Here is a 72,089-nt window from a genome sequence, read left to right as displayed (position 1 = left end):
AAAAATAATTTTCCTTGGTATTTAATATATCCTTCCACTATTTAAAAGTTTGTATAGAAAGATGAAATGGCTAGAAAACAAAGACAGAAAAGTCTATTGTTTAATAAAAATAGAAGTACTTTCTGAATGGTAAAAATATTAACCTCTTCCACCTCAAACACCTCCCTCACTCTTCAGACTTGCACTTCCCCTTGTTCTCTCATTCACTCCTGTGTCATAAAAACCATATGAAAGACAGCTATGTAGACCTGATATTTTTGTGTTACTTGTATCCATCAGAACCAAGCTGTTCTTCAGAGCCGCTTGATTTCAACAAACTTAAAACTTCGGCTTACTTCCCTAGACTCCTGGCTAAGCGAAACTTGAATCCTGTCAGTTTTACAAGAGAAGGACAAGTTGATAGTCTGTAGTAAAAACTGCAAGAGAAGTTTCAGCCAGCAACAGATACAAAACAGGAAAGTACAGATGTTGGAGATAGACTGTTTTGGGGAGGAAGAAAAGAAGGATCAATACCCAGCTTAAATTACGAATACCCTGTTTCACAGCTTCTGCAAGAGAGAGCATCTCCCCACCCTCCAGATCAACAAAACAATTGAAATCTCAAGAAATTTCTTTCAGGTGCACTGGGGCTTTTGTCAACACACTGGTATCAGTCAGTAGGCACAGACATGCCACAGAAGACAAGCTGAGTAGGAATGGCTAACATAAGGATAATAGACTAAAAATATAAGGCATGAAGACAAGCATCAGTTTTGACATCTATAAGCCTGTCTGACTAGAGCAAAGGAACATCACTGAGAAGTCTCTTGTGACACTTCTTTCCCCTAAACAGCATTTTGTATAAACCAATGAGACTCCAGTTCACTACTATTTTTTTTTTTTTTCAGTAATCATTATAATTTCCAGTGCTGTAAATGAGTTTGCAGAGCTGACAGTACAGACTGTTTACAGAAGACTAGTGGTGAAGTCTTTGTTGAGAACAAGAAAAAAATTCCATGGATTCATCTGAACCTGGAGTAAAACTTCCTGGGATGCCAGTCGCATACTGTCTGACAAATTCTGCTCACACTGGAAGTTTCATACGTCTTTCCTTAAACTGACTATAAAGGCCTGAAAGCTGTTGAAGGGACATGCATATGCCCTACTCAAGAGCACTACCCTGTATCCTGAGACATCACTTATGTGTACAATGATTGCTGATGGGGTACGCTGTTCCCAAAATCAGCCTGACAGCATTTAAGAAACACTTAATGTGCATATATCCAGCTATAAAAAAATGCTAGTCACTGCTTCAGTTATCTCCTTAATTAAACAACACCAAGTGCATATTCTTTCATGTACTAGACAACAAGAATTTTACCATGATTTTGGGAGCAGAACATGTCCCCATCTCACATGTTGAATACAACCCTCCTAGAACTTCCATTGAAACTCATGGCACCGTGCATGCTAATCAATATGAACAGGCCTCAAGGACGTCCCTTAAACTGCAATGAGACTGGGTCCTACAGGAAACCCTTATTTAACCCCCCAAATCAGGTACTGGTCCTGCTATGTAGGTTATTTAAGTGGATTAGCCAAGAGAAGACCTGATGACACGCTATGAACCTTCATTCTAATGACAACAGCTTTAGTATGTAATGACTCTTTCTCTCCTTGTATGCAAACTGCGTTCTAACAGTACAGACAAACATAAACAACAGAACCCAAAGTATCCCAGGATTCCCCCGAGTCAGACACCAAGCAATGGTTGTCTCCAGCCTGGCTCCAAAGCAGATATACTGGTTTTCTCGCAATGAGAAAAAAGTCCTTCTAAATTATCAGTAGGCACAGTTCCAGGACTGGATGCAGCTCCAAGTTTATTCCAACATCCAGAGGCATAAATATTTTCCAAATAATGATGAAGATGCTTTTTTTTCAATCCATATGTAAATACCCAGGCATTACAGATACACAGGTATTACTACACTCTGTAAGACACCAGCATTGCTTATAGTACATGAAGTGTTTTTGAAAGGAAACGCAGTACAACTGCCTTTTTCTTTAATTCTGCTAGCTAAATCCACCAAGAGATCCCACCTAGAGCTGTATTTCTAGTGCAACCACTTGAATTCACATTAGATTTATCTCACCCTATAAAAGCACAATTCATTAAACAGACTGATAAAACTGGTCTGTTTAAACTAAGGCAATTTTATCACAGTCATTTCAATTATTTAACACTGCTTTCTTGAATCAGTACTTAAAGCTTTCCTTTGACAAGTATTCTTTTAAATAAATGAGCTGTAATTTAAACAATGAGAAAATAATGACCCAGAACAATATATACAATTAGGGAGATATTTTCCAAATATAAATGCTCAGTATTTTTTAAAAGTGATACACAATGTCTCAGGCAATGAACACTTACACACTGAAGTAGCTTTCACAGTTGCTAGTGGGATCATCCAAAGAACTTCTAACCCAAAGGGTAACACCTAAACTGAAATTTTCACAAGGTTTTACCACAGGGATGCTGTTGGACAATTTAAGACTGTCCAACCCAATCCGTCCAACTCTCAGCAGAGTACAAAAATTATGGCAACATTGCACTGTTGCAGAGAAGCCAATTATGTATTTTAACAGAGCTCTGCATTGAGCTGTAGTGGACTATATAAATTAGAACCAGGGTAACAGTCATAAACCAAGTTTGAAAGAAGGCAAGAAAACCTGATATGAGCTCTTCAAACACTCTTGTTTACTTCCGGTAAATTTTTTGTTTGTTTGTTTGTTTTCTTCCAGTTAGAAAAGATTCTTAAAAAAAGACCTGCCCAAGCACTGCATCATTCTGGTTTTTGTATTGTGCAGCTTTACTGAAATCACTTAAAGAACATAATTGTTATTCTTTTCAATTCAATCTCCATCCTAAATAAGCTTACAGACTTGTAAAATGAAATAAGTAAAGTTTCCTATCAGATATCTCCTTTGAGTTAGTCACGTACAGCTAAGCATTCAGCATACTATAACAATTCAAGTTTGATTTTTTCTTGCTCAAAAACAGAGCAATTAGCCTTCAGGTTATTTCAAAGGGAACAGCCGCCCTTCAACCAGCCCTGAAGAAGGGAGATGGTTCTGCAATGCTGCCTCTGTGGACCAAGTATTGAAATTTTCCTACCTTGTCATCCTTATCAGCAGCACTCCTGTACCTGGGAAACACTGCAAACCCTGAAAAATAATATACATTATATGTACACAGGTACCACACTAATCACTTTCACCCTACCACACTCATTCACAGATTCCCATACTTGGGTTCAAGTTGATCATAATGCTGCAACTTTGTGTATTCTAACATTACGCCTAATTCTGAAAGATAGCAATATTCAGCCCCCAGGACATAATGTAGATAATACTCAAACTTCATAACACATAAACATCTGGATGCATCAAGTTCAGATTTTAAACCCGAGTCAAAATTGCATCTTAACACAAAAACAGAAGCCTGCTTTCATGGCAGCAAATTACCAAAATAATCTCCATGCTTGGTCATGTCATAGTATTATATAGACACCCACTGCAACCACTACTAAATCATACCAACATTTTACTACCCCAGGAGCCTGACTGAAGTTATTGAAGCTGCTCCTGCAGTAATATACTGCTCAGCCTCAGCAAGGCTTGCAGAATCTGATCCTCACTGACATTTGGATTCTCACTGTCATTGTCAGTGTTGGATATCAAAGTGGACCATTTGTACCATTGATTGCCTTTGTAAGCTTATGAGAAGTAAGAACCATTTGGTATAAATGCATTCCAAGATATTCAGACTTTTCAGCTCCAATAATTCTGAACACAAATTTGCAATTCCTTTTCAAACCACAAACTTTCTAATATTGATAAGAAATGGACAAATAGTGCTGAGATTAAAAAGAAAGAATACTAGTGTGTCTTAGCTTATACATACCATTCCTACACCATCAGTTGCTGACGTATAGCCTTTGAAAAATAAACAGATTTAAGCAGTTGCTACACGGACCTCCTGTGCAGTTTAAATACATATTCTGCTAAATACAAAAACAGTGTGCACGCACAAAAATATACATGCACTAAGGATTAGTTATAAAGGAGCTAACAGAAAGACAATGCCTCCTGGGTTTACTGAGCAAATGTAATTTCTATAATGAACCTTTTTTTTTAAATCCCCGATAGTTTTAGACCCAGGCAATAATGCAGAAGTTTTCGTAACAGAAAGTAGTACAGTGGCAATACCATGAAAGTGAGAATTGATCCCAAACAAATGAATATTAAAGAGTCAGACATCACAAGAAAGTGCACAATTGTTGCTTTAGAAAGGGAGGGGAAAGCCACACCATTTTCAGTAGTCATCAATAGCCAAAACACAACACAAAACCATCATTAGTGTTTACTGATGATAACTAGATATGCTTCTGTTAGTATTCCAGAGCCAGCCCTGCCGTAGTAATGTTTATTATTACTCTTTGTAGCTGTAGGCAGATAGAGGCTCACTGTGTCTATCTCTTTCTCATCATTTTAAAAAGATTAATCTTTAGACAATGATCTGCTGATACCATTAATCTTAGTCTTCAACTTCTTTGTTGTTCTTGCCCAGTAATGAACCGTACCACAAAATATTCCTTGTCTTCAAAAGCAACAGGGACCTGATTTGTTGGGATTCTGCACTTTGAGAAATTTTTCAGTGCAGCACAATACAGATGTAAAATGGCCACCTAGGTGAGACAGCCGCCTTCTCTACATCACTGCCCCATTTTGATAGCAACCCAACTCCATTTATGTTAATACAATTACAGATGCTGCCAGAGTAGAAAACTCCACTGTCAGGATTTCAACATGCACTCCATGACACAGATGGCTGTGCAGGTCAATAGCGTATCAAAAATATATTCATCATCTTTATATTGCAAAAGAGAGAGAATCTCTGACAAGGGGTAGTAAGTTTTTTTTATAATCACTACTCAAATGTTCAGCTGCTCATATATTTCCCCTTCAACAGAAACTCCAGAACTCACCTCTCTGTGAAATGTCTGTCACTCCTACCCTTTCATTTCCCTTGTTTCAAAACAATCTTTTCTAAAAATAAAAAATTAAAAAAAAAAATCCTCACTCCACAAAACACTGACAATTAATTTTTGTCTGTATCTTCCAGGGGGTGGGAAAAAAAAATGGCAGAGATTGAAATCTACCAAAAATGGAAAAGTTTAATTTTCAAGCATTTTTTTTTTATTCATATAGAGCATTTCTCACTAAAATAAAAATTCAGTGGAAAATACAGTTCTCCAGACAGCAATACTGCTCTGCCCTGGTTTGCCCAGGTCCTGCAGGGGACTATTCACTCAGATAAAAACTATATTGTTTCCAAATCCAAGCTTTTTCCATGAGCTGGTATAGTGCTCTTCCTCAGAACCGCTGGTGATGCAGTGTTAATACATTGAAGCTGGGCATGGCAGTACTATTAACTGTGGTTTTCTTCTATTCAGTCTATCTCAGCTCCTCAAGAGTTCCAAGCAATGGAGGACTTAATATAATAACCTGTATGTCAGATAGGCACAGATCATCTTCAGTGCATCCAATACAACACAGATTAAAAAAAAAAAAAGTTACAAAGGTAATGAAACTTCAATGGCAGCAAACAAAACTATGAAAACTTATGGTCGAGAGAACTACTACCATTTTCACTGTTCAATTTCAGAACACCCTTCACAACCCCTCTCCCCAAACAGTGTGAATTTCCCTCTATAACTTCCTCGTTGGATCCACTCCTTCACAGGTAAGTGCTCACACTGTGCCATCCACGCAGATATTACATGCTTTTTCCTATGAATAAAAACAATCCAATTCAAACATACATATGCAGATGATTAATACTTTTTTTTCTCTCTCTCTTGCCTAGCAATCTCATACCTGCTGGGGAAAAGTGAAAAGGAAACATCAATATGTTCAGGATAGAACATTTAGAGGAGTCAAACTTGACTTTTCCTAAATATTTTAAATTAAGACTCCTCCTTCCAGTTTAGAAAGACTGCATAAAATCTTGGACCAAAGTCTTCTCTTTATCACTCTTATTGCCCGTTTAATCAGTAGAACATTGAAGAGTTGCCCAGTTACCCAAAAGCAGAATGTACACCAAATTTGCTCCACATCTCCACCCTGTAGAAAGTTAATTCTGTACTGTATGTGTAGCTCCAAGACAAGCCAGCAATCTACCATATGTCCAGTTGTCTGCTCTAATGAACACACAAAACATTTTCCCGTGCTAGCCAGTTCACCTGTCTTTTGGGGTAGAAGTTTTCATGCTAAGCCTTTACCGAAACCTGAAATATTTTACCATTTGACCAAATTCCCTTTGGGTATTTTTTATTTGTGGGAAAGTGAGATAAAAAGCTTTCCAAACTGGTGAGAGAAAAATCTAACCATATTTTTGACCACAGCTAAAATGACTGAAGCTGAGAATGTTTAAGTTAACTGCATGAAGGTAGAATTTAGATGTGCATAGGTATTTCCACCTCAATTACAACAATTTGAAAGGAACACAAAGATTCCAAGCCATAAGGAAGAGTGCAAAAGAAAAACAAACAAAACAAACCTGCTCTAGTTCCTTACTTAAATAATTACACACAATTTTTGCATAGACACAAAGGACAATAACAGGATCTTATTCTACTCTCATTAAATTTTATGGCAAAATTCACATTCACTTTAACATGGAATAGCATTAAGGAAGAAAAAGAAGATGGACCCACGAAAACAGAATTGAATAAATGCAGATTCCACTGCTGGCTCTGCAACAAATTTTCTGTCCAATCTCTGAGTAAAACATTCCCAGTCTGATTCAGCCTGCTGCTGTACAGTCTGGAGTGGAGGTTTGTAAGGCATTCCCTCTTCACTTACGTACAAGAGGCAGGAGGAAGAAGCTAAATAGTGGAAGAAACAGACACCCATATTTCTCTGCAAAGTGCAAAAGTGGTTTCTCCCGTGTTCCCCCCATCTCCATTCATTTGGAGATTGGCTGGGCATGCTTCGCTACAAAGTACTTCCCAGTGCTCTCTGGGTTATCTGAAAGAAGTCAAGGTAATTCTTGTGGCAGAATGGGCATGGGACCACGCAGCTAAGTTCCCTGTCCTTGTTTCCCTGAATTACCTTTTGATTGTACTGCAATGGAGAATTCACAAAATTCAACTTAAATACAGAAAAATAAAGCAATGTTCAAATTTTGAAAACTTCACATTGAAAACATAATAGGCTCCAGAAGCAACAATAATTCAGCTGTTTTCCTCTTGCCCCAGCACGCTTGTTTCTCCTCTGTAAAATACAAAGCTACCTTATCATGTGTTACAATGGCATAATACATGATACTTAGTTCTTTCCTTTTTTTTCCCACCCTTTCTTGACATAGTCATTTTAACAAAGTATTTATGTTGCATTTAATAAATACATTACATATTGTATGAAAATAAAATCTCTTGAGAAGGTATTTTCAAGGTTTTTAATCTACAGAATTCAAACTTGAGAAACCTCAAGCAAATATATTTAAGTTCCTATCAGTGGAGTTTCTTGAATGAATATAATCAGGCTTGCATGTGATTCTTTACAGTTTAGTGGTCTAGAAGAACTGAGATAAAAAACAGGAAGAAAGAAAAAGTTAGAGCATTAAAAAAGTGCAACTAAAGTAGAAGAAACAACAGAGATGACAACTGAGGGAACATCAGAAAAAACAACCCACTCCACTGCAGCAAAGGAGCTATCCAGCAAAATCTGACCAAAGACCTTGTTTCCAAGTTTTGTTTTTATTTTTAGACCCTGTTAAAACATTTCTAAAACATGCAAGCAATGACTTTGAAAAGCAGTAATTGTGATAATAAATTTTATTGAAATTTCCTGGGCACTGATTTGTGTACAGGGTCTTATACCAAGTTCCCACGAAGCCGTAAAAACGTTTAAAATACTGTCTGTGCAAATGCAAAATTTATGAATTCACACATCTCTGGTTGATTTATGTGAAATAATAATGCACTATTTAATGCTTAAACATGGCTAGGAGCAATGCTAGGCTATCAAGATGTACAATGAAATAATAGATTTATAAGACGGATAACCTTCCTGCCTAGAGAAGCTTGTTTAAAGGTGTTGTACAGATATATTAAACTATATGTAATTTTATACTAACTTAATGCTGTAGGCCTATACTGCAAGCAGTAAAAGATTACTGCCACAGTATTTGCAATAATAAAATGATCTGGCTATTCAACATAAGGTATCAGAGGAGCGAAAAAGAATTCTTTACGATTTCAAACTTTTTACTCCTCTTTTGATTCAATTTAAACATTTAACTGCTATCTTTGCATTTCACAGCTCACTGTCATCAACTCTCATCTGATTTATCAAAATTGCTTTTGTTTTACCCTCCAAGGGCAAGATTCTGTCTTTCTCTCTTACTAAACAACAACATAGTCAATGATTTTCACCTCGAAATAAAAGAGGCTTAACATGGGGCACGGTGCCTCTCGCAGAAACAGACTTCTGCTGAGGTAGAAGCCACCACTATGACCTCGTGGTGAGTGGTAGCTTCCATTACCTACATATTCCTGGCAAGGCATACAACCGGAGCAGGATCTAGCCCTTAAGCAGATGAGCAGCATGCAATGTTGCATAAGGACTCTCAATATTGACTGACGTTAGCTGGACTACTCGTAAAATACAATGGGGAAAACAGACAATTTGTATCACAACTTAGTAATCATGTGTTTAAGACCTTGTATTATTAATTCCATGACAGCTAGCCTCTCACATACATGCTGGAGCAGCACCCACAAGCCCTACACAGAATATCCTCCCATGTTCACATTTCTTTTTCTCAGAAGAGTTCCTAGTTTGTCTGTTTGGTTTTTAATTGAACACTAAACAAAAGGCTTTTAAATAGAAGGCTCTTTTAGGTAACTTTCACAGTATAAGGATATTTTCACAGAAATTTTGCATAGGACTCTATCATCCTTGGAAAAAAACCTCATATTAGACTCCAACAACAAACAATTCTTCCTATGGCGGTGGTTTTTTTCCTTTTTTCTGCTGTTTTTAGTTATTCAACTGAGTGGTTGTGCTTAAGTCAATCAATGAAAGAAAGATTAAATGGAGCGCAAGCACACCTGATGGGCAATTTTCTTTAGTAGACATAAAAACGGCCACATTTTTCTTAGTGTACATCTTGCCAAGATTACCACAGACTGAATCCTGTTCCTGTTGGTAATCTCAGGCCATGAGAGAGCTCAGAGCCCACCCTGAAAATGCACAAGTGACTCTAGGTTTTGATATGCAACTACTGGCCTATAAACATGAAGGAAAAGCAAACTGCTCCAAATCCAGTACAAGATGTAAGCAGCTAGCACAAAACACAGACAGAACAAAGGCACTCCACTATAAAATTAAGTTGAAATACCTTCCCACTCAATCAGTTAATTAGCTACACCCAGTAAAGGCATCCTGTTTGGCTCTGAAGCATCCCAGACAACTGCGGTTCCCCTTCTGCAGATAGACAAGTCAGTCTGAGCAAGGAAACATCCATGTTCTACCTGAGCCCAGCTGAGATGCACAAATCAGGCAGTTCTCCAGTTACCAGCTTCAGGGGATTTCCAGAAAGTGAGGATAGGATCCATCTTTTTTTAATTTTAAACATTCACAGTGCAGATGTCTGCTCATGAGCCAGCCAATGGCAGTTCTAGGCTCAATCTATCTCATATTAAGATGAGGGCCAAGATTAACCATATCCTAGAGATGCCCATTTCTTTATATTGACTAAGACCAGAAACTACACGGCCAGGGCCAGAATTCTACACTGTAGGCTAAAGGCAAGATGAATTCCACCCTGAGCCCTTAAGACAAAGGGTTTAGACTTTGGTCAATGCTTTCTCTCATTGGACCTTAATGTGAATTAATAAAGAATACAGAAGCTATATGATGAGTTTGTTGTACAGAATAATTGGAGATAGTGGTGTCTCCAAGGTCTCCGTTTCTCCAAGGAAGGAGGGGAGGAAACCAGAACTCATTGCATGGATTTCCCTTAACTCAGTGGCTATACTGGGCGTTTGAATTGAGAAACATTATTACACACTCCCACTTTCCTCTGAGCTTGCAAAACTGCCACCTCCTACATGAAAGAGGAAGAAGAGCCTCTCTATTCTCTGGTGCCAGCAAGCAGGACACAATTGATTCTGGTTTATATTAAATTGTTCTTTGATGATGTTCTACATTTTCAAAGTATCCTAGAGACTTCCAACTAAACCTTTTAACACCCTAATGAGACAGGGGAATTGCTGTTCTGCCTCCTTGTAAATGAAGGAACTGAAAGACAGATATCACAGTCTATGCATTTAAAACCATTTGCTAAATTTGAGTAATTCAGTATCTGGATTCTCATTTTGGGACTCCCAAAGCATAACTTTGAAAGGTAATCAGTACCCACTGCTCTGAGCTCAACAGGAGCTGAGATCATTCACCTCCTGTGAAAAATTACACTGAAGACCTTTCAATGCAAGCATGCAAAAAGCAGAGCACACAAAATAGTGGGGCCTTTCAAATGCGTTCTCCTGAATTACTGGCTTATTAAAAAAAAATTCTGCTAGCCACTCTATCATTAATTAACAGCATAGAAAGAGAAGCAAATGCTGTTTGAGTATGTAAATCATATATTTACATGTTGCATAGCTACTTATGCATGTTAGTTTCTGATTCCATTATTAATCACCGTTCCTTATTTTAAACAGAAAAACAAGTCACACAACGATAAATACTCTAGTTCACTTGCTCTTTTTTTCTTCTGTATTTATTCCATTCTCAGCAGTGGTTAGTGTGTAACAAACATTCTATGAGGAAAGAAGTTTGTTTTGTGCTAATGACACCTTCAATATCCATTTAAACCCAGATGAAGCAGAGCGTAGACAGTTTTATATATATCTAGGTATTGAGCCTTCTTTCTAACCAGCAAAACTGCTTTAGCAAAGTTTAGAAAGAAATTAAGTCCAAACTATATAGTATTTTACTTCCACAAATTTAGTCACAGCTTAAGTGTGTGAATTTCCTGAATTTTCAGAACATGAGCAAATATCATTGTAAGCCAGTATGGTACTCAGTATTTATGGCTATACGTGCTGCAAAGATACAAAAGAGATGGTGAAGGGAAGTGATGGTTACAGAGGCTTCATGAATCACGGTGTCGCATCAGGTCAAAATTTACTCTACAGCACTCCATTTGAGAGGAAAAAAGGAAAAAAAACCTTGAAAAATAGAGGCAAAATAACCCCCACCGTGAACATAGCTACTCTCTCCATCCTTAACGTCTGTGCAAATCCAGTCACTTTTAACTTCTCCATTACATACTGACAACCTTGATTCTATACCCTCCATTACCTACATTTGCAAAAACATCAGATCACAGAGTTGCAACTAGAGTTCTACAACCAGCACAGAGAAATACAAAATTAACTATATATTAACATATGTGTATTTAACAACTACAATTACAGGCATTTAAAGCAAAATTCTCTCTTCCATTAACTAGAGATTTGCCACCAAGATTTGATGCAGGATACACAATGAAACTTGCCTTAGGTAACCACAGGAGGACCAAAAATATCCACCAGCTTCATCCAAGGTCAGTTTTAACTAAGTTGTAGTAAAATTACTGTGAAAACTTACAAAGTAGATAATAAAAATTATTCCATATGGGCAAACTCTCCAAGGAGGAGAAGAATTATATGATAGCAAATAATAAACTCCAATATAATACACCAAGAACAGAGGGACTTCTACATCATATCATGCTACTTTCATAATATCCTACTAATAAAAGACTAGTTCACCATTAAAAGTACACAACTTGTCCACAAGTCTACTGTGGATGCTTTTCAATAAATAAACCAAACCCACTGTAGAATACTATAAATGTTATAGAAGAGTAAAAATGTGAATTATATATAGCATTAAAGATTAGAAACATTTCAATTTAGATGCTGAAAATATCCTGCACGTGCAAACACCTAAACTCAAAAAACTAATTCTGATCTCTACTAGTCTCATGTAAATCTAAAGTTTTCATTGTCACCTTGAGCCATTTGTAGTTGTCCCCCAAACCTGTTTTTATTCCCATAAGTAGAACAAAAAAAATTAGCTGAACTTTCTAAGAAAATGCTCTGTTAGGCTATGACTCAGCATGTAAAATTTCAGAGCCCAGGAGGGAATTTTCTGCAAAATTACAAGCAATTGAATATTTCCACTACAATTAATCGTGTGCCCTAGGAAATGTACATCTCGGACAATTAAATTTTCTCCTGCTTATGCTCAGTACAGTATTTTCAACTCGTCATAACCTTTTCCTTGACTCCATTTTCTTAAAGTGGATAGTCCTCCTAAGAGTGTTTCTCTTCATAATGTTATGTCTATCAGTATGTTTAACATTTTTACAACTAGGTGCTTAAAGCTATACATCTACAGTCATGTTTAAGAACCTAAGAGTAATTTTATTCCTCTGAATGCCAGGCATTACAGCTTGAGATGACCCCAGTAAATGTACATGGGAGATACAGTCAGTACAACTGAAAAATTAAATGTCTTTTAAAATAAGTTTCATGATTTTGGTACTATGAATAATATATGACTTCGAATAACAAAAACTCAGTCCAAAGACTACTTATTCATGGAATCTGGGATGCTTTGATGCAATTAATGCAATGGCAGAATTTTATCAGCCAACAACCTGTGCTATCTGTTTTCAGTTCAGACACATCAACCCTACAAAATGGTAGATCACTCAAATTATGCATACCAGCAGTTTTAAAGATGAGGCAGACTAGTAAACAGAAGCCTGAAAACAAAATCACAAACAAAAGACACCTTGACATAGCACACTAATGCATTCCAGTGTCACCTAAAATGTAAAGCCTTGCTGTCCTGAGGGCACAACATACAAGGGCTTCTGCAACTCATCCCAGACCAAAGTGGCATCCTGACAAGTGAATAATCTCAGGAACACAATGAAACTCAACAAGTAAAGACCAGTTCAGAGCTGATGGGTTTTGTTTTTTTTCGAGTTACCTTGGTATTTAGGCACTAGGATTACTTAAACTGCAGATTAAAGCTAGAAAGTTTGCAAAATACTCCACCATGGCAGGTTCCACTTCCCAGGTGCCAGAACCACTTTGCAGAGAGTCTCGGGGTATTAGGAAAAATAATAAGGAAACAACACTGTATCCCTCTGCCTATCTGCACCCCACATCCTCCCCCAACACGGGAAAACCTGACTTATGAATTCGTTCTCCCTCCACCCATCCACTTGCACAGAAGGGGCTGCAACAATCTCAGGCAGCTGATGGAAGCCTGAGAACACCTGGTGGGGTTCTGCCTGCTAATCTTATAACAACTTCAGGAACAGGATGGAGGTTCCTTATGCCAAAACCCAAGCAAAATAAATGTGATTCCAGTATATTTTAAGAATAATGTCCGTGTGCTGGGGAAAAATACAATTCTTGTACCTTTCCAATCAATGAAACCCCGTATCTGCAATTATGTACAAGGAGGTTTCCATGCAGTGAAGAGCAATTGTTTCTGGCAGCAAGATTCCCATGCTTAAAGCCCCTAACTCTATCAGTCATTCCAGAGTACTTCCCTTTCTCTGCAATCTGGAAATCCTCTGGATGTATGGACTAGTTGTGTAACAGAAACTGCATTAATACACACCCTGGATGACTCAACCTATCCTATTCACTTTTTTTTTTTTTCTCCATTCACTGCACTTCTCAAAGATACTACTACTGAAAATGATACTATTTTATCAGTACATAAACAATGTAGATGTAAGCCCTTAACATGCAAAGCAATCAAGTTAACAAGCCAATATTAAGTGACTTTGGGTTTTTTTCTCCTGGTAGTAAATGCAGAACACAATAAGCTCAATGTGATTTACAAGGTGTTAATAAACCCTAAGGTAAATAAATGTGTTTATGATTCTGAAGGAGTCCTGAGATGGCTAGACAGTCTTAGATTCATAACTAGTTGCAATGCAGGAAAATAACAAAAGCAAAAAAGTTTTGAAGTGCAGCACAGAAGCGGCTGATACAGTGAGATGGTTCCCTCTTCTGGCCAAAGCTGGAGGAGACTAAACTCTGATTTTACTTTCTTAATTGAAATAATCTGTAGAATTAAAAATAATTTAAAAAAAAAGTCTAATTTGACTTTACAACAAACACATCTAAACATTTTTACAATATATTTTCAGAAATTATTCCAGAGATGAAGTAATTTTCAGAAAACTCTTTAGTGAAGGTCATATATCTGGTCTGTGGAACTTCATGTTTAGGTTCCTTACTGATAAGCAAGTAGTAGTATAGGTCTCAGAAACATGTCCCACTCAGTGTTCTCATAATGAATATGCATCCTTCAAAAGAAAGAAACAGTAAAAAACAAAAGTTAAAGTGACACTGAAAGATTATTTAATAGCATAACTGAAAAAAGTCATTCCCTTGTCGACACAGACTAACCTTGTAATTTCCAACAATGCTCCAATCACACCTACTGCAAGCTCAATAATAAAAAAGAAAAGAAGAAAAAAAAAGAAGACGAAGAGAGAAGACAAGGAGAGAAGAAAAATAAGGTGGAAAAAAGGTGAAGAAAAAAGGCCCCAAACCAAAATATCTCCTTTCTACATACTGCACCTGAGAACCTAACGACACTAACAGTGCCAGTGCTCATTCAAGACCATATATTATCTTTTTACCACAAGGTAAATACAGAAATTATTTAATATATGAATTTGTACTGAGAAGTCAGTTGGAAATACCAAGCTGAACTGAAAGATCAGCTCCTAGGGAACTCAGTAAAAAATATTTAATAATAAAATTTTAGAGTTGAACATATAATTGTCTGGTTTTATACGGTCAGAGGCTATTTTGGACCTTATCCAAGGAAATAAGATCATCAAAATAAACAATGCAGAAACCAGAGACTCTGCAGGAACTATTAATACTGATTTGTTAGATAAAACACCAAAGAAAGAAACTCATCTTAAGAATCACCACAATATCTTACAACAGCATTTAAGTTGCTTGAGAGATGATTTAGAGCACAACCGTTAACAGTTATCCACAGGGACACCTACACACATCTAAAAAAAGAGTGGACAAAGAAACAACAAAGAAAGAGCCGAAAAGCTGCAACGGAACACTTCCATTTTTTCTTCATTTGATGGGAGTTAACTTGGAAATGACAGGACTTCCACAGGATCCACTTTTTTTTTTTTTTTCTGATTCTAAAGCTCTAACAGATAATGAAGTATTTGGGGATGATGCCAACTCATGTTCTTCTATTGAAATGCACGCAGAAGTAACGATAGACATAAACCGCTATTTGATGCTTCAGGTTAGTTTGTTATAAGCAGACTAGGCCCAGCCATTTGCCTAGTTTGAAGACCATCTACTTGTCTCTGGGAACCATTTCTCCCACATTCATCCCTCTTTTTGAATTGCACCATGGAGAAATTCCCCCCAAATCTAATTTTTTTTTTTTTTTTTTTTTTGTCCAATCCCAATGACTGTAATACATTCCTGAGAAAAGCCAACATTAAGTCTTGGAGTTGAAACAACATGCTTTCCAAACGAATACTTTCCTGGGACATTATATTGCCTCTCCTAGGAGGCTTGCAGCTGCCGCTTCAATGAAAATTGTATCAGCCCTAACTGCTACAATAAAAAACAGAGAATAATTTCACTGTGCAGCACACTTCACTCAAGCCAAAAAACTACCTGGTTAATGATGACAACTTGGGGAAAGACATGATAAAATATTTATTCTGTTATTTTGTGCTTTAGGACTTTGTTAGATTTTGGTATGAACTCACAGCACCAAAGTTCTTCATAAAAGGATCCTTTCTCCTTCCCCCAAGTTGATGTGGCCAAATAACCCTGAATTCCTTTAATATCTCTCCTTATTCCTTCATTTGCCTTGCTTCATTTATTATTCAGGCACAGAGTCTACTACTACTGGTTCATATTCTGGAGTTTTTTTGTTCAGGGAAAATCGTAGCAAGTCAATCAAAACTTAGTGTTAAAACAATAACAAAACCAGCAGTTGAAAGCAAACAGAGCATACCATTTTGGCTCTGCAGCAGCCCATAGAGAACTGGGAGGCAAGAACATGGATGGAGAAAAGTGAAGATTTTGCACAAAGTGAAATCTTGTGTGCACGCAGCAAGAAAAAAAATAAGTTGTCACTGAAATAGTTCCATAAAAGATTGTGGTAAAAAAGAGCAAGTCTTGCTTAGAATGAAGAGCTACATCTACAGTAGCAAACAGAGCACAGCCAAAGCACAGGATTGAGTACTAACCTACAATCATCTATAACATAATATCTAGCTGCTCCGTGTTGCCCACCATGGCTTCATGCCACAACAAGCAGCACTCTCCCAGATGATGCCCAGACTTGGTCTGAGGGCCAGCACAGGACAGGGTTCTCAGTACACAGTGTGGATAAGGGCAGCCTGTTCTGGGAGAAGGCGAGCAAGGGAGGGATGAGAACAAGTTTAGCTTTAAGGACACAAAGCTATTAATTTGCTTTTGTAACTCTCCCTTCTCTGATTCACTTTGCTTGGGCACCTTTTACATGCAACTCAGAAGTGTAAAATTCTATTTATTGGCTAACATACGCAAAAGACAACTAGGACAGATGAGCCACTACAATTTAATTAAGCATTAAATTGTCACCATCCTTAATAACATACCTCAATGAGTATTTTCCAGTTAGGCAAGCATCAGCCAGGTAGAGAAAGGTTGGTCCCTGTTGCTCCTTGGAATGGCTGTTCCTTGATGCTGAGTTACCATCTGCCAACTCCATTTTTCTTTCTGGTTTTCCATGTTAGTGGTTTTCCTCTTGAATCCCTGAGAACTTTGAACTAAACGCAGTCCAGCTATCCTACCCCTACCTGCAATTTTACTTTTCCTGTCTTGTGCAGCTCAAGTTTAGGCACATTCTCACAACTCAAATTTTCTCTAGACTCTGAGCCAAAGTTATACTGCCTTCCTTATCAATGCAGTTACACCTCCAGAACACGAGAATGGGCCTTTTTCCATTTTACTGGCAAATACAAACACAGCCAATGAGTCCTGAGTACTGTTACTGGAAATATGGGACCAGTACACCTTGGTATGGAGTAGAGGCAACAGGCACTGTCTCTTGTCCTTCTACGATGATTTTTTATTTGTGTAAGAACAAACTTCCTTGCCTTGCATCTCACCCCTCTAGTTCAGGCTGTCTGTCTACACAACAAATAAAATAAAATTTGAAGTAAATAATGTTTTTTAAAAACCAAAATGTCTCCTACTACAGCAGGATGTTGCCACTATCTTGTTTTTCAAAATAAATTTTCAGGAAAATAAACAAATTCATGAAACTGACTGATCTTAAAAAAGCTGAATTTCCTGACAGAAGCGTTCCATTGCAGTTTTGCTAACCAGTTCTGTCACAGCACTCACAGGGGTGCTGTGAATGCTAATTTATTAACATTTGTATCAGCAAATTATTTAAAAGAACCTTAGTTAGAACTGTTTCTGGAATATTAAATTACTGTCACTCTCAATATGAACAGTAGGTTATACATCACTTGTTTTTTTCAGGGGGTGGTGGGGGAGCAGGAATCAAGTCAGGAGGGGAAAAAAAGAAACAACACACGCAACAAACTACACACCACCTGACTTCCATAACAATTTTGTCCTGGAAGTTCAAGGCAATCATTAATTTGATAAAAACAAAATCATTTTTCATTGAAAAAGTTATGAAATATTCAGAAACATTAAAAAGAAAACATATTTTGTAGGTGAAATGTATGTTACAGGCCAAAATGGGACTTAAATGATACTCAGTTTTATGTTTCTCTTGCACTGAATTACAGTGAATTTAATGTTAGAATTTTCCTTAAACATATGCTATTTATACATCACCAAGATTTTCTTACAATGGTAATTTTTCAAAATACGACTTTTTGGAATAAACCTATAAACAAAATGCTACTTTACTTTTTCTGTAAGCTTGACTTCATCACTTGTTATTGTTACATAAAGGAATTAAAAGTTTTTACAAAGCACAAAGATTCAAAATGTTTTAAATATTAAAACAAGCTTTTGTAAATTTCCTTTGTCTCCGATGATTTGCTTACTGAATCTTAACTTCCCCAACATGGCTCATATTTATAATGTTAATATTACTAGATGACATACAATCTTTCCCCACACACAGTCCAGCTGAATAAAGAGGAATTAGGGGAAAATTTCTGCCAACTTCAACAATAATAAACAGTACCTCACAGTGAGGCATTTACTTGACAAAAATAAAGGCAAAAAGGTGATAGTTAGCAACAATTAATATGGGCAAACTGAACCCTGAATTTCTAAATTTCTACATGTATGAGGAACATTATTATCAGGTGGTTTATGCCCTTCTGTACCTAGTTTCTAGGATTTTCTTGGTGCAGGAAAAATAGTCAATCAGAACGTATTAAATGCTGATATTGTCATTTCCCCAAATAAACACAGAATTTTATTACCATAACTGAAACAAGAACAACAAATCAAAAAGATAAAATCTCACACTTGAACAATCTGAAACTTTCACATGCTACTTGCAAACAATATTTCCAATTTCTTAAAATTTTATTTTTAAACAAGTAACACTTCTTCATATATGAGGATTTTTACATTTTTTGAGGCAGATCTCGAGTAGAATGCTCAAAACTTGAGTCACATGAGTAGCCAACTTCTGGAAAAGATAAAAATTTTTTATTTAGATCCACCTCTATAACCTAAAAAAGCAAGAAGAAAAGGCTCTATTAATTAATATTTAATCTGAAATATGTTACTAATAATTCTGTTAAACAGCCATGACACTGATTGTCCTTTATATGTTCCATGCATCAGTTTCTCAGTTTTCAAGAAAAAACAATAAACTATACCTTAAAAAAATAAATTATAAACCAACAAACAAAAAACCTTAAAAACTAATTCCAGATCTACAGATAACATTAACAGGTTTGCCCCTGACTTTTAAATGACAGACATTCACTATTCTGCCAAGTTCATGGATGTTATAGTTTGGTATAATTCAATTTCTAATTCCTGATGATATCAAATGTAAACTATAATTTGATTCCACTAGTTTAATCTCTGCAGACACACACGTAAATTAAATGTTTCACATATTATCATATTGCCTTTCAGTTTTCTAAACTTAAGGTAATATAAAGGGGTTTTAATTAGTAGCAACCATAGAGTAATATAACAAAAAAACCCAAAACCAACTCAGAGCTGGGAAAGATACAGAGATCAACTACCACACAGCAGGATTTTTTTCTTTTCTCAAAGGGGATCTAATGTAACCATACAGCATCCAGTTACAAGGTTGTATCTCAAACAACGACCAGAAAAAAGCAGTTCAGATGTATACATCAAAACTTACTAAAATTATGAGATAAACCTGAGCAAGGTGAAGATCTGTTGAGATGCCATCTATAGGCTTATAGATGATTTATTACAATTCACCCAGCTTTAACGCTATGCTTTTAGAAGGTGGCTTAATAAAAGCCAACAGCAAATAACAGACTCACCTTGAGTGTCATTCCATTTTGCTGTCAACTGGCATTCGTGCCAGATGCACCATTACATGGAAGGAAGGTGCAATGTTTAAGCTGTGACAGTGTTGCATGGTGTTCCCTCAGACGCAATACTCTGCAGTGACTGGCAGATGTATTTCTACAGACAGCTTCTCAGACAGGCCTGCATTTACAAGGGATGATGCCAAGCACTTTTCTTTTGTATTTCTGAGGGTCATTATGCTGAGAGGTAACTCTTGACATTTTGGCATATTGATGTGAAAAGCGCCGATATATCTTCCTGCAGTTTTGCGTAAGGCATATGGGAACCAGAACACACCTGTCACAAGTTGCCAACCATAATATGTAGCTTGTAAGAATACATAACCTCTGGGAATATCCAAATGATATTAATATAGTATGGCTAAACAGACAGAGGCCATAGTCAGGTCTGGCATATAAGTGCACAACTGCCATTGACTTTGGATGGTGTAACACTTCCTTACACCATAGCTGTACATGGTCCCAAATGATTATCAATTGAAAAAAAAATATACATTTGAGTTAATCACAGGCATAACATTAAAGGTGTTTTTATATATACACACACACACACATATATAACCTTCATTTCTTTCAGGGTTATGAAAACATTTTAAGTAGAGTGAAGCAGAAATCATCTTTAAGCCACTGAATGGCTTTTTCGTTAATGTCTTCACTCAGAATATATACCTACTTCAGTGCCTAAATGATGGGTTCAATTACCCACAACAGCTCTTACTTTGCTATAATTTCTCTAAAAGTAAATAAAAATAAAAATGTCATATATAGACACATATCTAGAAATAGAAATAGTAAATTTTCTGCAAAAATAGTTGGTTAGAACATGATTCTTCAGCTACAAGTTGAATAATAGATAGAAAACGCTGAAAATACTAGAAGACATCCAAACATCTGAAGTTATAGTAGATAATATTTTTAATCTGAGTAGAAAAGACAATGAAAAAAAGTTCTGCATAAAAGTGGAGAAATATTTCCAGAAATACAATCATCTATGAAATTTAAATAATTGGTTTCCTCCCAGAAATCATCATGAGACAGTAGTGACAGTACTTCCTCATGTTTTCCCACAGGTACTTGGTTACACTTGCATAGTTATTCAAGTTATGAGCATCTGTAACACAGAGACAACTCAACTAAGTAACTATCATAACATACATGATAAAAAAGGCTTATGTTCCACTCAGACCATCTCTCTGTTCACGGTAACAACTTGCCTGCAATGTACTAACCATGTTGAAAGAACTTACTTCTTAGTCATTCTAATAGCTACAATTCTGACCCAACAGCAAACGAAACACAAAAAGATGCTAGAAGCATAAGTAGTCCCTTATCTACACTAACAGCTTAAAAATTACCAAATTTAAAACCTCTATAAATTCTTTGACAATCTAGACTATCAATATGCTAATGGAAGACAATCTGCAGCTGCATAATTCTCACACCTACCTCTGCAACACTCCTCTGTTCGCACTCCTCTCCTCTAGTCAAATCCTAGCACATTCCTAACAGCCAACTCGCATAACTTCTCGCACAAGCAACACTTGCTGTAGTTTGTTTCCAGTCGTTTTGTTTATCATTTGCACTGAAACAGCAGTCGGGCAGTGGATTTTAATTCCTGTACAAACTCACAGTCAAAACCAAGTTCGTACTCCTGAAAAGCTTGCAAACCCCAGTCTCACAATATTTAACATACTTACACATATGTGTTATCAGACCTGATCTAGCATTCCAAATAGTGCTTCAATGAACCCAAATTCCCACTACACTGAGCAGAAGCAGCAACATGGCTCGTAACACCCAAAGTCTATCATATCCAATCAGTACAGTGAAGTGATACACAATTTATGACTTAAGAAGCACAGTTACTAAGTGATGTGCATCTTGCAATGCTGTGTGCTGCAACCATTTTTATATCAAACCTGTGTAATCACTAGACAGCCCTGGGGAACGCTATTGACTAAAGAAACAACCGATAACTTTATTAAGTTATTCAAAATGAGAGGTCTCACTAGATACGCTAAGACCATGCTGGTATTTTTGTTATCACTAGAATCTCTGTCAATGAAGTCCCTGTTCCGGAGAACACAGAAAAAACAATTAAAAAAAAAAACCACACAAAAAATTGTATATTTATAACATTATACAAATATAAAAAGCCAGATCGTGCTGCAAAGCAGCTTAATTCTGTGATCTTCATACAATTGTTGACTTCAGATCACTCAAACAAACATGGTTTTAAAAAAAAAAAAAAAGTCATATTAAGTAGTTTGCATTTTAAACCCGTGCCCGATCTTAAGATACTTAACATCATGAATTATGGAACAGAATATGCACTCCTAAAAATTGATATCAAATTCACAATAGATAATATTTCATTAAAGACAAAAAAGTGCAATCAACAAACAGGTTTAGACTTCCTTGGGATATTGTGCTATAGACAGAAAAGAGTGGCACTGGTTTTCTTTAGTCTTAAAAGGCTGGCTTTCTGTAGGTTTTGAATCTTTTTCAATTTTTGTACAAAGAAAAATAACAGAAAATTCATCCTCTTCCTCCATTTTTGTCTGTTTTGTTTGTGTGTGATGATCTATGGTACTGCCTAGATGATTATACTTCACCATCTGGTTAACCTTATCAGCAAGACACTAGAAAACAAATCCTGTGCAGTACAATTTTATCTATACTTCAGTCATTCTGATCACAAACAGTTACCCAAAACTATGAAAAATTGTTATGGAGACTTGAAATGTGCTGCATAAACCACTTGTGACTGAATTCAACTAAAGGCTCCTGCACTTTTCAAGGAAAAAATAATTATCCCCCAAAACTCCACTCATGATCATGGTTTTCATGAGTGAGAAAATGCTACGTTAAATACTAGACAAATAGGTAATACTGGTTGGTACCAAGGTATTGGGAGAGCAGAGCACCCAGAAGCAGATTAAAGTTTTTTTGTAATCAAAAAAGCCCAAATATTCCAGTCTTCGTAACCTACTTGGGATCTAGGAAAAATAAGTAGCAATGAAATTTTGCATTTGAATCTTCAGGCCAAAATAGACATGTTTACCCTACAGAAAACCAGGTCCTTTGAAAGTCTCACATAGTTATCCATATACATATTGAGAGGGAAAAACCTTGCATTTACAGAATAGAAAATAAGCAAAACTAAATATCTAATACACTATATGACAGTCATGCTGATAACCGTAACTCAGCTCTTAATAAGGAAGCTACTTTATTAGAGGGATGAATTTCTGTGTTAATTCTACACAAATTGATCCTTCTCAGTTTTTGAGACACTACAGTCTCCTTAACAGGCCACTAAAACTTTAAAACAAATTTGAGCCATGCTAGAAAGTGAAGTGCAGGTCATCAGCCACACTGACCGGTTTTTCCAATTCCTTAGGGAAGAAGATTTGCCATAGCAGCTTTCTTTCTTGTCGGCATTCTCAAAGAAAAGACAAAGATTTGTTTTTCCGACACAGCAGCCAGGAAATCCTCTTATCTAACTATTGCTCCGTTGCCTCCTTTATGAAGTAAGGGCAAAAATTCAAACTGGAGTTAGTAAAAGAATACCTCTTTAAGAGTGATCCAAAAAACTTGCTCAACTTTTCTCTTGAAACTTTCTCTGGCAGAAACACCAGTCTTACTGTCTATTGTAAAGCTGCTTCTAGCTCTTATCATCAGGAAGAAATGAAGAAAGTAAGAGACAGCATAAAGAGGTAAATTTTGACTACCTCACAAGGACCAATATTCAGCAGGTAATATTCCAAGTAGATTGACCAACTAACCTTTTGATGTAGCAGTTCTTTAAAACATAATTAAAATTTATCACTGTTTTAGTCCTGTTTAGTCCCGTATACCATACAAGGTCATAAACAACAGATATGCTCCGTAAATGAATGCAAACTGTTCTGCTCGTACATGACATCTCAGTAGTTATGCAGAGCTGCTTCGGGTTTCTGCCACGGCCTTTAACCACCGCTAAAGTGATAAACAAGACAAAGGAGTAAATCACAAGGAGGTAGTGAGAAATTACCACGGGTAGGCAGCACAGAGTCAACAAAAACTGCCTTGTGCTCCATGCCAGGCCACAGTACAGAGCATGGTTACAGTGTGTGGAAACCTTGGATCTCAGTGCTATAGAAAATACACGGTATACTGCATCCCATTGGCTAAAGTAAGACTGCTATAAATTATAGCAGTTCCCAGAAATTCTCTAATTTTGGCAGAAGCTTTCATAATCCCTCTCTTAACAGAGCCTTCCATACGTCACCTCTCAGGAGAGTTGCATCAGATTATCTGCCCCATTGGGTTACATACATTATAGGGATACGCATCTTTTACAGCAGGACTTCAATATAGTGGGCAGCGACACTGTTATTTTTGGAAAGAACAAAGCCAGTATCTTCCGATAAACACCTTACTTGAAAAAAAATTGAAACACTGTCGACGAAACAAAACAGTCAGACATCCCTGTATTTATTGTTACCCAAATGACAGCACAACATAGGCTTACCCTTCATATAGAGGTTTTGGAGAACAACTATAAACCTGTTACAGTTTATACTTCACCAATCTCAAAAATGACCTCAGAGGACCACCACATCCTGCTAAAACTGAACCTGGTGTTCTGCATTCTGATGGAATTCCATCTCTCTTAACCACCGTTACAATCTCTCTCTTCCTCATACCTACAGAACACCAAAGAGCTTTGAAATGCATTACTATGCAAATATCTTGGGTGCCTTTACTACACATTTATATTGCAGAGTAATCAATAAATTATTATTTCAATATTTATTGGAATCTCAGAATAAGAAAGAAGACAGATTACACAAATCCATCTTAGTTGATTAATGGGTACTCCAGTAAAAGGCATACACTGATGGAGTGGGTCAGTATGCAGACTATATTACTGAATATTTCAGCTTGGTTGTAAATATAGTATCTGTTTCTCTTAGGGACTGTCACACTGAGTGCAGTATAAAAGGCAATAAATTTCAACAGATTAATTAACTCTTTGGTTACTGGGGCTGTGTGTCACCTATCCTGGCACCTAATAAAAAATCCTTTAATGCCAAGACATAAAGAAGGGCCTCTTTGGAAATGAGTTATTAACAGCATTTCGTGAATAGATGGAGAAATTGTAGCCCAGCCATTTAAGTGTCATAAAGTGCAGCAAAGGCTGCTGGAGGCCTCTGAGGGACGCCAGGCAATACCATAACAATCAAATCTGAGATGGAAGAGGGATTGAGCTGTCCACTCAGAATTTTTATATTGTCAAAGAGCAGCGAGGAAATAATGTGATCAAGAAGTGAATTAACCTTGTGTGTGAAAGAAAGGGGATGATCTGATGGAAAAGGCAGTAAAGTAAAAATCACTCCATAATGCCTACATTGCAGGCTGGTCATGAGGGGCCCCTAATGTCTGCAGGCTGTCAGGGAACAGATCCAGCCCTCTAAGTACCGTAAACCCATTACCTGCATTAGTCTGTAATTGGAATACATTTATTCATACTTTTTAAGTTCTTAGGGTCCTGGTGCTGGCTAACCACACAGCATTAATTTCTATAAATGTTCTCTGTTTCCATCCTTGCGATAGAACACGGACAGTCTTCTGGGGCAATTAATAGTCAAAAAGGGATGGAAGACTTATATACCGCGTTACTTCTGTGCCTATGTCTGCATCGCACCACACTGTTTAATCTGGTTTCCTTGGTGTCAATTCCCTATGAAGCTATGCTGGCATTTCTAGCAAATAACAAGCTGCAAAAATTTGCACTGCTGGAACTGACACAACCGTATGGGAGGACTACACCGAGGAGGAAATAACCCATACCAAGTCTAACAAGGTTGCTTTGACCTAAATGTCTTTATTAACATGCTAGTCAAGCAAGAGGCAGTGAAAGTCATACAGTATAATACTGTCACATAGGAACATGCAGTATTTATTTTTTTCTCCTTGCACAAGTCAAAACTTCCTTGGACCACTCTCTATGGAAGTGATGGGCACAGACTAGGAGTAGATGATGTCTGCTGGGCACAAATCTCTTACGTATACATAATTCACCAATCAGATGTGACATCAGCAAGTCCTAGTATAAAAAAAATCATGGACATGCACACTTAAAAGTGACCCATAAAGACATAAGTTACACGCACAGTGGGCTCACACTTGATGTTTTGTATGTTTAGAACTCTTTTCTATTATTAATTAATGCTACCTTCCTCATTAAAAAATTGTTCACTATTACCTCAAAGCAGAACATAACAGCGCAATGAGAACTAAAGACAGTCTAGGCAATTGGTTGCAGCTTCACTATAAAAACTGAGCAAAATAAAAGCAGCCTTTAGAAAAGCTCTAAGAAATCCTTATGCTGACTATTAGAAACAACTAGAATTACAAAACCTACATGCAAGTTTAACACAGATTTTTAAATGTACTATGGCTGTCCGAGATTTCTTACTTCAGCGAGGAAAATTTAGTTATCGTCCATTCCAGCATACTTTAGTCCATATAGCAATCAAAATCTGTTGAGAAATGCAAGGACACAAGGTCCCTTTGTTGTTGCCAACAGAATTTGCCAAAAAGAGTATGTTTTTCCTTGCCAGCCATCACGCTGATAGGAAGGGCACAGGACTTCTGGTAGAAGTCATCTCTCTTAATAGTCATATTCAGCCACCACCCCGGGGATACCACTGGCTCTTGGCTTGCAAATATTCCCAATCCATTCCCGAGCACTTCTGACACTCAGAATCTGAACACAGTTTTAGTTTAACTGAAAAGGTTTATTAAGAACTACTGTTGTATCCAATTTTCAGAGGGTCTAGAGTAAGTACTATTGCAGCTCTCACATTCCACCCTTTCCTCTAACAGACACTAAGAAAAAAAAAATTGCAACTGACATTTCAGTAAATACACTTCTGAGATAAGCTTTTGTGAAACCACGTTTAAATTTACGCAGAGGATTTACCAGCAGTAGGAAAGGATATAAAATTAAACAATTTCATAAAGAGAAAGTATTTACTACTCCTGGTGAATGTATTCTCTTCCTCAAATTCTATTCAGCAGGTCAACAATAGCAGCAGTTGCGAGCTTGGAAGGCTTGCGACATACTTACATAACAAGGAGATTACATTAGGAATATAACCATTGAGTTACTCTTCTCTGCTCCTTCAAGATTGTCCACACTTTCTTGTATGTTCATGACAAACATACAGCAATATACCCTGTGTCTGTCAGTATTATATCCACTTTTAGTTGCCACCAGAAAAATATACAAAAGCTGCCTCTAGGAGCATCTCTCCAGGGCACAGAAATCTTTCTGTCCTTTTTGTTCAACCAGCCAAATGTCCAAAGCACCTAAGCGAACAAGCAATACTGGGGAATACATTCAAAGCTGAAATCGGGTTAAGTCACTTTCTGATACTGAAGAACAACAAATAATATACCCAAATCTATTACCCAAGCAAACATGGAATCAAATTGCATAGCATGGAGCAGATTGAAAAGCACTTTCACCTAAAAAAAAAATAAATAAAATAAAACCAGTATTTGCAACAGAACAGCTGAATGAAAAAGTCTTTCTCCAGGTCTGCAGAGCAGCTGTGAGTGCCAAGCAAGGCTCAAGTACAGCAAAATTAAATCTAGCAGAAGTCCAGGCAGAGACTGCCAAGCATTGTGTGCAGCAGGGATACAGAAACCATTCGTCCTCCTCCCAGACTTCCAGTTCAGTATCAAGTGAAAACACCTCATCATTTTTAGTAACCTCATGCCGATAATCCAGTTGCTTGAAATGAAAAATAGTTTTGCCAAAGAATATTAAATTCAGGCAACATTTGCTGAGCCTAATGGCATTTGAGCACATGGCCAAAGAAAGAGCAAGACCAAAGATCAGTTTTTCAGATTCTTTCAGTTTGGTGGGAAACAAACACCTTGCTCCTCAGCAAGCATTACAAAAATTGACATCCATGTGAAAAGCTTGTTTAGTAGTTTGGTTCCTTAAAACGAGTGACTTAATCCACAGGCTTCATCTTCCATTTTTGAAACAGGTACTTCAATCCACAAACTACTAGGAGGGAAATTTACTTAACCCATAGTACTGTTCACATTTACATTTGTGATCAGAGAAGCTTTCCTAATCCTGATTAACTCTTTAATTTCATCCAGCTAAAATCTGGTTGGATGAAACTTTTTCCATTACTATCCTACGTGCCTAAAGAGTTCTAAAAAATATATATTTAATTTCACAGAACAGAAGCATAAATATAGGAGTAAAAAAAGTGGAAAATGCACTGAGACAGCAAAATTCTGAAAACAAAGACAAATCTGCCTGTCCTCAACAACAACACCACAGCAACAAAAAAAAACCACACAAAAAAACAAAACAAAAAAAGGAATCAGTCTACGTTTTAGATTGTGAAACAAAGTCAAACTCTCCTCAAAGCTGAAGCATTCTGGGACAATGATCACTGGGCTGGGAAAGGAATTAATGAGCCCTAACAGTATAAGTACTACTGCCCACTGCGTTATAAATGCTTCACTCACTTCTTCAGTTTTCTCACCTATGAACAGGAGCTAGAATAAAAACAGCATGGTGTTGAAAGACTATTTGTGAGAGCTTACGTCATCCGCAGAAATTATCAAACACCATATTAGTTCAAAGTAGTACAGATAAATGACTGGACTAAAAAAACCCACATTCCTATGCAGATGACTTTTCACTTCAGGAAACAAGCAAACAGAATGGTTTTCAGTCTTTCGTAATGGAAAATATTATAAATGGATGGTGTAAGTCACAAAACATCACTGTTCATTGCTTAAGGTCACACCTACCACCACACTTTATCCCTTTAAACTGAAATTCAGTTCAGTTTTGTAGTCATGGAATTTAAATATCTACACGGACACTCCACCATGTAAAACACTAAACATCAAGAAACTGAAGAACCCCAAGGAAAGTTACGAAAAGAAAATTTATTTCAATCTAAAAGAAAAAATCAAAAATATCTGTTGGTATTGGAAGAGTTATTGAGATATGCCCAGATACCTCAGCCAAAAGCAATGACTCTGGTTAGTGAGGCCTGGAACAATTGTGCTGCTGAGTGAGTTCCCAACAGGGAGGTTCCAAACTGAGTTCTAGCTACTTCCCATAAGGAATGGCCTTTAAGATAGCTGAAGCATAATATCTTTACAAGCAAAGGACCATGAAATTATTATTTTCATATGAGCAGGTGCTCTTCCAATACAACCAGATTGTATTGGAATTGTACAATAATTTGTAAAAAATCAGAATTGTCAGCTGCAACTGATGCTCACATGGAGTAATACTAACCATACTTACCAGTCCAGGCATTTGCCACAGCCAATACCATAAGAAGAACAGTTATTAATTTTAGTAAATCTACAAAATTTATTTCTTTTTTGTCTCCTGTAGTAAATATGAAAAAAAAAAAAGAATTGGTTAATCTTCAAAATTAAATGCATTGGATACACAGGAACTAAAGGACACTAGTTTCTATCTAAACAGAAATTGTTCAACACTACCTTTAATCCTTTACAGTGAACCCTGCTGGTTCTTGCTCACAGAGGGATTTTCTGTCACCAGCTTCTGTACCCTAAATAATTTTCATCTTTCTTACACACCATTAATAATGTCACTGCTCCAGGTATCACTAAACAATATAATTAATGGAGCCCAACTACACTGCAACCTAGCCATGTTACAATGTGATTTGGGTCTATAAAGAAAATGCTGAAGGCCTTGGCAGAATTGGTCAGGTTACCCCAAATAATAATACCATGAAGGTTCAGACAAAGAAACAAACTAGACACCAAAACCACCACAAAAATATACTACCTTCAACATAACCAAGCAATTGGAATACAACTGTAATAAACTGAGAATAACGACCATGGTATAATGCTACTTAACTTATTTGTAAGTATCAGTTTAAACTGCTTAGCAAAGGAAAACAGCTTGCAAGATGGACCATGGGGGAAAAAAAAAAAACCAAAAGACTTTAGATTATTGGCCTAAGTTCAGCAGCAGAGTTAGCAATTTATGGACTTGATTATACCTTCAAAATGAACAATAACCCAGTAACTACTGCAGTAGAAAGGTACTAAATTTTTATGATGTGGGGTAATCAGGTTGGCTACCAAAGACATAGTAGACATGCTGCAAAGAAGAAACAATTCACATTAAAATAGCCAAGTAACAAATTCTATTCTTGAAAAGGATATTTTTCTTTATGTGATGTCTTCAGCAGACTGTAGGCCATTTCTTTAAATGAATGCATATGCCACACTTAATTTTCAGGCACACTTGGTTACAGAAACAGGGACTGCACTGTACATCATGTTTAGAAATAAATAGAGCTGTCATACCTGGATCCACATTGACATTTACATCAGACTCTTAATCTGTATAGATTTGACACATAGGAAAAAGTCAGCCACACCACATATAAATGACGCTTACATATTCATAATCAAAATATTCCTGGTTGTTTACTCAGTAAAGCAAAACTAGTTTCTTTATGTATCTCTACTATGGCAGTAAATAGTCTAACATTTCAGCATACTTGGAGACAGTACGCTATTTTATTGCAATTACTATTCCCAGCAAAAAAATTAAGGGGCAAAAATTGTGGTGATTTTTCAAAAAATAATGTATTCATTTTTGTAGAAGGTTGAAAAGAATTGTATTCTTTGCTTCATGGTGTAATGGGTACTCACAGACTGTGGAATTAGCAATTTCATGCAAAATCAGTAAACTTTTACCTTCTATTTTGTGCATGAGTTGTTAATAAAAATGAAATAAAAGATGAAGTACCTATGACGACTCAATAAGCACTCAAAGAAATGTAATGCTTTTTAAATTACTTAATGCCTACAGGAGTAACTCAGTTGCTGTCAAAATGATGCAAATGAAATTATAAAAGAGAACATTCAGAATTTAATATAAATAATACCCAAATGTTTTCATGGCTCTACTATGGGTTTTGCACTTTCTTGCTATCTTCTAGAACTTAAAACAGTTTTTATCCTGTCCTCTCCTAAATGTTTATGCAATGAGTTGAGCCCAAAGTTTGGCACTGTCCCTGTCTAGTTAGGTGCTGGAGATGCATCCATAAGAATTTTTAATTAAGGCAATGAAGTCAAATACAAAACAATATTTAGGACACTGAAGATAACTTTCTAGTTATCAATTTATCTTTGCCAGCTGCATTAATTATGCCACAAAATATTCTTCTGTTCAAGCATTTTAGATAGACTCTGGATACGTTGAATCTTACTGTATTTCAAGAAGACAATATACAATGCTTTAGAAGGAGAAAAGAAAGTTTACCGATATACTTAATCCTAATAAAAAGAAATCAACATAACGCCAATAGTGCTGATAAAGCTCAACCTTCAAAGAATCAACTGTGCTCTTTGCCTGAAGGTATACATACAAATTCTGTCCTTCCGGTTATTTACCAAAATGTGTGGAAAGGTTGATTCCTGTTTGGTTGGTACTTAAAATCACAGATTCACAAGCTAAGAGCTGTAATGTTTGTCAGCACACTAAAGGATCTAGCCATACTTCTTAACCGGGTGTTTCTTGAAGCAATAAAATTCCAAGTGTAATCCACAGTCCAGGGACTCAGATATCTGTGAGTCAAGGTCAAGTTTTAAGCAGCACACTGTGTAATGTTTATTCAGGTTTACTAAGTTGTGAAAGACTATGTAAACTAAAGCCATGCAGGAAAGGAAAAGGAGAAACAGAAACTGAAGTGAAACCACTTCCATACCTTTCCTAGAAAGCTCATCAGCCGTCTGCACTGGATGCGGTGAGATTAATGCTTCACTTCATGGCATGTTAGCCCTAGCTATCCACCACACGTTAGCAGTTGATAATTGCTGTGTACTCGAAAGTTATGTATCATATGCTTGCACTCTCTTTATGCCCAGTAGAACATACCCAAATAAAAAGTGACCCCGCTGAAATGGGCCATACATCATGGGAATTAGTATTTATTTCTCTTTTTCCCTAAGTTATTGCAAATTACAACCTTCCTTGGTCAGAGAGGTTTATTTAAGTTTACACAAACTCGAACACAACTTAAATCCTGTCTTGCATGAAGAATCTAGATGCTATAGTAGTAAGAATAAAGAAGATTGAAGCATAATTAGGAGCCTTTCTTACTAATGGGAAAAAGATACTTACTATGCAAATGTGCAGAAATTAAAAAAAAATACTGCTATAAAAGGACAATACTACAGAAATAAAATGCTTAGAGGTCTTTTCTGCATACCTTCTTCATACATTGAAATATCTACATAACAAACATTTTCTGCTTGTATCTGTGATACTGTTAAGCTTGCAAAATGTGGTGGGGGGCTCTTGGGGTTTGCAGTGGGTGGGGGTTGTTGTTTTTTTAAAAATCAAAACCTGTCTCTCCACTCACAACTTTAAGGTAGCAGTCTCCAATAGTATTGCTGATTATTTATTTCCATGCACAGGGTTTCACCTAGTTGGAAAACACAGGCAGCCGTTTGCTGTAAGACGGGGAAAAAGATGGTTCTTCAGGAGTCTACACCAGCCAGTAGCTGCACAGTGATCATGTGGATGTCTGAAAGCATGCAGCACCCTGCTGCCTTACCCAAGTATCACCAACTGGTTTGACCAGACCATTAGCACAAGAAATCAGAGGTTCTCTTCACTGTTGTGGAAAGTGGAACAGGCAGTAAATGTGCACTGACAACGTAGCACTGAAAAGCATCAACTAACACTGCCTGCTGTCTCTGTACATCATAGTAACATTAAAATCACACAAAACCAAAAGCCAATGCAGCATTTAGAAGATTAGGCATACCTTTCTTGAGGGAAACTACTTTTCTTGGGGGAGAAAGGGGGGCACATGGACACAAATGTCTGCTCTGCAGCTGCCCTACTCCTCTTCTGTACAGCTCCAAAACTTGAACAAATCACGTTTCTAAAGGTGTTTTAGTTGTTTTCATTGTCTTCATGCCATTTTAGCGTAACAGAGTAGGTAAGGTCTTGAAAACTAGGATCTCAAAGTAAGACAAATACTTGTAAGCAAAGCCACGCTCTTGCAGGTCCAGCACCACTGGTGCAGACATCTGGATGTTAGACAATAACCATCAGCCCACACAGATTTCTCCTGTGGCCTTTTAACATACGGCAAACGATGGTGAGATTGTAGAGAAGGAAGGATATGCTCAACACATCACTTACCTCATTAGTTCTACACTGTGGGAAACCAGAGATAAGACCCATGTCCTCTAACAGAAAACAGTACTGATGACACCAAATGCTACAAACCAAACCAGAATGCAACTTTGTAGCACAAAAGATGTCAGGTGGTGAAGCTGGCAGTTAAATAAGTCTCTGACTTTGACAGCTTTGATCACCTGCCTGTTGCAGAAATGGAACCACAGGTCTCACCAACAGGACCAGAGGAAGCTGAACATGGCACATGTCAGTTCAAAAGTCTCCACCCAACAACATGTAGGGAACATTCATTGACAATGACTGTCCGGCTACTCTAGTACTACTCCAGTACAAAACATATTTTCATGCATTGAAGATATAACTTTATGTTGATTTGAGGCAAGGAGAAACAGGCAGGCTCAATCGTAAGCATTTTCAGCAGATACTTTTTGCTATAGTGTGTCATATGGATCCATTCTCAGATAACAGGGTAGAGATTAGGATGGCTTAATGGAACTTTTCATTAAAATGCTCTGGCACACTGATGACAAGTTCTCAATCCTTGTAAAACATGAGGAAGAGTTAACACAAGAGGGAGACGTGCATTCCCTTCTTTCCCTTCTTACCTCTGCCGCTGAAGTCCATATAAACCTGGACATATCATTGTCTCTTGTCGCATACCAGTTCTGATGCCCATAAAGCAGTGACAAAACTGCTTCACAGGAGTGCTGTTTTATCAATTCATGTTTGAAAGATACTCATAAGACACTATAAAATATCATAAAAACACCCATGAGTACAAAACAAGTGATGTGAGAATTCATTTCAAAACCTTCCCATGCGTAACATGTTAGTTTCTTCAGATTACATTATGTTACAGAGTTTTTCCACAGTCTTTCTTGCCTTCAGAAAATTTGAGAATACATATAAAATCCTTTATTTATTGTACCAAATCTTTAGTAATAAATACAGTATATTGCTTTTAACTGCAATTGTGGCTAATTCCTAGCTGACTTTATTTTCCTGGCACATCAGCGAATTATACAGAGTTTTTTGACTCGAAATTATTAACTAATATCATTAACCAATTCAGCCGAAGAAACCACAGAAGTGTAAAAATTACTTCAACCGCCTTTTTAACAGGAATTAAGATGTAATGATGAACAAACTTCAGAAACTCAGGAATTTTTATTCAAATATATTTCAACACAATATAACGTATTTTGATGCTTAACTAAAAGTATCATTCTCCAGCCAAGTCTGTCCAAACCTACTCTCCAAAGCCACCAATCAGAAGCATAAAATGGACTTCGTATTTGCCTTTCCTTCTTTTGAGAGATATCAATCCTTCCTTTCCAGTACCCAGTTGACACCGAAAATGCCGTTTGTTTTGTCTTCCAGGAACATACCTTGCTTATCAAACACCTACCTTCCAAGTTCACGTACCTCAAAATTCTGTATAATGTCTCCACTTACCCATTTCATGACTGCTACAGTCCTCTTCAGTCTCAGATATATCCACACTGAGAATGTGTTAAAGCTCCCTTCGGCAGCTCCTTAACATCAGAGAGGCCAAGAACTTAAATGCCTTCAAAGCAAGATAGACAAAGTGATGGAGGAGATGTCTACTAGTGGCCATTAAACAATCTAGGCACAAGCTCCACACAAGTTACTAGCACAAGCCAGGGGGCTACGCTAGGAGAACTGCTTAATGTGTCCTCAGCTCCACAGACTCCATCAGAAAGAGTGACTAAACAGACCTTTGATCTGATCCAGCATTTGTTCTTAGGTTGGTTCTCAAGCCCAGATATCCCTCAACATTTCAAAGCAGACATCATGTATCTCCAGGACGTATAAAAAAACCACATGCTTACTCAGCAAACCATCCCAATCTTGCACTTCAAGAAAGAACATCTATCACCTCTTCACTTCTCAGAAGCAGGGCCTGAATTCAGACTTTTCACAGCCATGACACACCCTATTATTTACAGTCTAGAAGGCCCTAAACTATTACAAAAATCATGTGATAGGACAGTGAGAAATTTTTATATGGAAAACATTCTATCAATCAACCTGCCTCACTAGTACTTACTCTGCCATTGTCTCCAGTGTAACAAAAGACCTGCAGGCACAAGTGAGACAGCTTTACTCACATGCTCTGGAGTGTCATCAATGTAATGCTGTCAATTTCAGGTCATACACCTGCTCAGAACTGATTACAAATAAAAAGAAGTTATTCTAAAGAAGCCTGCTTGTGACTTAAACTGACTGGTAAAGTTACTTTAACCTCCTCAGCTCACAAAGTACAAAATAATTTGAATACATCCTCACTTAAGCACAATTTTTTCTGATTATCAACCAGTTACGACTGCAAAATTCTCTATGATTTTATTCCAAACAAGTGGTAGAACATATATCTGCACGTCCAGTCTCTCTGAAAAAATTACCTACTGTTTGCATTTCCAAGTACTAGCTTGTATATGCACCAGTGACAACACAGAAATAATGAAGTTGTATCCAGACAGTTAGCAACACTTGATAGATTATCTGTCTGGTCATATGTTCCATGCTTTAAGTGCAATTTAAAAATTTAAAAATCACTATTACAGTACTTTGTAATGTCAGAGGCAGAACCTTGATTTAACTTTATAATTCCAGATACAATAGCTTTCCCCTGAATATGAAGTGATGTATCACACATTTCAAACTGGGTATTCCATAATCACAGAGCTTTTTGTTACTGTTAAAACTGCAATTTAGTTTCTGAGGCAGCAAAATGCATTCGTACCAGGAATACGTTAGAAAAGGTTTTAAAAATTAGGCTAAGAAAAATCATTGCAGCTGGAATTTCAGTACAGAAAGTTACAGGAAAGGATTCAGAAAACATTTACTAGAGAAGCCTAAACAACATATACATTTTAAGGTAAAATACATGCTTTTTTAAATGTATTGATATTGCAATACTTACCTAGCCATCCCCAGTTCGGATGAGCACTTACTCCTAATTTAAAAAATATTCCCAGCAAAAAGCCGATCAAGTCTTTCTTCTACATGTGCCTTATTTATTTGGTTCTCATTCCAGAGCATCTCAGAATAACAGCAATAAAAACCTGTATAAAGCCAGCATGAAAATCTTACGGTGAAACATACAGTATTAAATTATCAGTAACACCATTGTACTTGTCAACAGGAGAAGGGAACTATTGCTCTTCCACCCTCTTCCCCATGCTACAGAGGTAAATGGCCTCGCTTTTGTCAGTCAAGTTTCTAGGTTCACCTAACTCCCCTAAACTCAGCAGATAAGTTACAACAGCCAAAATGTGCTTTCATCTAACCAAAATACTGACTTTTGCGTAACACTTAGTCATCTTGAATGCAAACCCTAAAGCACAATTCATAGAAAAATAGGAGGCTTTGCATGTAATTCCCCATCGTTTTTGGTAAAGACAATAAACCAGTAAACTACATTGGGTTTAGCTGTATCAAGACTCATAAACTGCATCCTCATTTGTACACATCATGTTTAAGTCAGCATAGCAGATTGTAAAATTATTTATACAAAGCTAAAAACCACAAAGCTCTGAGAGGTGGATTCAAGCTTTTGAAAGTGGTATTAATTCACCTTTCATGCTGAAATATAACAAAAAAGTCATCTTTTTCCTTCATTAACTTCATTTTATTTATCAGCCAGATGAAAATGTTTGTGGATACTTCTGTCACTAATGGTATACCTATGTACATGTTTCATGGTGAAACATAACTGTATTGGGTAAGTTTTACACACATGAGAATTTGAAGGAGTAAAAAATATTTCCTAATAAGAACATGTTATCACAAAGATATCACTTCCCATAATCCACTAGCATAAAGCAAGATGTGCCCTGTTAAAAACATTCCATATTTGTGTTCCCTTCCACAAACAAGAAAAACAGAACAAAGGTGTTACGCATAATTCCCAACCTACTATATAGGGCGTGGATACAGGTACACCATTCTACAGTTGAAAAAGTAGAAAGGCTCATATTCAAAGAACTGGAAAACGATCTAGGCTAGACAACAAAACCTAATAAGAAGTTGGCATTTCTAAGCTAGACCGTAGTGAACAAAAGTTCTTGTCAATAAAACTACAGTCAACAGCATTATTGTGTATCTTCAGTTATGTATTCCAGAACAAAGACATAGGATTAAGTTTGTGCACAGAGTAAGCTTACCTGTTAGTACCTTGAGTTGGTCAAGAAGAAGTACAGACAGGCAGCATGAGAGCTTTGAGATCTTTAATACTTTCCACTGCCTCTGCTTGTGATGTACAATATCCATTTCCTGGATAAACAGAGAAGTTCTGTCCCCAGAGTCTGAATTCACTACCTTTCATAAGCCCTAACTTCATTTTCAAAAACGATAAAAGAAAATGCAATTTGCTTTCCAGCTTTACCAGTAATCCATACGTGTTCATATTGCAGACTGCAAGAACAGCGGAGAGATCAATAATAAACATCCTGCTCATTGTTCATTCTTCTTTATTTAAACAGAACATTCCACAGCATACACCCCCCTCTACACTTCCCCCAGTTTGAATGATGTCATATGGATAACAGAAATAGAAAAATGCATTGCATGTGGAAAAATGCATGTTCTTTACCAGTAGGCAAGAGACCTTCCAAGATGAAATTACACTGTCTAATTTCTACATTTCTGAATAAAAACACGTGACAATAAGAAAGCAACAAGACTGCAAAGTCTCAGATGTTAGGGAATATCAGTATCACATTTGGCAGTGTCTCTCCTCAGTGCTCTTCCTAGTCTAGAGCCCCACACTCCCAGGTTCCTCATTCCAGTTAAGGTTGCTTGTCAATCCCATTTAGTGGTGCAGTTTGATTCTTCCTATCTGCCTGCTTCCACCGAGTTATTCAGACACACTCCACTCCACATCTTGCTTCCTATAGATTGTAACATGCCTCCAAACTTCACAAAGTTGGGAGCTTTGCACTCTTGATACCTATTTCCCACCTAGCACTAGCTGGAAAAAAATAATATTGTGGACAAGTTATCTCTCCACTCACACCCGTAATAGTAAAGTTCATTACAGATGACATATCTAGAGAATTTACTTACAGGAACCTAGACAATCCCAGCTGACTACAGGCAAGATTCAATTTGTTTACCTGAGTTATTGGGGTAGTTGCTTCTCTCATGGAGACAGTGAAAAGCACCGTCCCAATATTGCTGCAAAAAAAGCACAATTCTTTGCTAAATGTGCAAATACTCAGCCCAGACAGAAGAAACCCAAACCAAGAATCGCCAGAACCTCTCAAGAGGATGTCTTCCATATTTTCAACAATCACTAACCCCTTTTTCAGGAACAGCTATTTTGCTGAAGGGTTTGCAGGAATTCAGATTTCTTTTTTTCTTTTTTAAAGTCAACCTCAAGCACATGCCTTCTTTTTGGTGTTTGTCACTTAATAAATATCATTTAAAATATTTTAAATGCTTCTGCATTTGTTGCTACTATCCATAATACATAGTGATTTACTATGCTAGCATTGGAAAAGGTAAACTTTTAAAACACTGCAAACATAAAAACCTCAAGTTCCCCAAACACTACAGGGCAATACATATATGTTTATGTATAATGTTAAGTACTTCTGCACATTGTTACCAGAAACGCAGTACTTTCATTTTATAGCCTGATATGATTAGTAACTAGATCTTACATATTTTCAAGTTACATCTAATTCATATATTATCCCCAAAACGCCTTTAGCTACCTCTCTTGTATGTTTTTTACCTGATTCTTTTGGCCATTACGTTCTTTATGCGTTTTGCTGTTATTGCTCTTGTTTACGTTTCCACTTGCCATTATTAAATATTTTCCTCCTGCAGCCTCACATGGAAAGATGGCAAGAAGGCCTCCCTGTGGATTAAAACGCGTTTTTGCGACTTTTATGAAGGCAGCAACTTCAGGTGGGCGATTTGCTACTCGCATTGGAACAGCAGAGCATTAACCAAACCTTGGAACAAAACTTCTTGTCAAGGATTCCAAACTATTTCGATTTCACCGCGGTGCGAAACACAACTCGCGTTCTCCCGGGGCTTTTCCAAGCATTCAGGCGGCCCCGGAGCGGCGCCTCAGCGGACGGCGGCCGCCCCCCGCACCTGGCCCTGAGGCGCCGCGCCCACCCCCGCGGGGGGGGGGGGGAGGCTGGCAGGTGCGGCCCCCCGAGCGGAGGGACCTTGGCTCCCCACGCCAGGACACCCGTTCCCCGGCTGCGTTCCGGCGGGGCTGAGCGGAGTCACCCGGCCCGAGGGACCCGCTCGGGAGAGCCCCCAGCGGCCGCAGGTGGGGAGCGGGCAGCTCGGCCACCCCACGCTCCCCGGCCCGCCGCGGTGGGCGGTTCCTGGGGAACCCGCAGCGGGGGTGAGGCCGGAGTAGGGCGGGCGGCTCCGCTCGCCCCAGGCCGAGTAGCGGAAGGCCGAGCGAGCGGCTCTCCCTCGATGCGCTCGGAGCTCGCGCGGACCCCTGGCACCCCCCGCCGCCACTTCCGGCGGCGCGTGAGGCTGGAGGGAGCGAGCGGGACGGGCGCCGCGGCGGCCGGCGGAGGGGAAGGGTTGGCCGCGGCCGCCGTGCCCCTCCCCCGCCGAACAGGTACGGGGGCGGGGCTGCTCCTCCCCCACGCACCGGGGTCGCTTCCTGGGGAGCGTCACCTGGTAGCGGGGGGCCATGGCCACGACGGTGAGGATCGCGGGGGCCGGGGCCCGGAGCAGGAGGAGGCTGGCGCGGCCTGGCGGGGGGCTCGGCTGGCCCGAGGGGACGGGGGCCCTGGGGGCCCGTGTGCGGTGAGACGTGCCCTGCCCCGGGGGAGAGGCGAGGAATGGCGGCCTGCCGCGGTTCCGGGGTACGCTGCCCGGGGCAGGTGCTGGAGCAGAGCCACGTCTGGCCTGGCCTGGGGGTGCGGCGTGGGGCAGCGCCGGGCGGCTGGGCTGGCGGAGAGCTGGGCGCGGGCGGGTGGGCACGGAGGAGGCTTCAAGGGTCGTGCTGGTCCCTGTCCCCTTTCCCTCTTTTTTTTTTGCCTCCGGGGCAGGAGCCAGGGACCACCAAGTAAAGGATCCGCTCGAGTTTCTCACCGGTGTATGTTTGTGTCCCTGTAACCGGGAGCATCCCTGTCAGGTGCCAGCAGCTGTCCTGCCACCAGGCGTTTGTGGAAGTGGTTCCAAAGGAAATGGCTCTTGGCCAGGGCCAGCGTGGAACTTGCCTTGCATGGCTTATGCGAGCAAATTTTCTGAGAGTACAGAGATGCTAGTTTCTGCCAAACTGATATTTTTAATGGATGTTCTTCAGGGTTAAATAAAAACACCAGCTCCTTTGTAATGATTTTGCCATGTTTGGTACACGTCATTAACTTTTTGGAGGACAAAGAAATTTTGCTTTTCTAGTTACATGTTTCTTTGCTTCTTTTTATTACTGTAAAATTACTTTATATACAATCACTGTATTATTTTACTTGTGTGTTAAGTTAAAGTCTTGCTCTGCATAGTTGGTTGTTTTTTTTTCAAAGGGGAAGGAACAAAAAGTCTCTGATTAAAGAATGTGGCGTATACATTTTTACCCAGGAGTAAAAAAAAGGAGAGGAATACGCTATTTCACATCAGGACAGCTCTTAAGCCACTTGACTCTTCATAAATCAGATTTTTGCTGCGTGTTTGTTCAGAAGGTTAATCAGTTGCTTGAGTTATTTTGGTGAAAGGAGGGTGAATAGCATTTTTGATACTTAGAAAAATAATTCTGAGAAGTCATGGTGGACTTCAGAAGAGTTCTGTCACTGTTGGTAATGAAATTACTTGGTGGATAGTGTTTCAAATGGATACATACATTTAAAGTTTCTTCAGCTATTAAATAATGTTCCTTGAAGGATTTCTTGAACACAGTAATATTTTTTTTCCTTTAGAACACAATAGAGAAAAAACAATTGCTATACATCATCTTCTTATGGATGGCCTTGGGTGTAACTAGAGCTATCAGTGTTGTTTCTTCTTACTTTAGCGGTAGACTCAGTAATCTGCAAGAAGTTAAATGTACAGATTGTAAAAACCGATGTTGTTCCTGAGGAAATAATTTGAATGTAAATGCCTGAAAGTCAGAAAAAAATGTGTTAATTGTGGTGTGGGTTAACACTTGCAGGCAGTTTAGCACTATGCAGCTGTTTGCTCACTTCCCCCCCCCCCCCCCCCCCCCCCCCCCCATGCTTATATGGATGGAGGAAGAGGAAAAGCAGTAAACCCAAGAAAACTTACGGGTTAAGATAAAAATTGTTTAAGCAGTGGGGGAAAAGTGGAAGAAGACAAACAGAAAACAAAACCGGTGGTATGAAGTCAATCGCTTCTCCCACAGGTAGACTGATGCCCAGCCAGTTCTTGAGCAAAAGATGACTAACCTCCCTAAACCCCCTCCTCTTGCTTTTTATTGCTGAGCATGACGCTTTATAGCATGAAATATCTCTGGTTTGTTCGGGTCATCTGTCTGGTCGTGCCCCCTCTTACCATCTTGCACACAGCCTATTCTGTTCACTGGGGCAGGGGGAGAAACAAAAAAGGCCTTGATGCTGTGCAGGCTCTGCTCAGCAATAGCTAAAACGTTACTGTGTTATCGGCATTGTTTTGGTCACGGATCTAAAACACAACGCCATACAAGCTGCTATGAAGAAAATTAACTTAATCCCAGCCAGGCTCAGTAGATAAATATACTTACTACAGTTTCTTCTTCCCTCTACTTCTCCCAATCCTAACATGGCTGTCACACAAATAATATCAAAATTAGTGGACAAAGTGGAAAATGTATGTACAAAACCATGCGTTACACAATTCGCTCCATTTTGAAGTCCATGACAGTACATGGCTGTGTCTTGTGCTGGGCATATGTCATGTTACAGTTTAGGTGAAAAATAAGTCTCAGCTCTTGTTCCTGCTGAAAAGTGTGACATTAACAAATGCTCTGTGCCTGTCAAGAGGAAGCGTACACTGGTCAGGAAACATTTGAGCAGGTACCCATGAAATTACACATTCAGCTAAGATGTCAGCAATGGGTAGATTTCTAAATACAGTGTCTTTCCTGTATGGTGATTTACTCCTTGGACTTGTACTTGGGAGTCCTAACTTTGCATGCAGTTCATCTGGGGAGAGTAGTCCTGGCATAGTGACCAAGTAAGGATCACTGAGTATCTCGACAGGCACCTTTACTCTGCTTTCCCTAGTGGTACAATGCTATAAACACAGGATTAAAGGGGACTGCTCAGTCATCACACCCAGTATTAAAAGCTCTACATAACTGCTTTCATAAACTTAATGTTAAAACTAGTTCAGTTATTCCTTCTTTCATTTTTAGGCTGCTCTAGAATACAGGTAGTCTACGGATGAAAAGGTAGCGTCTAGTAAAGTTTGTTCGTGGTCACTTCGTGCCCATTTGCTCTTATTCTGCTGTCCTTAAAATTAGAATTATTTTTCCTTCTTAGTGGTAATACCTGTGATACTTTTATTGTAAGCAAGTCTATTTTCTTTTCAACGGGGTTTTGCCAGGCTAGACAAGTTACAGTTTCATCTTATTTCAGTTTATAACATGGGCAATCTGTTCCTCCATCCTCTTAGCCTTTTTTGCAGTTCTTTGAATCTTTCTTTGAGAGTGATCAGAACTCTGTATGGTACTGTATGTGAAGGCTCACTAGTGCTTCATTGCATGACACTGGCACTTCTCTGTTTTTACTGAAAAGAGTCTACTTAAACTTTTTCCTTTTTTTTTTTTTTTTATGGTTACCTCATTTTGGGATTAGCTAACAGTCCACAAGGGTAAACTCACTACCCCTCACTTTTGTTTTTTCAACTGAAGAGCTCTGAATTTAAACACAAATAATAATTATAGTCTGTAAACTCCTATAATAGTCCCCAAGCTATTATTTCAGGACTGACTTCAATAGGAACCTTGTTCGAACCTGATAGTATGTTTTATCAAAAAAGGAAACGTAACCACATTGCAAGTTTTATATGAATCCTTCATTTTTCAGCTAAACTTGCCATTTTTTTATTGTATAATAAATTACCAATGTCCATGCAGATTACATTTGCTACGTTTATTGCGTGATCAAACTTTTGTGTACTGGCACTTCTTCCATTTAAAAACAGTGGGAAAAGCACTTTTTGTACATGTGTGATGAAAAGTATTTTTGAGCTGGGGAGAACAAACCAGGAAATAGTTGAGACAAACAATGTAATTACTGACTGCTTGCTGAACTAGATGCTGACCTACACTTAAAAATCGTGGGACAACTGACCAGTGTGTTTTATCTTGAGGCTGGGGGGGTGGGGGCGTGGGGGAAGACTGAAACATCATACTCTGCTGAGCTGGAGAAAAGAATTATTTGCCTCTCAATCTTTTAAGCTGCTAAATTCCTTCTCCAGGCTTCAGTGATCTAATTTTGTTTTCTATTACATGTGGAAATGGCTGTATGTGGTTAATATTAAAGGGATTGCCATACCATAGACCTCATCAGATAACTAATCTAATTTCTGAGACTGGCTACTTAATCTTCTTGTTTCCATCTTCTGTTCTTTTCCTCAGAAGTGTTTGAGAAATAGTAAATAAATGTGAGAATGAGGGGATAACTTCTTCCAGTTTGGTGTTTGTAACCAATCATAGGCTTGAATTCATAGTTTTTAGGAAGGCTTCCCATGCAGGGGACTAGTCTGGTATATTTCACTGTGGAAATGAAGTAGAGTAGACAGAACCACAGTGCTTCAGTACTGGATCTTTCATTGTGATTTGATCATAGAGATCACTTCTCACCCAAGCAGTCATTCCTGTGAGTACTGGCATAAAAGGGCTAGTTTGAGCTGTTGTGAAGCTCAAGCTGGTTTCATACAGCCGGTGTATTGGGCTTGGTTGGTTGGTTGGTTTGTTTTGTGGAGGGTAGGAGGAATACTACCTCCTGCCATGAAGCAAAAGTGCTTTCATAAAGTGCTGTTGGCCTCTTACGTTAACTGATCTTAACTTTGAACATCAGAAAAGATAAATAAAATTTGTGAATAAAAACACTCCAACAAAACTTTTAAATCTTTATATTTTCCATATATATAAAGAAATGCCACATTACTGTTACTGTTGGAAGGCTGTGTGTTATGTCTTATCTAACTAGCATTTCTTTCAGCTTTCAGGCAGAGGACCCACGGAAATAGAAGAGCAAAAAGAAGATAACAATAGCACCGAAGGCAGCGAGCTAGGAATCATGGATCTGAAATTCACTTCATCAAGAAAATACGTTTCCATCAGTGTACCTTCCAAATCTCAAACTATGTCTCCTCATATCAAATCAGTAGATGATGTTGTAGTTCTTGGCATGAATCTCAGCAAATTTAACAAACCTACTCAGTTTTTCATCTGTGTTTCTGGAGTTTTTATGTTTTATCTGATCTATGGATATTTACAGGTAAAGCCTATGAATTTGTGTCTTAGCCCAGTTTTCTTTTTCAATAGCGTAATATAGTATGTATTTTAATATGTATAGTCATTTAAAATAGATACTGATTGCAAAGGCAAGCTTTCAGAATTCAAGAACAGTAATTGCATAATGTAAAATTGCATTTATGTGCCTGCAAGGTTTGCTTCAGTTGGACCTCATCTTTTACTTCTGTGTGTAAGACATACCTTTCAATATTATTTTGAATATGTATTTTTTAAATGTGATTTCATAGTCTATTGAAAACAACCAAATTGTAGAACCATACAGACTGACATGTGAGTCTTCATTGGTGTTGAAACCTTTAGATCTCCTTGAGTCCATGAGTGCCGTACAGTCTATTGTGCTCTCTGCTCTCCCTTCAGGACAAAGCTGAAATGTGAATAATGTTGGTTGTTAAGCAGAAGCATAATTCTTATGCTGTTTTCGTTAAGACTTTTCTCTTCCTGCTAACTTTTTCCCTTTTATCTTGAGCAGCTACATTTCTGTTCCTTTTCTAAATATTTTTTAAGTTCAGTGAGTCTTCTCAATAAAGCAGTGACTTTAAAAAGCTGATAATTAAAAGTCACCATGTTTTCAAATGCAGTTCTCAAAAACAGCTGAAAAGTTTTTTAAAATAAAGTTCCAAAGAGTTAGACAGTTACCAGTAATTGAAAGCCGAGTCTCAAAAAGGAAAGTATTAGGTAGCCTTTTGTTTCCATAACTGACGCATCTACATAATTCTTTATACAGTGCATGTTATTTTTTCATAACAAATTGCTCTGATTTTAAATGTTCCTACAGACTGCAAATTTATAAGCTCACAAGTGCTATTTAATGTAGGCGCTCAAAACATTAGGTATGCCTTCCTATGAGATGAAAACTACCAGTAAATATGTCTGTAAGAGAAACTTTGTATTTGATTTATTGTGAGCTATTTATACATTCTGGATAAAAACAGTCTACTGAAGTAAATGAACTGAAAAGCAGACAGGAGGACATCTAATTTGAGATAAATAATGGATCAAATGTATTCCCCAGATCAATCAATCCATTAATTTCAGTGGATTTACACCAGCAGTAAATTTTCTCTTTGCATTTTGGAGAACCTAAATTGTCTTTTAAAATACTTTGCAAGTTATGTATGGCAGGTAAATTCTCATTAATAACCATCAGCTGCGAAGGCTAGATTTGCATGTACGTGAAGGAAAAAAAAAATGTTAGTTTTGTTTTGATGTAATATTTTGGTGTATGTATGTGATCTTCGTGGGTTTTTGTTTTTATAGGAATTGATATTTTCAGTGGAAGGTTTTAAACCTTTTGGTTGGTACCTCACTTTAGTGCAGTTTGGATTTTATTCCATTTTTGGACTAATAGAATTGCAGTTGATTCAGGACAAAAGGAGAAGGTATGTGTTTTTCCAAGCATTTTACCCACTGTCCATCAAATTAGAAGCATTTGATATTTGTGGTAAATTTAACTTCTGTTGTTTGAATGTGAATACTGTGAGGCATTAGTAGCAGTTCCATAGTTAAAATGATGTGACTTTACTGGACAATGATAGAAAATGTTTTGTAAGCACCTGCTTAGATTTCAGACCTGTAAGTAGTCTTGTTGACTCTACTGTCACTTTGTTCCACTTACAGAGCATATTCTGTCCTTGAGGTAGCTGATACAGACTGACTCATATGTGTTGCTTGTGATTATCACTTTCAGAATAGGGCCAACTGCACTTCACATCACTTGAAGCCATCTGTCACTGAACACCTTTTCCTCAAACCCCACGGCACCTCCTCACCAAGAGGTTCCTCTAGCATGCTGTGCATCGTGGAGAGTGTCAAGAGGTCTGCTCTCTGTTTGCCATATGGCTGTGTAGATTTGCTTCAAAGGATGTGCTTAGTTTTTGCATTTTTCATTTAAGATAGCACTCGTAACACCCTGCCACAAAATTATTCTGGGTTTTCACTGCAGCTGACCCAGGAGATTCTTGCTGTCTTGAATTGTGTGGATATGGGATAGTTTGATCTGACACAGTGCAGCCTTTCTATGGCTTCCTGCCCAACTACAGCCTCTGAAAACTGTATATTGAGGCCCTCTGAAAGCTTGGATAGAGGCTGTCATGCTGTACATATATTTTAAAATTTCTTTAAAGTATTATAGCCTAGCTGAGCATAACTGGTTTTCCTTACCTGTAGTCAGCCTTAGCTGATTTTGCATATACTGATTTTAGGTAATAGAATTCTTCTATAGCCAAACAATATAATTTTAATTTAATTTTTTTTCTTTTAAACACTCACTATTTAGTATTTCAAGTTATCTGACTTTTTGAGATGCATCAGATGATATTGCTTAGTTACCTTTTGAGTGTTCCGTAACTGGTATTTAGGTTTTGAATACCAAGTAGTTACTAATGCTTACAGAGCATGACCCTGTAAGTAAGCTATGTTGGAAACGTAGATCTTAAACACATTTTACATTTTATTTGCTATAATTTAGGCATCTTCTTGTAGAAGATTAAAAAATCCTAATTTTTATGCTGAAATCTCTTTCTTAAATTGTAATTTTTTCTTGCATTCCTCACAGAATGCCTACATCATATAATGAGTTATGGATAAGACAGCGTTAGAGCAAGACATCTCCTTATGTTGCTTAATGTGACTCTGAGTATGCGTGAAAAAATATCTGAACATATGCACAATAACTGTAAAAAAATCACAGAGTGAGCACAGTGATTGCTAAAAATTACTGTCGTATCATCTGTTGTCAGGTGATAATTTCATCAAATTGCAAACAGTACATCTGTAAATGTTCAATAAGCCTCTCCGTTCATGATATCTGAATCACTTCTTTCTTAGTTCTGTTGAGTTTTATAAAACGATGGTACTTTTTTTCAACTTTCCTTATTCTAAAAATGTCAATGTTCATGTGAAAGCTTCACCAAAAAAATTGACACAGTGACCATGACAGGACTAACATTCAGAATATCTTGGTATACCAACATTCTGTATTTCCTTTGATAAGTTACCTGAAACCTTGTCTCGATTTTCCTGTAAATAATATAACTTCTTAGAAGGAGGTTAAAGAATTACTGTTTGAATGCTTCATGAGTCATGAAGTTTTTATTGTCTTGTATTTGAATGCTGTTTATTAGCAGTAATTAAAATAAATGAAATTTGAAATCAGTGATTTATGTGCGTTTTTAAATTTTTGTTACAGAATGAAATTCAGTGAGAAAGATAGTCAAGTTGTATTAAAAACATATTGCTTTATCTAAATTTTCCATGCTAAATCTCCTCTGTATGAGTCTGTAATACCAAGATTCATGTGCTTATATTTTGCAGAATTCCTGGCAAAACCTACATGATAATAGCATTTTTAACAGTGGGAACTATGGGTTTGTCCAATACCTCTTTAGGATATCTGAATTACCCTACTCAAGTCATCTTCAAGTGCTGTAAACTGATTCCAGTTATGATAGGCGGGGTTTTTATACAAGGTAAGTGTTAAACTTGCTATTAGATGACTTTTTTTTGCTCTTTCTTTGGGAGGCTGGCATGTATGGAATCCTGTACTTTGTTAAATTTCACTGAGGGAATGGAGAGGGGCAGGTAGCATTTTCCTATGGAGGAAAAATGTGTATTTCTGAAGCATCTTCTCAGAAAATGTACAAATACAATTATACCAACAGAAAATGTGGGGAAAAAAGTTTCACAGGTCACTTGCAAAACTTAATTTTAGTGGATGCTTTCTTAATTTTTATGTAATATGATGTTTTCTAAACCTAATCACGTCACAAATAAAATATTTCCAGTATTGAAATAGAAAACTTGAAATGGGAAAGAAAATATCCAGCCATGATTTGTGAAGAAATCCCCTACTCGTCTTGTTCCTAAATTCCTAATTAAAATTTCTAAATTTTGCTAGAACATGTAATCAGAAGTACACCTGACTTTACATGTCTTTGGCTAGTCCAAAAGTCATAGTTCATATTCCAAGAACAGAAAAAGGGATCTGGAGTAGCACAGATAAAGTCTGTAGTTATGTGAATAAACGTATGTCAGTATTTCTGGATTTAGAAGACTCATGTATGTGATAAAAGTTTCTATGTGTTCAATACACAAGGATTGATTAAGTAAGTAAATCTCTGCATGAGCAAGCGTTACAGAACAGAATCTAGAATTGTATATTTCTGTGTAGTTAATTCTGGCCTAGTTGCAATAGGAAGCTGAACTTTCAGAGGAGGGTACGAGTTTACATATGCACATGCACACACACTGTTTACCTTGTATCAGAAGTCATTCTATATAGTTTTATTGTAGAGCAACTAGTATTCCCTTAAAGCTTCATGAAACTTTATATTGTGTTGTATTCTCAGAAGCTGTGATTTTATTCTGTTTTTATTATTGCTTTAAAAAATTTCAGTTAACATTTTCACTTCAGTTAAGTTACCATGGAAGCTTATATTGAAAGTATAGCATCTGGGAAAGGAACGTGTTATTTCAAACCATATATACTAACTCCTGCCTTTCCATTTCCCAATTTTCTTTCTTTTTGCACCCCCTCCTTTACATCCTGTTTCTCCCAAACTAAAAGATGATGTAGCGTTCTGAAAGTACGCAAATCATCTGTTAGTGTTCAGGAATTACTTCCCTCTGATCAGTAAAGGCAGCCAAAATGTCTTGCCTGAGGGAAAAATCGTAAGAAAACATCTAAGCTGTCCTGAAGTTGCTGAGATGGTGCTTTGTCAGGGACAATGTGCTTTATGTCAGTAGGAGTAAAACTAAAATTGACCACAAGAATCAGATACTGTCTGTTAAGGTCCTCCTCCATTTAGCAGCTGCTGTTGTAGAAGAAACAAATTCCAGTCATGAAAGGCCAGGGCATTAAGTCTTCTGCTTAAGTAAAAGAATGACACTGGAACATTTTTTCCTTTTGCTTCTAGTGTGCTAAACAGGATAAATGTGAAATTCTGAGAGTGTTAACAGCCCATTCATGTTGTTTTTATTGCTTTTGTAGGAAAACGTTATAATATTGCAGATGTGTCCGCTGCCCTGTGTATGAGTCTTGGGTTGATATGGTTTACTTTAGCTGACAGCACAGTTGCGCCAAACTTCAACTTGACAGGTAAAGATATATTACATTTTAGAGTTCAACAAAATACTTGGTTTTCCCAAGAACAGTTCCATAGAAGTTCAGAGAGTTCTTGGTGGAGTGCCTTCAGGTATCATATAGAAAATGCATGTTTCATTGCAGCTTTGCAGCAGCAGAACTCTGTCTGTGGCAGAAGAGGCCTTTATTTTAAGTGTTACTTTGTAGGTTCTCAGAATTTCTGCATATTCCACCCTTTAGGTTGAAATCTCATGCTTGTTCTCAAGAAGTACTTTCTTCTCAGTAGATATGTTAAAATAAATACAACAAAATTCAGTTTGACCATTTTTAAACTTCCAAACATCAGTTGTCTTTTCCAGTTTGAGTCTTAAGCTTTAATTCTTTTTCCATTTCAGAACCATTTATTTTATATTAATTGGTGGTCTCACTCAGATTCACTGTAGTTCTTAGCTGGAGTGCCTACGTTCTAACTTTAACTGTGTGAAATCAGAGGCAAAGAAAATATTTTAACCTGCTTGGGTTTGAAAACTTCCTGGAATTATTTTCTCAAATGACAGGGGAGAAGAATTGGTTATCTATAAAATCCATATTACTTACTTGGCCAGTGTTTGGATTAATACTGAACCTTGAAAAACTTTTGAATATTCAACTTTTTGTGCATTCTTCTTATGAAATTCTGAGACGACTTGCAACGACCATTATGACAGACGTTCAGTGTGAAACCTTTGTTTCTTAATAGTGGAGGCACTGATTTGGATGTTTTGTTCCTAAAAATAATAATACGTTCTCAGTTTTAAGGAAAATACTTTTTGCCCTCACAATATAGTTAGTTCATCTAGTGTTAGTAATGATCAATTTGTGATGTTGTCTAAACTGTATCTTTTTTGCCTTGCTCATAAATTAATTCTCATGCCTTTTAATGTAATTTTAGTGCTACTGATAGTGGAAGAAATTTTAAAAGCATGTGAATTATATAACCTGCTGTGCATTTAAGGTGTTTGTGTGGTGTAATTGGGTGGCTACTTGAAAAAAAAATAGAGAGTACAGTATGGTGCTGGTAAGCATGTAATTATATTTTAGTGTTTCTGATATATAGATATATGTTACCATTACAGCCCTTTTTGACTGTGTCCTCTAAATGCATTCACATCTTAATATATTCCTTTTGTAAAATTTGAATTGTTTTAAATATGTGCTATGATTTAATTCTGAAAAGGTTTGGAAATTGTGATTCTTCAACTGAATGAGATAAGGTAAAGTGCAGCAAATGTCCCAAAGTCCTGATGCCCTCAAAGATGTGCAAAGCACAAGATAAAAAACTTTAACCGTCTTCAGAGAATAAACAGGGTTGTATTTAATTATTAATCTATTTTGAGCACTTCAAACAAGTTTGTATATATTGAAACTTAGAGCACTAACATTTGGAGGAACTTAGTTCTGTGGAAATAGAATATAGAGTTAGAATTGGAAAGTCTGGACCTCCCCTTAGGAACATGATTCAAAATTCTCACCTTCTGAGAAGGTTCTTTCTGTACTTCTCTGTTCCCTCTCGAGCTGTTTTGGTTTATTCCTATGTCACTTAATTTAACCAGAAGAAACTTACGATAAGCAGAAAGGTTGAGGTTTTCCATTTCTTGGATGAATTATGGAAATAGATGCTCCTTTCCTTCAAGAAATATACTGGGTTTTGGTATTGCAGAAATACAGAGCTGCCGAAGTTTAAAACTAATTACAAGAATTATTAAAAACTTTGTTCACTCTGCAAAATGACACAGTCTTTTGAATAATTACACTTTTCTTGAGGTAAATCATGGAATAAGAACTGAAAGCGGAGACGCAGAATTTAATTTTGTGTCTTCACAGAGGATCTTCAAAGAAATAACAAAGTATTTAAGGTTATTAAAATTTTCAGAAACAAAACAGCAAAACAAATGTTAAATTTAAGGATGTTTTCTAAAGTTGCAATTTTATGTTACTGCCTACTTACTGCCCTGTAAATTCCTGACTTTGTGCCAGTGATTCATGCACATTTATGTAGAACTGTTTCCACGCAAACTAGTATGATTCTAGCATGATTTCATAGAACTTAGACTAATTCATTAAGAACAAAGGTTTTTTACATTTCATAGTACTAAGAGAGCAAAACCATGCTGTGAAGTTAAACAAAACATATAATCTCTTTGTTTTCTGATGCAAATACTAAAAATGGTGCATGAGCAGACATAAAATAATATCTGGATGAACAATTTCACAAGTTCTTTTCTCATCTCTCCCGTCTCTCTTCCCCTGTCCCTGGCTATTGAAATCTGACCTCCCAGTATTGCTGGGCCAAAACAGGAATCTGCACAGATTTTGTTTACACATGAAAGTCAGCCAAGAAATTGAAACTCTCTTCTGACAGAACAGGTATATATTTATAACTAAGGAAGAGGTATATTTTTCAAGATGGAGTTGATGCTAAGAGCTCAAAGCATCTCATAGCGTTATCAGATTGGAGAGGCAGTGGTAGATATCCTAAATAGCTGTGAATAATCCAAAAGAGAAACCAGAAGAGATGGGTGTGCAGAAGGAGACAGTATTGAAACATTGCTGCTGTGGGAACTTCTACTGTTCTGGCATTGCAGGTGTAAATGGAAATTAACTATTTTCAGGGAAGACACAGTAAAAATATCAATTGCATGCAAATTCTTCCACCCTAGGACTGTTTGTACACTTGAAGTTTAGTCTTCTGCAGACTGGGGTGTTTAGTCCTTAGCTTCACTGTTAAGTGATACTACTTGGTTAGCTGCCTCTACTGTGTCTTACAATCTTATGTGTAGCAGCCTTCAAAAACCTGGAGTAATGGGCAAGTAAACTCCAAACAACTCACTGGTCCTAACACATTGGTGTGGTGGGGATTGCAAGTGTGAGAATGTGTTATTGAGGAACGCTGGTAGATCCAGTATTTTAATGACTTCAAGTGTCACATTAATAGCGTAAAACACGATGTAATGTAGTGTTTCAATGAAGTCTGCTGGTGCAAGACCTCCAGGTTTAATTTTTTAGAACTAATTTAGAACCACTTCTTCCAATGAGTTTTATTTCATGCTTGGCATACTACATAGCATTACCGGTCCCGTTTGTGGTTTTGCTGCTGCTGCTCGGCAGGTGCAGTGCTATCACAATGAGTGGAGTAATTCTTCTCTTAATGCTCCAAACTGTGTATGTATGTAATACTGACATTTGTCTTGTCCCTGCATTTCTCCTTTCCATGTGCACTTGCACTTCAGATTCCAGGTAACCTTTTCATCTCAATCCGGTCCTGAACTCATGTGTTTGCCCAGGGATATGCCTGGGCCATTAAGCACTGATGGAACAAGCATGATAGAGAAGACAGATGGAGACATATTCCGTCTGTGTCACTTTACAGAAGTGATCTGCAGTAAGGCTGTTGCTAAGCTGGAGGTGTTATAATACCTTTGGACCAGAACTGAATCTATGTAGTTAATATATCTATGTCTTTTATCATTTCCATTGACTCGTACCTTTTCCAGTGCCTGATAACTTTAAATAATGAAGAGTCTTTTTCTGTTGCTTCAGTTGCGTAAGTCTAGCCTAGAAAAGGAAATGGTTCCCAAACTAAAAACACTGGTTTGGAAGTTCTCATATATCCAAAAATTTGCCAAGGAGATGCCACCTTAAACTTTATTGGTCTTAAAAATCTTTCAATTCTGAAAATCCTGGGAGCTGGGATTTTTTTCCTCTGTCAGGAGCTTATACTCCATTTGGTCCATCAGCATGCCTGTTTTGAGACCTCCGATAGTAAGAACATAATACCAAGAAAACATAACACTGCTTGTTTCTAGTCTTCCTCTCCTCATTCTTCCCTGACACTTAAAATGTTTTTAAGGAGCCAAGACTAGATCAGACAGTAAACATGATTGTGATGACTGTTACCGTCTGTGATGTTTTATACTTAAGAAAAGCGGTATTTTCAACCTGTGTGCTTCATTAAATACAACAGTTGCTGCAGTCATGAAAGAATCGTTGGAGGTTGGGAAATGAATTGTGACTGGCATGGATAAAGAGTTACTAATTTTTGTTGTTGGAAAGCTGGTTACATTATTGACTGTGCAGTGACTTTGTTGTGAACAAATATGGTAACCTAAACCCGTGGATTTGTACCTGAACAGTAGGTTTTTTAAAATTAGTGTTTCGGTAACGAAATATTTCCACTGTGAATCTTTTATGTTTGTTTTACCATTTCATCTAACATTTCTACTTGCCTTTGTTGGGAAAAAATAATCTAGAATTAACTACTCAAAAGAGTATGTTCTCTGGTTATTTACCTTCATTACAAATACCGAAATAAATGCAATTGCCAGTCTTTCATTCTTGTTACTACAAAAACTACAGCTGGCTTCTTTATACCAGTGTCCCGATGCTCCTATCAAGTTTAGAGATACACAGTGCTCAGGGGTTAACTGGTGGAGGGAGTGTGGGTGGACATCGCTTTATACTGGTATAATGCAATAATTTTGCTGACATTTAGAGTACGATACAGAGAGGGTTTTATTATTATTTTTCTATTCCTGAGATTTTTTTATTTTTTTCAGGGTAAGTACAGAGTGTGTTTCGACACTACTCTGCTGATAAATATTCTGAACAGGTTTTTGTTTGTTTGTTTCTTATATTAGGTGTGGTCCTAATATCCCTTGCCCTCTGCGCAGATGCAGTTATAGGAAATGTACAGGAAAAAGCTATGAAGTTGCACAATGGTTCTAATTCAGAAATGGTAAATACCAGATTTGCAATTTTAAAAGAACATGTTCCATCGTAGACAAGGCATACAATGACAAGACATGAAACTTCAATCTGCTTTTCTCTTGCATATGTAAAGAAGAGCTCTTGCTGTGCTGCTCTTGGGGTTTTCTGTTTGTTTGGGGACTTCTGCTGTTTCTTTGGTTGGTTGGCTTTTAACCTTTCAAGGGTGCTGTTTTCTGTGTGCAACTTCACATGTATATTGCAGCTATAGAAACACTCATTTCTAGCAATAGTTTGTCTACTCTGCAGGCCTGAAATCAATGGAGTGTTTTATGTATGATTATGCACTTAATGTCTGAAATATATATACTGTTCTGGTATAAATGAGAATGTGTTAGATGGAACACACTGGTTTTCTTATTTGCTAGACTTAGAACTCTAGTGTGCTAGTATTTTAGAAGCAGCCTTTGTTGAAGGTTTTGAAGTCCATAAAACTCTTTCACAACGGATGAATGTGTGCTCTTGACTCGATGACTTAATTTTGAAAAAGTCTTGGCTTTGTATTTTTTATATGTTATTTGGAATGCGGATTATCTGTTTCTATGGCCTGATAATTTTTTTCTTTTTAGACAAAACTTAAGTTTGAATTTGGCATCGTTTTCTCTAAATTCAAGTAAATAAAAGAAAATATTTTATTATAATAGTCATTAATTGAATATGCCACGTGTTAAAAATTTTGAAATTTATCATATTATGCATATTTTTTACATTTAACTACAAAATCTGCTTTCTCATGAGAATAGCTTCATAAATGGATAACAAATTCATTAGAATGAGGCTTCATTTAAGACTGAAAGTAACGTAGGTTGTCTCAAGAAGTTTGAGCTGCCAGTTTCTGGGAAGTAGAAAAATATGCCTGTAAAGTGTTGTTGTATGTTTTTATTTTTGTACTCCTTAATATTCACTGTTGAGTGCTGCTGGAGGCAGAGATTTTGGCTACATGGACCTCATCTGACCCAGTGCAGCCTTCTATAGCTATAATCTCTGAAATCCAAAACAAAATACAATTTCTTAACTGTTTTCTTGCCCACTTTGCATCTTGGTAACAGTCATCTGGCAGCTGTTAACTGCCTTACCTACAAAGCTCCTGTTATCTCCAGAACTTTGCTTTTTATTCTGCGCTAGTCTGACAAATGTTGGTCTTCATATTGCATACTCATACTACTTGTAGAGAATCAGTGTGTGATTAAGGATATTAAGATTTTGTTTGTTTGAGGCCTAGAGATTACACTCCAGGATTTTATCTGTAGAATTTAGTGCAGAAGTACAAGCAGAATTTCAGAAATCATTCTTCTGAGACTGAAGACTGTGGGTAAAAACTTAAGAGGTCCTCTGAAGCAGAGATGATGTTTAATGAACAATGACCTGGAAGTGAATAGTAAAGGAACCTGTCATCCACAGGATCTCTGTTTCATTGCCGAATTTGGAACTTGCCCTGGATTAAGCAGTTATGAAAAGAGAAAAGATGACTTGCAGCTGAAATAGTAACCTGCTCTGGAAGGTTATACCTAATTTTGCCTTGTGTGTGATTCTAAGGAGGTGACTTACATCACACTGCCTAACGGGGAAGTAGCAATGTGATGCTCAGTCCTGGTTGTGGAAAGTGAGGTCTTTGGGTAGTTTGGGAGAAAAGCAGGATGGCAAATGAAGAACTAGAGACTAACTTGTGTGTGTATAAACACTGCAAAATAAGAACTCTGAAGATCAGGTCATTGTTCTTTAAGAGTTTGAAAGTTCTGCTGTTGAAACGTATAGTCATCCTCCTTTATTTTTATTTTATTTTATTTATTTTAATTTATATTTTTATAATATTTTATTAGTTTAAAAACCACTTTAGATAAGTGTTCTGTTGTCTCATGGCATTGTTAATTGTTATTACATAATTTTTTTGCAAATAATTGAGATTGTATAACAAGAAAACGATGAAATTTGTCACAAGAAGTAGGCCTGTAATTGACACTGAGTTTTGAAAGTAGATCAGCGTGTTCTAGCTAGTAATGTGTAAATACAGTAGCTCTGTTCACTGTCTCCCTTTTTCACAAGAAAAGGCCACTAAATGTCCCCCAAACACCCGAATGCCTCCCACTGCATGGGAGGGTGTACAGATGGGCAGTTCCAGCTCCGGTTGCTGCCCTTACATGGGAAAGGGTAGGGTGAAGACTCCTTCGTTGATGTATGAAGCTATGCATTAAATAAGGGTACAGACGAAATTAAGAGTTTACCTGATTGCTGAGTATAGTCTGAGTACTGAACTAGGCTAGAGCTGGTCATATTTGAAAATTTTGTATCCTATAACCATAATGCAGGGGCGCCATGTGCGTCAACAGAAGTGACACATGTGACAGATGAAACTCATGTAACAATTCTGGCAGATTATGGTGATTATGTGCTACCCTTTGCACGTTTAATGCAATATGGATCTTTACCATGCAGGATAAGTAGCAGAAAATGAAATATGTTGAACGTATTATTCAAACTATTAAATTACATAGTTGTGTGTAGTTTTATTTAGGCTGTGAAATCCTGAATTTGAAGGATTTACCACAGTCAGCATTGACCTCAGGATATTATTAACTGACTAGCTTAGAAAACTTGTTTTTATGTAGTCGTGAGGAGGAAGAATGTCTTAAGATGACTTACTCACTTTTCACTGTACATCAGCTGTTACAGAAGTACTAGTAAAAATACCTTCAAACACTGCAGATTCAGCTCTGAGAAGTTGAACGTTATTAATAGGACCAGGCATTTGAAAGCATTTAATTTTGTCCTTTTGTATAGTATCACCTGGTAATTATTTTCTCTTAAACTATTCTAGGTTTTGTATTCCTATTCAATAGGGTTTGTGTATATTTTATTTGGATTAACATGCACTAGTGGATTAAGCCCTGCAGTAACATTTTGCTCAAAGGTAGGTGTAAAGATTTCCTTTTTTCTATGAAGAACCTCATTGGAAAACTTTGCTCTGTATGGTTTAGAAAATCTCACTACTTCTCTAAAGTTATGTTTTCATCATGTAAACTGGTTAACTTGTATAATTCATACATTAAGCAAGTTGTTACAGTCCTTGATGTATAAGATACGGTTATGTTTTAAAAAACAACAAAATCACAGGACCAGTCTTATGAGCTTATAATTGCATTATTATTTTTCCATTATTTAACTAAAATTAAATAAGGATCTTTGCATGAATGCATTGTTGAACAGCTTATTATTGCTCAAGCAGTTGATTAAAGTCTGTAGTTTATGTCATTTTGCAATACCTCAGGGTTTATTTTACATTTTCCTAACAGGCTTTTTTGTTGTTGTCGTTGCAGCATCCAGTTCAGACTTACGGTTATGCATTCCTTTTCTCCCTGACTGGGTATTTTGGCATATCCTTTGTTCTAGCTTTGATTAAAATCTTTGGTGCCCTTCTGGCTGTGACAGGTATGAACAAATGATATCTTTACTGCTTTTGGTTTAAAAACACAAAGTAGTCATATTCTATTATTTAAGACAGAGCTTTTGAGAATTGTTCTTACTCTGGCTTTTTTTCTGTTCTTTGTGCTGACTCATTATGGTTTGTGTAGCATGAATCTTCACTACTACTATGTGTCTGAGAGCTTCCTGGTTCTTTCTGTTCCACTGTTTCAACCTTGAAGAGCCTGTTAAGTAATCTTGTGCATATAGCCTGTGCTATATTTTAGTGCAGAAAGAACACCGTTCAAAACAGAGGAGTGCAATGGAAATGTATAGCAAGGTGTAATGAAAAGACAGCTATTATTTGAAGCATGGAAGAAAAAGTAAGGGGATTCCAGTAAGGCATAGTAGGCAGTGTCATAGTCTCTAAGCACAGAATTTCCAGAGATTTCCTACAATTGGTATTGCTAGAAAAACTATAAAGAACTCCCCGAAGCTCCTGAATGTCCATACACTTTCAGTGGAATGCTGCTCTAGCCGTGTTAAATGTACACTCCAGACTCAGTTCAGAAGGAACTCAAGTGAAACAAATTCTGACACTGTGATAGTCTCATCAGTTCTTTTTACTAAACTGAAGGGAGTAAAGGGTGTGTATTAGTTTTGGAAGTCATGGTTTGAACTAAACAAGCTTCTGGTGAGCTGTGTAACAGCTGCTGTATTATCTCTAAATTGCAACTTGTGTATTCACAGGACAGACACAAGCCTATTGTTAAGAACAGAAGTAGACTGTCCAGGCTTTCAGATCTTCTTCTAGGCTTCTAATGTAATTGTCCCACAAAAAATGGAAGCATTTGTATTTTCTGTTAAATGTTTAGTGTACAGCATATGACAATCAGAAGAAACAAATGTAAAGAACACCGATCAGTAATAGGTTGAAAAGATTTGGGCCGCTCATTGGTGTGTCTGCTAGCCACATGTGACTGTGGAACAATGTAAGTCCCTAAAGTATGTCAGAAGTTACTGGAATCCTCTCCAGGCTAAGAAAGAGTCTGTTTCTGTGATAGTTCACGCACAAATGAAAGTTTTGGTGATAAGGTGTTCTCCCCTAATAATGCAATAATTACCTAGCGATAAATGCAAGTCAGACCTATCTGCACTGACATGTTCCAGGTGTGTGTCCAGATGGATGAGGAAAAAGGAGGATGTGAAGCAAGAAGTAGTCACAACCATTATAGATTTTTTACCTCTATAGATATTCAGACTTGACTCTTATCACATATACAACTGGACATACCCTTTATGTTGAGTAATCAGCGGTCTGGGAAAATCACGTGGAGAGACTGAAATCCTAATAGCTGAGGTTGGCTCTCCATGAATGAGGAAGCCACTGAGCACAGTGAGTCTCAACACTGCACTGAGTAGTGGTGCTTGGTCTTTAGTAGTGCATTGGCCGATGTGTGCCTTAGAAACAAAGAAAAATACTAAAACAAAATATATTCTGTGTGGAAGGAGAACCGTATGGCTTCAGAGAAGGAAGTGTGTTCAGAGCCTATAGATACTTTACCTGCCTGAGATCCTTAACGGAAGAAGCGGTATAGAATCTGATTAAATCAAAGGTATCAATAGTAAGACAGATGCAACAGAAATTGCAACTCAGAAATTATTTGTACTGGTTTATTTTGGCTTGCCTCTGTATTTGTTAGACCGTGGCCTATTTTAGCATGCGGCGTTACCCGAGTGTGGCAAAGCTGGCTACAGCCAATTGACAAAACTGTGTTACAGCTGAATGCTTGTCACCTGTATTATTATGAGTTTGTAAAACAGTCAAGTAACTCAACTGTATACATATCACAATATCCTCAACTGCAGGAATAAGAGGAAATGACCCTGCCATTCATTTTAACAGCAGTTAATTTAATGTTTAACATTTTTTATGTATCTAACAACACTAAAGGAGAAGTCTGACACTTGGTCATTTTTCATCATCTTCCTGTACACCTGTTTTCAGGCTCTCCCTAAAATTATTATTGTTCACTATATGCAGCTGCTATAGAACATAAAATTGTTTGTAGAAAATTGCTGCTTCTAAACTTAAAATGTAACTTGAGTGTATTTTCAAGAATCAGTCATTGCCTGTTTAGCTGCTTCTATAATTTCTATAGTCTTTACAGTAGCCTATCAAGAACAGTTACAGCAGGCTCATTCCTTCCTGAGGTTACCTTTTTTAAACTACAAATATTAGTCACAAGGACCAGAGGGGGAAGGTGTAGCCAGATGCAACTTTCCTCTCTTCCCTCTACCCTTAAAAGCTGCTCACTTCATCCCCAGCAGTGGAGAGGAGGATATAGACGGTTGTTTTCCGACCTGAGGATTGGATTGCTTGCTCTGCTTTCCTATTAATTATTTCCTCTATAGTGCTTCTGTTTTATGTTTGTTTTTAACAAAATTCAGTATGCCCCCTGACTGGAAATTGGCCCAGACGAGAGGGTTGGTTCATGCATTAAAATAGCTCTTTAGAAAGAAAAAAGAAGTCTTACTGTGCTAAAAAATGTTTAAGAATGCTGTGGAATGGCAAACCCTTCCCAGATTTTCTTATGCCTGACCTTGACAGTCCTAACACTTGAGCCCTTTCTGTCTTGCCTGTAGCAATGTGAAAATGTTTATTGTGCTTTGGAAGAATGCTACATTCATTACTGTCCCTCCCACCCCCCATACACCCTCCCCCTTCTTGGGGGGGACTGGGGTGAAAGAGTTTAATGAAAATTGTATTTCTATTAGCAGAATGAGAAATTGTCAGACTTAATTGGGGAAAAAGAAGAAAAGGCACTTAATTTAGAAGGAAATGGTTACATAAATATTTTAATTAATAACTGATTTGAAAGAACAGAAATAATTGTAATTAGAAAAACTGAAGTAATTTAACCATTTTTTAAATTATTCATCTGTAAACTGTTTTCTAATTAAAACTCAATTTTCTTTTTCATTCTCATTCAATTTTTCATGTAATAGAAAATCATTTTATTCGATACACATAAATTTCTTAAAATGTAAAGAAAATTGTTACCAAAAAGTTGAGGATAGGGCAGGTAAAGCAATGGTGGAGGCTGTTTCTTCCGCTGAAAAACATGCTTTTAAGTAAAAATTTGTTTGGGGGGGAGGGTTGGGGAGAATGAAACTTGCTTTAGGAGCCGTAACAGCATGAAAATACATCAGTAGTCCTTGGTTCCTGTTGTCAGTATGTTACAGGAAAACTCATGTGGATGTAGTTATACAAGTAAGGCTTTCCAGTATTGTATAGTAAAAAATACTTTGTGGTAAGCAAAATAATTTTTGTTGCTAAAAAATGTAGGGCTATTTAGGTACAGACAATTGTAGTGAGAAGCCTGCACTATTGTGTGGAATAACACCTTCTCAGACCCTTAACCTCCATAGCTAAACTTGTGTGCCTGGCTACGTTGTTATTTTTACTTTTATTTTTTAATTTTCTATAACTTTTACTCATTTATTGATTTTTGGTTTAGTGATAAACTTTATAGATTTCCCAATACACAATTTGCTAGCAACCCTGTGTTCTTGTTCATAGCAGATAGCATTGAAATTGTTCAAATAACTGTTGGAGCTACAGTTAATTTGAGAGTAACCCAAACAGATTGTTTACTTCCATTTTGGTAACAGGATTGTGTTCTCACCTCTTCTTACTACCTTGATTCCTCCTAGTGATACCACATACAGAAGAAGGTCTCTTAATGGTTTTGATGGAAACTTCCTAATGCAGTCATTGAAGTCAGATGTTCTTGGTCTCTTCGGTTTCTGACCAAAATTGTATTTCTCTGCACTGTTAGGTAAATTTTCAGTAACTTCAAAAGAATGACAAGGTGATGGTCCCGTTCCACTTTAAAGCCCAAAACACCACTGAACTGTGTGTAACAACATGAGGTGGAAATGGCAAGAGATTTGGTGTATCCAAACAGTGATACCACTTTTTTTCTGCTTTAACAGATTAGTTTATGCCATCAGCTACATGCAACAATTGTTTGTTGCTCTCAGATATTTTGAACTGATTAGCATGGAGTTATTAAATAGCAAGTCTTGTTCTGGAAGTTTCTCTGCTGCAGATATTTTGACTGGAGCTGATAGTACTGACACAGTGTACTTGTTTCAAACAATGTATGTTTCTAGCACAATTTTGCACTGGGCTGATAGTGCATCTGCAGGCTGTGTTTGCACCAAGGATGGTCATTGGTTTAGCCAGATAATTAATCATGGAATGAGGTTATCTACTAATATTGAAGCCTGTATTACAATCTTTTGCTGCAACTGAATTCTTAAAGTAGTAAATATTTGTTTTCCTCTGCAGTAACAACAGGAAGAAAAGCAATGACCATTGTGCTTTCTTTTTTGTTCTTTGCAAAGCCATTCACATTACAGTAAGTATTTATAGTTTTAAATTTTTTTTATATCTTTTCTAAAAAAAAGGTCATATTCCTGATCATGGAAATATAGTAACAATAATTAATCATATTCAGGCTTTAATGCTTTTCATTTCATATCTTCTACAAATGTTGGCAATCTGTTGTAAATATTGCAGGCTTGTTGATGCTAATCATGCCAGAGAAAATAGTTTCCATTTTTCTAAAGGTCTGGAAGACAGGCTGTTCTGTGTGTTGGTGGGTTTTGGGGTGTTTTTAATGAAAATCTTACGTAATATCTAGTGTGTGTGATAATAAATTGTTTGGGTACTTTCTCTGTGGAAGATTTGGCTAACGGAAGGCATTTTCTCCACAACGGTATTGTTTCCCCTTTTATGAGCTCAAGTTTAAGTTTTTAGCTAGCCCTTTTAAATAACTGCAAGCTTCTGTTATCCTGATACATTCAACTGCAAGATTTTTTAGTTTTATTTTCTTCCCTTTTATTAATTTCAAGGAAGAGCTTACATTGATAAATGCAGCTGAGTAGCTACATAGATCCTAATTGCTGCTAGTTTGAAACAAAATAACGTTCAGTTAAATTGCTATGTATACATTTATCTGAGATTTAAGAATAAAACTTACAGGCAAATGCCCAAATGGATTTTATTCCAGCTAAAAATCTTGAGGCTTAAGTTAATGGAGAGCTGAAACGAAAAGGAGCTTACATTGGGAAGTGTGGATGTAAGGCACTGAGTGAGAACACATTTTGGAGCAGTAATTGAGAGTATAGCTCTCATAACCTTAGGAAGGAAAAACAGTAAAACCCCTCAGGACTGCTTTATTCATGTGAGAAAGAGCAGCTACTGTTCTGTTATTATTCAACTATAAATGCACCTTAATAAGCTCTCCAGCCAGGATGAGAAAAGGAATGGTGGAAGGCTAGTAAAGATAAAGATTCATGCAAATTCTTTCTGAGTCGCTAATTTATGTTGGGGAATTTTTTCTTAAAACTCTTCTTTCCTTAATGTAGGGGCTTTATTTTTTTTAATCCACAAATATCGGTATGTAATCACTACAGATAAAATGCTAATGATTTTTTTTTTTTTTCCCCCCTCCTCTCCTTCCTCTTTAGGTACGTGTGGTCAGGCTTACTGGTTGTCCTTGGTATATTTCTTAATGTTTACAGTAAGAATATGGATAAAATCAAACTGCCTTCACTGCATGGTCTTTGGAAAAAAAGTGTGGAAGAAAGAAAAACAAGGACGTTGTCACAAACTGTATAGACAGTGGTTTATGCCTTGTCTGGACCATGACTTACTATTTTATTGGAACAGTCTTCAACTGATTCACTTTCCAAAGGAAACGTTATTAAAACCAAAGGAGCTGAAGGCATATTGTCTGCTTGCAGTTTGCTACAAATGCAAGTTTTTTTGAGCCCTCTCTTCAGAGCACTTGAATTCGTCGTGAAGGGTGTTGCAGGCCACTGTCAGATGGCCCTACCAGGCAATGAAGGACAGCAGCTCCTGGCAAACTGCTGAGAAGCTGCACTCCAAGTGGGACACAGTAGAAGACTAATTTGGGCATTTTAATAATATGGCCCATATGGCTGATCTGAGAATAGTGGTTCTTTGTTAATTGTTTAGGCGGGGTAATTTAAATGTAATACTGTATTAACATTTAATGGAACCTAATCAGCAACTGGTTGACCAAATTGTGCTTTTAAAGGTGGAGGGTTTAGAATATGGTATGTTGTCACTCTTTTTAAATAAAAGTGTTGGGGTTTTTTTTAATTTATTGATTAGATCATCACAGAACTTGGTATTTATTGTGATAATTGTGGTTTTTTTTTTTTATGGAAATCTCACAGTGTTACTCTTTTTGACTTGTGCTTGCGAGTAACAAAAAAGTGATTGAGTTTGTGCAGTCAACACCCATTTTACAAAGGAGGAATGGGCTTTGAGGCCTGAACAGGGTGAGAACACAAAATGAAAAAGTCATGACTGAAACAGTGGTGTAATACACACTGTTATTTGCTTATTCTGTGGTGAAACACAGAATTTTTAGTGGCCTGTGGTCCTCCGTATCATAGTGGTGTAAAGAGACATGGAAGTCCTCTAAATTCATATCATAAAATCAAAGCTCTTCAATCTTTTCAATATTGGAGTAAAGAATGACAGCATCTGCTGATGTATTTGGTATATGTATTGTGTCAGTCTTTGTGTGGTCCTGTGATGAACTGAAGAGGATTAGAGTACAGATTACAATTTTCTTTATTTTCTTTATTTAACGACAGGAGGAGACAGTGTACTAGCAGTCTGTCTTTTTCATCATGAATTTAGGAAGACTAAGTCCGTTTATCTCTTTTACTTTCATATTGAAGTTACTTTTGAATCACTTGCCATCTCTTTCGTTTTATGTAATTAACAATAGCACTTTAAGAACACTAAAAAAAATACTAATCACCTTACAGTTCATTCTCATGTGCTCATGATTTTTTTGTTGTTGTGTCCCTTAGATGCATCTTGGTGTGTGTTCTTTCACCTTGGACAAAAGTAAATTGGATCATAAAATTACATAGTCGGGAAGAACATACAAAGAATGGAAGTACCTCACAGGATTGCCTTCTGCCAAAAATAGTACTTCATTAAAGTATTCAAAACGTGCAAAATGTTTTTTCAGACACTTAGGAAGAATTGCCGTTCCAGGGAGCTTGCAGTCAAACCCCAGACACAAAATGTGCCTTAGATTTTACTTACTGAGTTGGTAGCTAGCTTGTGCCATATTATGTTAGGAAATAGAACATGGAATAACGTAGCCATCTTAGCACAATGGGACAAGTGGCGTGGAGAACAGTGCCACGTAACGGCGCTGTTGCCAGCACTCAGTACTCTGGTGTGTCAGCAAAGCTTTTCAACCCATATACACCCAATGCTGTCAAGTTAGGAGAAATTACTGCGTGTAACAATTTTGCTTTTTAAATTCCCAGCTGCTGCATGATTGATTGTGCCCTGGATAAGGCAGAGAGGTGCGAGTTTGATGGACAGATACATCTTGATAGAGAAGGATGGCCTGCCCTGTCAATCGGTTTTCATGTTGCAGCCAGAGCTTTATGATAAGATACGAAAAAGGGTTACAATTGCAAATTTGATGCAAGAGGGCATTTGACCAAGTCAGGGGGATTGACACATTTCTTTCCCCATAATACTTATCAACTCTTATATTCCCATGAATTCTTTTCACTAGATGAGGTTGCTCTTTCCAGTGCGGTTACGTTACCTATAAAGCTTAAGAGAGGGACGTTTTTTTAACCATTGAAAAGAAAGTTAATTATGTTACATTTACTGCTCTGTTCACTATCTTGGTGGAACTTGGTAATTAGCATTTGAGCATAATTTTGAACAATTTTTCAGTCTCAGTTTTGCCATCTGTAAACACTATTGCTAAACTTTACTGAATTTCAGGAAACCAAATTATGTGAAAGCTCCATACATGCAGAAAGTCTTAGTAAATACAATTTGTTTGGCATCGTATATAAATAGATGAGGTCACTCCCAAAGCTTTTGAGTGGAAATCAAATGTAGTATGTAGATTGCCAAACTGTTTATTTAATGCAGTTTTGTCTCTGTGTTTTCTCTTTGGAGAGTGTAGTGTTCATGGTAATTTACCTTTTAATTTATTCTCTATTGTATACAAGACTGAGTTAATGAAGCACATTAGGGGAAGTTTTGATTTATTTTTTATTCATTTTCTTACCTATAGAAATTAATGTTTCGTTTTGCAGGTGTACTTTTAAAACTTATTTTTATACAGAAATGAATATTGTAGATTTAGTGTTAATAGCTTAAGAGTCAGATTTTTATTTTCATAGGTGTGAGTCTAGTACTTGCTGATCGACAATATGTGTGTTAAAGAAAATGCACACACGAGAGTAGTTCATAGTTTTCCACCTGTTGTGGCAGTTTCATACTTTCATGGAGACATTTAAGAAAACCTTCATTTCATTGAATTGCTGTTTGTGGGTTTCTTTGGCTTTTTAATAAGCTTTATAGTGCATGCAAGTAAGTGAACCTCACAATCCTCCAAGTGTTCTTATTACATAATTTTGGTTTAGGATCCTCTGTACTGTATATCTATGTTGATTTTGTGTTATCTGTGAAATATGAATAAGGGCTTGTCCACAAAGTAACTGTAGATTCTTTATTTTTTGTGTAAGAGCACTTACATTGGGGTGTTGGTTAACCCTCCCTCATGTTGCTGTGTGGGCTGATAGTAGTCACTTTGGCATTTCATACTCCTTGGCTCCAGGACTCTGTGCAGTAGGCATTATGAAGCTACAGGAAAAAAAACATTCATTCTGTCACCATAAAATCTATTATCTAAATATAATGTGAATTAGTTACTTATTGTGGTACACGGCTTTCTCCTCGCGGCAGAAACACTGTGATACAAGAATTGGTTATTGTGGGATTGATGTCCACACTGAAACATGAGGCTGCCCAAGGTCTCCACTGATGCTGGCGACCTCCCCCAGTGCCGTGCTCTGTGCCTGCCTCCTTGGGGGGACCCAGGGAGCTCTGCGTGACTACATCAGTATGTGCCTGCTGTTGCTTTCCCATTACATTTTTGCATTTATTTGGCACACTTGAATACCAGAGTAATTGACTGTGCAGTGGATTTCTTCAGTATTTCGGCACGTCAGTATTGTCGAACTGCTGATTACTCAGATACCTGTGTGTGAATACAAGTGTGGAAGAATTAATGCTATGAGCCGCCACCCCGGCCCCTTCCCCCACACCTACAGTGGCTCCTGATACTGCATTAAACTGTTTTTCTTAATCTTGTTTTACCACTCGTGTGCTTCCCAAACATTTTAAGCTAAAACAGGCACACGTCATTCCTGCTTGTGTTCCTGACTTCCTTCCTTACCCGTCTTGCTTCTGGGTGCTGACTTCCTCTGTAACGTGTTCTGTTGGTGCGCTGTGGGTTGGTTCAGGTTTCTATTCCTGCATTTAAGGGCTCACATTATACTATTACAGATTGGTCACATTCCATATTTCCTGCTTCGTATCAGTTATGACTGAGTGGATGGATGATTCTTTTATATCCTTTATTTTCTTCCACAAAAAAAAAAATAAAAAATCTTTCCTTTTACGCTTTCCATTATTTTTGGAAGGGTCTTGATGAGTACATGTATGAGTTAGCTCCTTGACCTCATTCCATCTTCCAAGAAAATCTCTCTTCTCCTTTGCTTGCCTTTTGAGAACTGAAGGAAGAGGAAATAAATTCTCACAAGTGCTCTTTTTTTCTTTAAGTGCCTTCCTTACTAACCTGGTTTGTCTTAATTATTTCTTTTCTTTATGCCTCCAGTGCTCCCAGGCAAAAACAAGCCCTTCTCTCATGTTTGACCACTGCTTCTTCAGTCATGGAAATTGAGTTGTTTACTGTTCTGAAAAGAGGTATAGAATTGCATGTATACTCTGGGGGGCAGGAAATAATAAGTAAACTTCACAAGTTAGGGAAGTAATTAAATGGATTCGTACTTTTTTTCTGGAGGGATTTTATATGTGCTTTAGGTAATAGCTCAGAATTTGTTAGTGGAAGGTGGGTTTTTTCTTTTACATTTTACCTGTTTAAAAATCTTTATATTAATTTTAATATTTAATATAAAACTCCTGACTATTCAGGCAGTTCATAGAGATTAATTTTAGTTTTGCCTATGAGGCAGAAAAAACCTATCTCCATTTCACTGATGAAGCCGAGATGGTATCTTGCCCAAAGTTGCCTTCGTAAGTCCGTGATGAGCGAGAAGTGGATGTTAATACCCTCCGTTATTCCATGCCCCAAGTCCAACAGAGCCCTTCTGTATCTGAAATGAAACGGTACCAATGTAAGCTCAGTTTCCTTTTACCCTGGTGTTAGAGATTTTAAATTATTTCTGTCTGTGTTCTATACTAGTATAATTTAAGGTTGAAATTAAGGCAGCCATAAAATAGGTTTCCTGCATTGTTGTTTGAAGCTTCTTTGCGTTGTGTGCATTGTTACCGTCTTGTTGATTTGTTTCATTTTCTGTGAACACTGCTATAGAAACAAGCCAGAGAGCACAGCAGCCGTAGGAGAGGTGTGATATCATTCCCCTTCAGGTGGCTGGTCTGAATTTCGTTCTCCTTGCCACTGCTCAAAAGCTGCTGCCGCTGGAAGGCTGTGAGGAGTTGTAATAATGTGAGGAGCTGAGCATAGTGGTATGCTGGATCTGTATCTTTTTGCCATTCACTCGTGGAGAAGCAAAGACAGTAATGCAATAAAGAACATCCCGGCGCAAATACTCAGCTTAGAATATGATGCTGACTTAATGCTTCTTTTCTGTACTTGGCTCAGTTTCTGATGTTTTTCACTTTTTTTTTTTTTTTTCCTTCCTTGAGTTGTGATAGTAATGTATTGCTTCTCTATGCTTCTGGATATTTAAATATTTTTTCTTTGTTAGATTTCTCAGTTTTATGTTTCCTCTTTTTTTTTTTTTTTTTATTTATTTCAGGTGTGAAGTTTTACCTTGTAATTTCTGTTAGACCTGTAGTACTGTGTCCAGTTGTGGGCTCCCAGGACAAGAGAGATACAGGGCTGCAGGAGAGAGTCCAGGAAATGGTCACGAAGATGATGGCAGGACTGGTGTGTTTCTCCTCTGAAGAAAGCCTGAGCGAGCCGGACTGTTCAGCCTGGAGAAGAGAAGGCTCAGGGGAATCTTACGTGGTGTGTACAAATACCTGAAGGGAGGGTGCAGAGAGGATGGAGCCACGCTCTTCTCTGCGGTGCCAGTAGCAGGACCAGGGACACGGGAGGCTGCCTCTGAACCTCAGGACACATAACTCTACTGTGAGGGTGACTGAGGTTGCACAGGTTGCCCAGGGAGGTTGTGGAGTCTCCATCCTTGGAGATACTCAAAAGGTGTCTGCGCACAGCCCTGGGCAGCTGGCGTCGGAGCAGGGGAGGTTGGACCAGATGACCAGAGGTGCTCTGCAGGTGTCTGTTAGAAGTGTCGCTACACCATTTGCTGCCTTACACTTGGCATTCTGCATGAACGTGGGCAGTGGTGCTAGGTGCCATTCTGCTTGCTCAAAACCCAGGTATAAATTCCACTTAAACACATTTCTGTATTATCAGGCATTTACGCAAGCATATATGCAAAAATCTATTGTATAGCAGCCCTAGTTCCACGTACAACTGAAGCCGAGTTGCTGTGTCGGGTTGAACATTTGAACCCCAGCAGCACTGGAACGCACACACGGTAAACGCTGCTGTTAACCAGCACACAACCTGTCACAGGGTGATCTGCTGTTTGCCTGTAACTGCAGCAGTAAAGGGGAAACTGATCAAATCACTGTCCCCTGGGCTCCTGGCAGTGTGGCACGTCTGAGTGCGGAACAGGCTCAGTTCAGCTTCTGCTGCAAACTGTCCTGGGATAGATGGTGGCGTGGTCTGGGTCTGGGTGAAGTACCTGGTGTGGGGCGGGAGAGGGCTGCGAGGCAGCAGGTTGGGGCTGCGCACCACGTCTGGCTGGTGATGTGCACCACGTGTGGCTGGGGCTACGCACCACGTGTGGCTGGGGCTGCACACCGCAGCAGGCTGGGGCTGCGCACCACACCTGGCTGGGGCTGTGCCGCCAGTGTGCCCAGCCTGCGCTCTGTGCAGGCAGCAGGTCCCTCTCACCTCAGCTTGCTGCATTTTCTGGGTAGTGCTGGCAGTAAACTGGATTTACCAAGCCAAGCCTCACTCGCAGTTTAAGGAAAGCATCGGTGTTTACTTCCTCTGCAATCTGCACCTTGAGGGAACATGGGTCTCCCCGAACTCTCTGCCATTCCTATGGAAGGTGTTTTCCAGATGGAGATGGAAGTGGGTGCTCTCCCTGTCCGCCCTAGGAAGGACCAACGCGGTACTGTTATACAAGAGAGAGGCTGTAGCTCCAGTCGTAGCCTGGGAAGCAACTGGGGAGCGGTTCAGTAGGCCACTAACATCGTCTTGGGGAATTCAGACACATTTATAGGATCCATTTACTAGTGCCATATGTAGAAGAATGAATCTTTCTTGACAGGCTACAGTTCCTATCTTTTCGCTTTTGCCTCATTCTAGGTTCCTGAACTCCTTCGTTTCGCCAGCGCTACCGTAACTATTGGCACTCAGTGCTAACACAAACATGGATAGAACCAAACCTCTGAAAAGGCTTTTTCACACTGTTGTCTGCAGCTGGGGAACAGGAATGGTGCATCCCAGTGCCAAAGCACTGCAGAAGCTCTGCAGCCCAGTCTCACGTATAATGGGATATTTTTGGCTGTGTACTACAGAGGTGTTTCCTTATTGTGTGCTTCTCCATGACTTCAAAACTTGCAGGCTCTTGTGGTAGTTCCATTATGTGGGTACTACTGCGGTGTTTTGCAGGACTACACATCACAGGTAGAGTCCTCAGCACAAAAAATTAAGGGCACTACAGGCTATGCTTAGGAAGTGGGTTATGTTATAGGCTATCTATAGAAAGTAGAAGCACTTAAATTTGCAGGTAGGTGAGTTATTCAAACCCACCTCAGCTTTAATTTGAATGAGCAAGTGCAGCTAAGTAATTGTCCTTCATGAGCAAAACAGCGACAGCAATAGCAATGCCCCATCTCACCTTTCAAAACAACCTGTAGTTTAAAAGTTAAAAGTACCCCTTCAGAAGAGAGGTGGATCAGAAGAGACATGGATCTGTTGGAGCAGGTCTGGAGGAGCGCCACAAAAATGGGTAGAGGGATGGAACACCTCTCCTGTGAAGACAGGCTGGGAGAGCTGGGGTTGTTCAGCCTGGAGAAGAGACGGCTCCGGGGAGACCTTGTAGCTACCTGCCAGTACTTAAGGGGGCTTGTAGGGAAGATGGGGCCAGACTTTTTAGCAGGGCCTGTAGCAATAGGACAAGGGGTAATGGTTTTAAACTGAAAGAGGGTAGATTTAGACTAGCTACAAGGAAGAAATTTTTATGATGAGGGTGATGAAACAGGTGGAGATGTGGTAGATGCCCCATCCCTGGAAACACTGAAGGCCAGGTTGGACGGGGCTGATCTGGTTGAAGGTGTCCCTGCTCACTGCAGGGGGGTTGGACTAAATGACCTTTAAAGGTCCCTTCCAACCCAAACTATTCTATGGTTCTATGTCCAAAAAGAGGATTTGAGGCCCCTGAAAGGCTTTCATGCATAAAGCAGAGTTCATATAGGCTTCAGGCAGCGACTAAGCAGAATTTAAGCTCTTTAGGCTTTAACATGCCGTTAATCTTTTGTTGCTCTAGCCTAAAGTTAGGATTATTTGTTTTGTGTACTATCCAAATTTTGGTACTGGAAAATCATTTTAGTGAGAAATACACTAAAAATTGCACTTAATAAGCAGTTCAAGCTAACAGCTGGTAGTATTCTATCCCTAGTTTACCCCATCCTATGCAGTGCAGCTAATAGTAAAATCTGAATGTGAGTGCTTGGCCTCTTCCAATGAAGACTCTATTCCGGCTGTCAGGTAGTATCACCATCCTTGATTTTAACAAATGAAAACAAATTCTACATAACTACATAGTAAGAACTGATTTTAAAGTAGCTAATCCTTACTGTGAGATACACCTGGTTTTCCTGGACTCCTTATCCTTAATAAATTACTTATGCCCAGCTGTACAACCTTGGTTTGCATACTCCATCTTTCCTGGGATTAAAGCAGCCTGAGATTAAGCAATCATGTTTGCATGCTTGCCAGGGATGAGACCAGTTACTGCCTAAAGCTTTTGGATCCCCAGGGCAGCTTGAATTGACCATCTTAGTCTTGGTAAATTTTGCATTGCAAGAGAGCTTCAATATAATCTATTCTTTCTCAGATAAGAGCTCATTTTTTCCGAAGAAGTTGAAGCATAGACTGTGTACAAATGATACATGTTTGGCTCCTAAGTAGAAATGTCACTAACTGGGAGAGCCAGA

At 37.9% G+C, this 72,089-nt stretch overlaps 1 protein-coding gene across 3 annotated transcripts; it reads left to right on the top strand.

The window, feature by feature from the left end:
- The first annotated feature begins 39,443 nt into the window (after positions 1-39,443).
- Positions 39,444-66,301, top strand: SLC35B3 (solute carrier family 35 member B3). 3 transcript variants are annotated; one of them, XM_055798785.1, is made up of 10 exons: positions 39,444-39,561; positions 44,108-44,386; positions 46,112-46,239; positions 47,737-47,891; positions 49,412-49,519; positions 54,181-54,278; positions 57,123-57,215; positions 57,622-57,733; positions 62,064-62,133; positions 63,248-66,301. In XM_055798785.1, exons 2-10 carry the CDS (start codon positions 44,186-44,188, stop codon positions 63,396-63,398), a joined length of 1,116 nt encoding a protein of 371 aa, XP_055654760.1. In that variant the 5' UTR covers positions 39,444-39,561; positions 44,108-44,185; the 3' UTR covers positions 63,399-66,301. The 3 variants fall into 3 exon arrangements, with proteins under 3 accessions (XP_055654760.1, XP_027644860.1, XP_005239116.2); XM_027789059.2 differs by having other exon boundaries at positions 39,541-39,648; XM_005239059.4 differs by lacking the exons at positions 39,444-39,561; positions 46,112-46,239 and adding exons at positions 39,627-39,648; positions 45,682-45,803.
- Positions 66,302-72,089: the final 5,788 nt, after the last annotated feature.

Source organism: Falco peregrinus, chromosome 3 (assembly GCF_023634155.1).
Source record: "Falco peregrinus isolate bFalPer1 chromosome 3, bFalPer1.pri, whole genome shotgun sequence".
NCBI classification, from domain to species: Eukaryota; Metazoa; Chordata; class Aves; order Falconiformes; family Falconidae; genus Falco; species Falco peregrinus.
This window is presented reverse-complemented; position numbering and strand designations above follow the sequence as displayed.

Excerpts from the sequence above, each read along its gene's own strand:
- SLC35B3 (XM_027789059.2), top strand. Across the intron at positions 57,734-62,063 it reads TGCCCTTCTGGCTGTGACAG|TAACAACAGGAAGAAAAGCA; the intron begins GTATGAACAAAT and ends TTTCCTCTGCAG. Across the intron at positions 62,134-63,247 it reads GCAAAGCCATTCACATTACA|GTACGTGTGGTCAGGCTTAC; the intron begins GTAAGTATTTAT and ends CTTCCTCTTTAG.